The following is a 72,089-nucleotide window of genomic DNA, read 5'->3' as shown; positions in this document are numbered from 1 at the left end:
ATTATTTTACATCAAGAAATAACAGAAGACCACAATATAAACCTAAGAAAAAGCAGCACATTCCTTTCCTGTGATGACGGAGGGGAGCAAACCTTCACCCTCATCCCTAATACACTCCACAGGGCAATGATAGTGAGAGATTCCTGAGCAACTATATCACTTTCTGGTTTGGGAATTGTAAAGTCTCAGACTTCATGACCCTGCTGCAGGTAGTGAAAATGGCCATGGAACATCATTAGGCCCCCTTTCTTTTCCCTTCAGGACATTCGCCACTGACACTGCATTCAAAAAGCCTCCAGCATTGTAGATACCCCTTTCCACTACCTTTATCACCTCCAACCTGTCTGGCAAAAGGTATTGCATCATCCAGGTCAGTGCTACTAGAGTCCACAGTTTCTTCCCCAAGGCTATTTAAGACCCTGCTGCCTCTCAGCACTAAACAAAGTTTAAAAAACAAAACTATCATGTGCACCAGAACTTAATTATGCTTTTCAAAGACCTCAACTTTCAAATCATGACCATGCTTTACCCATGTTATCTTATGTCACAACTTACAGTTTATTAACATGATTATTTTATTATATACTGTATATGTAGCCATTCTAAGCTATGGGCATTAACGCACATTGTAGTGGCAGGCCTCAGTGCAAATAACACAGCAGTTGGCACATCAGAGAGAAGGGTTCAGCATCCAGAAAGACGGCTTGACAAATCCACTGGAAATCCACCTGCAGATTTCTCGGTTCCAAAAAAAGGTAGATTACAGTTTGCTAAACCAATTCCATGCAGACTGAATCAGGATTATGCTTGTTGCCAGGAAAGCCTTGAAAATGTAATCATTTTTGGCTTGCTGTAAAGAAACAATGCTTTGCAAGACCATATTTACACGTTTATTTTATAAAATATACATTAAAAAGTATTGGCATTAGCAAAATTCAATTCAATTTAATTCGGTTTTTCAGTTTGCATGGAGCATTTAACGACTGAAATTGTCTCGACGCAGCTTTACAGAAGCATAGAAACAGAATTAAAATTGTAAAGTTTGTAAATTAAATTACTACTGTATATATTTCTAAAATCTATCCCTCATGAGCAAGCCTGCTTATTATAAAGAGAGAGATTACATGTTAACAATAGAAGCACAGTTATTTATAGCTTTCTGTCTTTATTCGTTATTTGGGTTCATCCACAGTGATATTGAAAACACTTGGTAGGTAATTAAGCTAAAATGAAAATGTGTAACTCAAACACCTAAGCTAATGTTAAATTTGCGTAATTGATTCTCCTCTCAATGCGCAGTGTGGTTTCGTGCTCATACATATGCCTTTGTCTTGATTTTCTTCCTTTCTACACCACTGTTTTGTCAATGGTTAGTTTTTCTATTCTCTGTCACTGTGTGCGATTCTGTGTTTAGCCCTTGATCATAGTATCTTTGAAAAGTCTTAATAATAGCATAAGTCCAAGCCTTAATTCCTACCCTTTGCTTAATTCGTACATAATTCCATTTAAGTAAAAATTGTGTAAAATTATTATGTTTGTGAACGAATCATAGCATTGATTATATTAAGCCTAATTAAGCAGGTTTCTAGGCTAATGATGATGTAGAGTGAACGTAATTAGTTCACAGAATATTAACGTAACCCAGTTGGATTGTAAAATCTTACAAAGATGATGCCACTGACATTAAATACAGTATATCTATAGTATTAAATGTAGGCACAGTGGTAATAAAGCTGTTCCAACACACCACTGTCACGGTTTTGAGTCTCAGCATTGGTTTAATGCTCCGAATTATATTCAAATTATGTCAGAAAAACAAAAAAATAATTGTGTTAATGTTGCTGAATTCAATCATGTGGAACCCAGTGGACACATCTGTATTAATAAATTTAATTATCTATTTTTTTATTGTCTTGACAGTGTTTCTTTTAAGGACTTTCAATTATGGAATATCCTTGTTTGTTGCTGCCAACTTCTGTATTGAATCCTGCCACTGTGTATATCCTGTCCTGAATAAATACCACATCATGCTCTGACATTTCAGTCCTGCATTATACACAGCCAAAAGGAAAAAAAAATAAATAAATAACAGAAACCCAGAATTAAAATGTGTGCAAAACCATTTCAAATCCTATCACAGGCACTTTTGTCCAATCCCTCCTGTCCTGCAGTTACTGTTTTGCACTGGACCTGCCCAAGATATTTTCTATATTTCCTAAATAAACACAAATCAGTGTTTATCCTTTATCCAGAGCAACTTACATTTTTATCTCATTTTATACAGCTGAGCTATTAAGCCATAAGGGCCTTACTCAGGGGCCCAGCAGAGGCAGTTTGGTGGACTTGGGATTCAAACTCACAACCTTCCAATTAATAGTCCAACCACTAGGCTACAACATCTCAGAAGATGGATGGATACGGAGAACACATAGCTGCATCCGATACTCTCTCTTGTTATTCAGCATGGCATTTCTTTTTCCCGTGAGCTTCATATCTCACCTCACATGCCCTCTTGCATGAGAGTACAAACTCCCCTCGCCCAGAACTATTTGTTGGGTCCAGAGCGACACACCGGTCTCAATGCAAACCTTTAGTTCAGAGAACTACCAAGGTTGGAAAACTAAAGAGTTTACGTAAAAGCACATAGTATACTGCATGATTCATAACGTATTATGCACTGTATATGTTTTCATGAATCTCAAACTAAATTGCCAAGATAATTTGCATGTTCTGCTTTCTATAGTGAATGCTAGAACAAAGAATGGTACCTCAAATGGCAGCCTGAACAGCTCTCCAAACAAAAACAATGCCACCTGCACATGAGGAAGAGACCAAATGGCCGCTGGGCAATTATTGCTCTCATTCTCTCTCGATGGCTTGTTTGGGTTAGAATAAAAGAGCTGCATACTGAGTGCAACAGCAACCACAGAAAACATTCACACTTACAGCTTTCGGTATTTTTTACATTTTAATCTTCTCTCCTTTATTCCTTCTCATGCTCTCTGGAGGAATTGTGACCTCAAGTTTCTCACAAAAGACTTACAGACATCAAAGATTTCTCATGAGTCCTACATAAGCTCAATCTGCACTTCACCTTCAGCATCCACTTGTATTTTCTATTTGCATGTGTACGTAAATAAATGCACAACCATCAGGGTTACATATGCACCGTGTCTCAAGTGTCTGTGATTATGCTCAGCTCCATAACTCAAACTCGTGCCATTTTCAGGAAGTAATTGCTCAGGTTACAGGTCCGTTTTCAGAGTCAATGAGTTTAATCCAAACGTTACATCAATATTTATGCGTTAAAAGTTTATTGTATGTTAAGACACTATGCATATGTTCAGGTCAATTTTCTTAGCGGTCCATTGAATAATGCGGATCAGGCTGCAATATTTTTCTTGAGCAGAAGTGAAAAAAGACAGTGTTTTTCAATAACATCTAGATAACCATCTTTAAACAACAGTCTAATAACATTGTTAGGCAATTATTATTACAAATCCAGAGATGACGTGAAAGTAAAAAGCACTTGATACAGCACATATTATTTAGAATTTTCCTTTTTCTTCATATTGTGTGCTTAATGTTAATCAAACAACAAACTGGATGAAGGTTTAAAATATTAAATCAAGGTCATGAAACTGTAATGCAGAAGTGGGAAGATGTTTTATCGTTTGATATTTTGAGTTGACAAAATAAATAAAATTGTCAGGAAAATAGCCTCAGAGATGTGGATGCAAATGCTGGCCATTTTATTAGGTATCTATTTACTGTTAACAATCTAAAAATACGCTAGGAAAGAATTGCTTGATTTCAGGCACAGTTCAAGCAATAAACAAACTAAAGCACATGAGCTAGGCTAAAAGTCAAAACATGGAATATCTGGTGAAAAGGCAGGTTTGGTAACATCCCATACACAAAAACAGAGCGATTATTTTGAAGAGAACAGAGGAAAGAGATGTGCTTATAAACAGAGCCAAATGCAACATGATAATTAAACGCAGGTGAAAACAATCAAAAGGATGGTGACTGAGAGGGAGGGAGTGCAGTTGGTTTTTGGGAATTCTATTTTTTTGTATTGTAGGGAAACTGTTGGAAATGGAGTTTGTGACGTTAGTAGACGTGACATAAATTCTGACACTTTTTTGTTGTTGTTACTGTAATTCAATTCTTTTACTTAATTCATTTCAGTGTTCTAATATCAAACCCACCTCTGCTATGCTTTAAGCTCCCTTTGTTATTTATTTATTTATTTGTTTGTTTGTTTGTTTGTTTTAATGTCTATAATGTCTGTGATTAATTTACTGTGTCTTCTGTGTGAAAAAAACGTTTGCTTGACTTGATATATGATTCTAAGGTATCGGTATCAGTCAGTTAATTATACAATTCTTTGTTCCATATTCACGTTTGTTGTCATCGCTGTTGTTTTTATCACCCAAAAACATGAATGTCAAATTGTCCTTGAGTTAAGTTAAACTAAATATTCAAGTTAATACTGTGCAACAAAAAAGGAAGCCCTTAGAGTTTCTCTATCAGTCACCCCGGATGGAAATAACTAGCAGTGAGACATACTTATGACTGGCTCAAGTTTTCCCAATGATGAAACTGTTACTCATTGTTTATTGCATTGCATTGCATCAACACAGATGGCCTACAGGCATCAAATAGCTTTGGTAAAAGTGTCCACATTTGTTAGTCCATTTAACAGTTAGAGATGTTTTGTGTAATTAATTTCCATTGTTATTTACATTTGAATGTTTATTGATTCTTGTGAAATGGAAACCAATGCAACTGCAAAGTTTTAATATAAAAATAATTAAAGTTTCCAAGCTAAGAACTAATTAGCAGCCTGGTATATATAAAAAAAAAAATCACAAACTTTAACCAGAGCAAAGTTTTGCAGCAGAGTTTAGACTAGCACAGAGTCTACTGTATTGCACAATTAATGGCTTCAGTTGCATTTACCTATTCGTATAATTGCTTAATCTTTTTCAGCACAATATCTATTTTTGATATGGTTTTGTTTGCTGAAGTTGACTGCATTTTGCTCTTAAATGAGTAACAGCGCAAAATAATCAAATACAAAAAAAAAAAAATAGAATCAATTAGAATCCATGCTAATGTGATGGGTACATTAAGGACTTGCTAATGATGCTGTTAATATAATTTACTTTCACTCTGTATTTTTGTAACATGGCTGTACTTTCAAAATAACCTCATCAGTCATAATATATCAATATCATTATAAAGACAAGAGAATATATTAAACAATAAAAACGTTAAAAAAGAAATAAACACATTTCACAATCCATTTGTGATTTCTCATCCACTGTCCCTCGTATTGTATAGACAAATCGAAATGTTTCGACACACCGTTAAACTGACCTTACACTTCTCTGCAGTTCAGTAAAGGAGAACAAAGAAAGCTTTTGTCTGCTTTTGTAATCTTTTCTCTTTTTTTGCATATTGCAATACATTGTGTCTATGTTTTAAGGAACACATTTGCTGAAAATAGTGTAATCAAATACAAGTTACAAGATATAAATCTTATTGCACTCTGGGGATCGAGACTGTAAAAGGTTAACAGAAAGAAAATATAGAAAAATAATTCAAAGAGAAAAAAATCAAGGACTGAGAATAGCAAAAAATATGCTTATTGATTAAGCATTAGACAGGCGAATCCATCACTATTGGCAGATGCTGTTGATGATTCAAGAAAGCATGGCAGTTTTATAGGTGCAGTATAAGTGGATTGTCGGGTCCTTTTTAAAGCCACATCACTCAGTGAGTGCAGGAGAATTAAGCCTCATATGCATTAGTACTTGGCACAGGATTCAAGTGCTTAGGGTTCTGAACTCCTACGGGAGAGGTGCTGGAAGGGTATGAGAAAGAGATATTAACCTATCAAAGACAGAGAAACAGACTACAGCTTGTGTAATGCTTCTAAAAAAAAAGGCAGAGAATGTGAGAATTATTAGTTAGAATCACACCCAGGACTCATTGACTCACTGCTCAAAGTCATATCACTTTATACACGATGAAGCCACTAAGTAATTACATCCAGCTCAGACAAATGGAGTAATAGAGTGTGTTTCAGTAATCCCCCTAGCTCCCTGTATCAGTATATCAAGTACATCAGTTCAGGCTGGTAAGGACCCTGGCTCACTACTGACTGGGACACTGATGACTCGATTTCCGGTGACATGGCAACATACTCGCTTCTTAAACTGTCACCACTGGCATTGATCAATAACAGGCAGGACTAATGGAAAAATACTTTGATTCTTCTGTCACAAATCAACTCAACATTTCTAGCTTGTGGAATGTTTTCATTCAGTAAACATTTAAAATCGTTAACTCAAACAAAACAAGCTACTGTATATAGAACAGCTAAAATTGCGAATAACTGATAAAAATCGTTTGAGAGCTACAACAATGATAATAACAAACTACTACATTTGTAGTCGAGTCTGCTATTTTTTTCAAGCTGAGAGGCTTCAGAAAATATAATGACTCTTCCAGTAAGGGAACATAGCGAGCATCGATTCTCCCTAGTTGTTGAAGTGATTTGTGGGATTTTTTTTAGGAGTGACGTTCCAGTGCGAGGACAGAATTTGAGATCGAGAGAGACATCAATTAAAATGGCCAACTCCTTGCTAATTGCCATGGTTACTGAACTAGGGAGCTGATTGAATGACACCCATAATATGTCATAATCTGGTGAGTGAATCATTTACTTATTGCCAATATTAAATCCAGAGGCATTAACAGGTGTTGCGTTTAGTGTAATATTTCAGTGATCCCTTTCTTTCATGCGTTACAGTTACACAACTATTAGTTATGTTAAAAGTTTCTTAAAATTATCAGGTTATAAATTATATTTCAAGCTTCAATGCTGTTTATGTAGCACTGATGTCAACCAAAATAAAGTACACTACAAAATAAATATAACTAAGAATAAGTCTTTTGGAAGATCTGACAACTCATTTCAAAACAGTGATTATGGAACTGAGACTGCGCAGCATGGAAGCCCGTGTCCATCAACAGAACCCTTCTCATAGCTCAGTGAGCCTCTTACAGCTCAGTAGGGTCTGAAATCAAATGTGAATCAACGTTTGTCATCTGCTGCTCAAAACTAGCCAAGTGAGACCTGCAACCTGTGGTCATCATTTAAGTTCATTCTTTTACACAGCAATAAAATTTCCTTTGTGAAATCTTTTGACCGTGGAAAGATTTTATTTACAATTTATTTAGCTTTGAATGAAAAACACAAAGTAGTAAAGAGCACATCGTCATCTAGATCAAATCTGAAAATTGAACTTAAAAAAATGACTCAGTTAAATTAAAAAAATGACTCAGTGAAATATGGAGATCTGTTCTCATTAATATTTTCATACCATATTGTTTTACCACTGTTAGGGCAATAGAATGAGTGGGACGATGATTAGGGGAGAGCGGGGTAACTCTAGCTCATCCTCAGGACCGAATGGTTGAATAAATGCTTTTCTTTTACACAGTGTAACCAGTGAAGTAAAGAACAACAGATAGATAGATAGATAGATAGATAGATAGATAGATAGATAGATAGATAGATAGATAGATAGATAGATAGATATGAACACTTTTCTTGAGCAATATTTTTCCTTCCAAAGTAGTTCATACTTTACACACACACACACACACACACACACATACAAATACAAACATATACATATATAGTAGCACTCTGAGCAGGAGAACACAAAATAACACAGAGAGACAGGGATAAGGTTAACCACAGGAATTTTTATTTAGCCAGAAAAAAACGCATAAACTTCACTGCACTGGCTATGCTGGTTTTGGTAGTTGAAGGAAAGGGGGTCTTCCCTCAGTGGGCGTTTGGTGGCGGGTCATTGGCAGGTGCTGGAGGTGGCGGCGGTCGTGGAGAAGGCCTAGGACTGTGGCTGGCGAGTGGCAGTCAGAGCAAGGTAAGATTGGATTCTCCTGGAGGGTGAAGAGTTCAGCAGCACATCTGATTGGCTGCCGTTTCTGGCGGGCTTTTTGCTGCCCCGCCTTGCACTCTAATTTAGCGGCGCTGGCCTGGGTGCTGATCTTTTCACGTTTGACAGCTGTGCTGCTGGCCAAGGTGCTGAAAGGCCATCTCTTTGTTTGCTCCCTGTGGAAAACTGGGCGAAAAGCAGTTTTGCGTTGTTTTTAGTGCGGCGGTACTTTATTAATTTATTTGTTAAAATTTCTTTAAAAGGAGATGGGGCTGTGGTAGCCTTAAGGTGTTGGTCTATCAATCGGAAGGTTGTGAGTTCAAATACCAGGTCCACAAAGCTACCACTGCTGGGAACCTGAGCATGGCCCTTAACCCACATCTGTATAAAAAAAAAAAAAAAAAAAAAAACTAAAAAAAAACCAACTATATATATATATATATATATATATATATATATATATGGATATGTGTGTGTGTGTGTGTGTGGGTGTGTGTGTGTGTGTGTGTGTGTGTGTGCGTGTGTAAGTCACTCTGAATAAGGGCTTCTGCTAACTTCCTTCAATGTAAAATTATTCCAATGGCTGGTTTAGGAAGCTGTCACAAGGATGTGATGGACATACAGTTATATGCAGAACACCAGATGTGTTAACACGAGTCAGACAAATGACATTGTATGTTACAAAAAACAAAAAATAGCAATCATGTAGACAAAGTTTTGTTAATAAAGTTACATTCTGATGAAATGTGTTCATTTCCCCTATGTATGGAGACTTTTGTGATCCTATCATCTATAATACATCAGGGTCCTAGTACATGAAAGTCTCTTAAACAATTACAGGTAAATTGACTTGAGCCTGATTCAATTATCTCATGAATTAAGATTTTGCTAACCACATTTCATGTTTGTAAACTTGATTAGATGATCCACCATTTAATTATCTTGGATAAGTGTGCACACTGGATCTATTTTAAGGGGAGAATGAATAATGCACCAGAGTAGGACAGGAATTCATTTACTGTATGTTGTGTGTTTGTGTTTTTAAAGGAAACACATACTGTATATATTTCCACAGAGCAAAAAAAAATGAAAAAAGAAAACAGCCATATTACAGGTGATAATCTTTTCAAAATCAGAGTGGCACAAATACTAGATATTACTAAATAATACTACATACTTTTTTGAGTGCTTTGAGTCAATGGGATTTGTATATCTTTGTTTAGTAAAGTTGTGTGTGAATATTTGTGTAAGCTAGAACAGAATAATATTTCATTTAAAAATAAAAAATTCTGTCAGGTTTATAAAAGGTTTAGAAACCTCTAGTTGCGTGTGTATGCTGATTATCTAAACATGCACGTTGCATTCCTGACACACATCATTTGCATTCAATGCTCACAAAACCCCAACAAGTTTAAGTGCACAGAAATATGGGAGCATGAAATGAAAAATCAGTGCAAAACCTGAAAAAAGGTTAAACCTTATGAAAGTCAGTGGAAAGACTAAAACACAAAGTGGAAGTTATTTTGACTCACTACTATATAAAATATTTTTTTTATTAACAGTTTAAAGTTTTGCAACTGAGAGCTCCTGAGGAACTAATGGGTCAGTGCAAACTCTGAGTTGACCACAGAACCAACACTAATTCCTTCCTGCCAAAGTCTTCAAATGATTGCTGATGAATCAGACCATATAGCTGACTGATGCCACAATGGTTCAAAGAAGGCGTGACCGTCTCCGGGCAGCTCCAACCACAACAATCCTGTGAGTCACTGGATGACCATGCAGATTAATCCCTGGGAGGGTGACCACTGAGCGACAAGACTCTAACTAGGGATTGAACATCAGGAATTCAATGTCATAATTCAATGATTTGTTTTATTTGACTTAATGCATGCGTAAGTATTGGCTCACTTTCTGTTTATTTAATTTTCAATTCAAATCAATTTTAATTGTTTAGCACTTTTTAAGGGGGGTACGGTGGCTTAGTGGTGACCAGGTTCGCCTCACACCTCCAGGGTTGGGGGTTCGGTTCCCGCCTCCGCCTTGTGTGTGTAGAGTTTGCATGTTCTCCCCGTGCCTCGGGGGTTTCCTCCGGGTACTCCGGTTTCCTCCCCCGGTCCAAAGACATGCATGGTAGGTTGCTTGGCATCTCTGGAAAATTGTCCGTAGTGTGTGATTGTGTGAGTGAATGAGAGTGTGTGTGTGTGCCCTGTGATGGGTTGGCACTCCATCCAGGGTGTATCCTGTCTTGATGCCCAATGACGCCTGAGATAGGCACAGGCTCCCCGTGACCCGAGGTAGTTCGGATAAGCGGTAGAAAATGAATGAATGAATCACTTTTTACATTGTAAAAAAGCAGCTTTAAAGGAAAATACATTCTAACTTTTAATCATCTTTAATTAATGCCAATAATATAAAGTGACAATTTATTTTGTTTAAAATTATTTTCTTAAGACTATTCTTAGTCCCTGATCTAGTGAACTAAAACGAGAATATGTTTTTGACAAAGACTCCAGAGCACTTCTGTGAGTTGATCTGAATAAAGGTGTCTGTTAAATGCTGCAAAATAAGCAATTAAAACTTGACCAGGTATAATGAGCCAGATATAGAAAAGTAGCAATCAATGCAAATTATATATATTTAAAGTCAATCAAATTGAGAATTATGATAAGTAAGAGTCCTGATGCTTATCTTTACACACATACACATTCATCAAAGTAGGATTATAAATCTTTTTTTTTTTTTGTATTAATGAGATTTTCATAAATACCAAATATTCTGTGTATAACTGTGTATATTGTGTGTAGTGTGTATACAGTATACTGCGTATGAAAAACAATTTTATCAGTATTTTGTTATTAAACGATTATTTGTTTTCACTTTGAAACCCAATAGTCCAAATTTTACAATTACTTAAAAATACGTAAGGTACTAAATATTTTAAGTTCAAGCTACTGCACAAATGGAAAACTTGCAAAAGTCCAATGATGAATGTGAACCAAATGACACTGAGTTCACAAGCTGTGCATTGCAGACATGCAGAGAGCACATTTTCTTCACTGCATGGTTTCCTACTATAAACAGTATAGGCTACAAGATTCATTATATATTCCTTACTCAGCTTTAAATGAAAATTGCTTTGCTTTGAAAATTAAATTGCTTTAAATGAAAACTTTAAGTTAAATACAGCATATTAAATAGGTAAATAAAGTCTAACTTGATTTTTCTCCAAGAACATGATAAATGTTAAATTCTCATTACATGCCTATACTGTGCAAACACATAAACAAGTATTTTATGTTTAAACGGTTTAAAAAATACTGATACCTGCCTTTTTTTTTATATCAAATTACATCTGGTAGAGCATTTGTTTAAAGTTCCATTAATGATCTGCTTCATGCAGTCTTACAAAGACTGTATATATATATATATATATATATATATATATATATATATATATATATATATATATAATCGATAAAAAAAAGTCAGACTTTCAGAGTTTTTTAAACAGCATGTTTAGTAGAGTTGAGTATTTGTATAGAGTGAGTGCTTGTTGGTATTTATAATAATGGTGAAAGGATCTTTTTTACAGTAGGCATAAATAAATACACACCAAATATGTTGATGCATGAAAGAAAATTAAATGCAGCAAAACAGTTATGAGTGATCTGACCTTGTGTGGACAAATAATACAACCGCTATTCGAAAATCATTGCCATTGCTGACTATTATGAACTATAACTTTATTTTGATATAGTGATTGTATATTGTGTGGTAAACACTTCACTTAACTGTATATGTGTAAAAGGCTTCAACAGCCTGATAGAAAGCTTTGTGTTTTTAATACACTACTAAGTCACAAATGGTGTGGGTTTAAGCACTTGACTAGAAAACATCTCATAAAATCCTTCAGTGTAATTTTTTCTTTTAAAAGTGACATATGTGCTTAAAAAATAATACATTTTTATCCTTTTAGTTAATATTTGTGTAAACATGTTGTGCGTTGGACTTCACAAACTTATGCTCTATAATAAGGTTTCTTTAATGCGCATTAGTATTCAACACGCTAGTTAATATGAAGAACCCGAGTATGCCTTGGATTGAATACACATTAATCAGTAGTCATATGTATTTCTTAATATCTACACTATTGAAATGTCTTTGTTTTTCTCATTAGAATCATTTGGTGTAGTCCTGGGGGCACGGTGGCTTAGTGGTTAGCACGTTTGCCTCACATCTCCAGGGTTGGGGGTTCGATTCCTGCCTCTGCCTTGTGTGTGTGGAGTTTGCATGTTCTCCCCGTTGCAGGTACTCCGGTTTCCTCCCCTAGTCCAAAGACATGCATGGTAGGTTGATTGGCATCTCTGGAAAATTGTCCATAGTGTGTGATTGTGTGAGTGAATGAGAGTGTGTGTGCCCTCTGTCCAGGGTGTATCCTGCCTTGATGCCCGATGACGCCTGAGATAGGCACAGGCTCCCCGTGACCCGAGGTAGTTCGGATAAGCAGTAGAAAGTGAGTGAGTGAGAGTGAGTGATGTAGTCCTATAAACTAACATAAAGAAGGCGACTTTTCTTGCTCCTTTAATCACTACAGCAGTTTTTAGCTGTGTTAGAACGATTGTAAAACGGTTCTCTAATAATCACTTAGCCTTATAAAATGATTAAGTTGGATTAGCAAACATAAGATGAGATTGCAACAGAGGACTGATGGTTACTGATAATGGGCCTCTTTGTGTCAATGTAGATCTTTCTTTAAAAATTTTTAATGTGGAAAGTTTTTAAATGGATCAAAATGGAGATTTTCTTTAGTCTTTAGAAAACCCCTATTTTCCATTCCATGTGATCCTAAACTTTTGAACGGCAGTGTATGTTACCATGCTGTGAACTACTGTACTACCTTCATAGAACAACACAAAATGATTCTAACCAGAAAAACAAGAACATTTCAAAGTGATCCCAAATTTTTGTACGGCGGTGTAAATAACTGTCATAATGACTTATAACATAACATATTTTCTTTTACTTTATGTTAATTAATGCACTTAACAATGTTAGTTAGGTGAACATAATAGCAATGTAAAGCATTAGAGACTGTGCATGAAGTCAGAACTATACAATATTCAGACAGGCTTTTGTGAGACTGCACAGCACACACACCATTTCTGGACCAAAATAGGTCAGAAAGTCCCACTGTGTGTCAGATTTAGAATGTCACACCCCCTTTTGTGCTGTCCAACCCATGTCAGGAAATGACTATAAATACATTATTCAACAAATAATGTGTTCTGAACAGATAAAAATGCATTTTTTAGGAAGCTTGCCAGAAAAGTTCACAGGGCATCTTGTTCAGACTATCGCTATGCATCAGACCAGGTTCCTTTGAGATGCAACAAAAAAATTCACACAAGTAGGACGTTTTGTTTTCATGTGAGCAGTCAGATACGGATCTCGCAGGAAAAGAAAGACTATTTAGAACCTGTTTGTTCAGTGCTGCGAAGGTTTGAATGAGGCTACTACTTTATTTATATTTAGAAACTAGTATGATGTAGATGAGGTTGAGAAACTGCCAGGGCCAGAATTCATGGAGCATGCCGACTGTGCTGTTATTCCTATATAGATTATTTTACAACTACTGTAGTGTTTTTCAGTTCACACCCAATTTGAGTTTTTCAGAGAGCAAAATAGAATAAATTTCCTGTTTGTTCTTGTCTTACAGTCCCAAAATTCAGGCACTGCACACATATACAAATGTCTTTCTTCGTATACAAAAGTAGATCATGATTTATTTATTTATTTATTTATTTATTTATTTATTTATTTATTTATTTATTTATTTTTACAAAATAAACTGTAGTATAACTGTTGTTTCTGCCTGTCTAATATATATTATGTTGCCTTGCTGCCTAGTTGGAACATGATCATTTTTTTGATGATAAAAGTATTTGGTTTGTGATATCCTAAATACTTGTCCACATGATGTCAGGAATTCCAGCAGATTGTAAACAAGTCCTGAGGAGACATGTCCGTTCGGTTATTTAGTGCTCGACTATTTTCTTGATACCGAAGTTATTTTTGTCCGATAATCAGACTGTAGACGTCAGTGACTACACCACGTGGGGTCTGAATAAACGGGCTACTTTAAGAAACAAATATAAGGACATAAGGAGCACTATACAGATAGAGATATAGACGCAGCTGGTAATATTGGCATTGCTTTACATCCCTACAGGAAGTGGAGTTTATTCACACTATGTTACCCACGTTTAAGATAAAGTTTTTAAACATAGTTGGTTTCAACAAAATGTGTCTCGCTGAAAGATTACGATTGGCTTCACAAGCCTAGGTGGACACCAATAATAATAAATAAATAAAAAAATAAAAAAATAAAAAAATAAAAAAATAAATAAACACCTGGAGTTAGATGCCATGATGATTTTACAGCAACTCAAAGGACAATTTTCCCAATTGGAAACCCTTAAGCAGAGGTTAAATCAGGATTTACGAGATGGGATGGATTTAAAAGAACCGATTTTTTATTATTTTTATAAATACCCGTGTTCTGAAAAAAATCCGGTTTCTTTTTTATTATTATATGGATGTCAACATCTTATGCTGAAAAGGATCTTAACCAAACTACATTTAATTGGGTGACCAATTAGTAAATACAGTAGGGAAGGGATGTAGTAGCTTTGTGGTTAAAATTTCAGACTCCTAAACGGGAGATTGTGAGTTCAAATCCCAGTTGCTCAAAGATGACACCCTTGCGCAAGGCCCTTAACCCTCAACTAGTAGGTTATATGAATGAGATAAATCTAAGTCACTCTGCCTAAGAATCCTGCTATTAATATAAATAGTCCAACAACCCACATCCAATTTTTAACTCTATTTAATATGATAATAATATTAAATATATTCTGTAAGTCTGATTTTGATTGCACTTCCAGGTTCACGCCTCAGCGATGGTCACTTCTGCATCAGCAGCCATCTTGGAGTGAGCACTTCCGGGGTATCTGCCATTTTATGTTCCCCAGCCCTATTTAGGCACACCACCAGTACACACTCTTCACCAGATGGTCTTCTCAGCTAGCCTCATGCTCTGTCATGTCATCCTGACTTTATTCAAGTTCCTCCTGCCTGGATTCCTGACTCCACCTGCCCTGTGATATTGCTCTCCGGTTTCAGCTCTGCCTGATCTCATGGTACTAATTCAGCCTGTTCCTTCTCTCCCTGCCTGGTCTGCCCCTACCTGTTCCTTGTTTGCTTTCTGATTGCCCTGCATTGCTCTGTTTGCCCGTGTTCTGGAATTATTGGACTTTTTCTGACATTGATTTCCACCTGCACTATATTACCGTGTTTTTTCCCGTGTTGGATTATTGAACTGTTGCATAACATTTGTTACTGCTCGATCTGCATTGCTCTGTTTATCTGTGTACTGGATTACTGGAGTGTCTTTGATATTGAGTACTCTTTTCTCTGCATTGCCCTGTTACCCTGTGTTTTGGATATCCAGACTGTCGTCTACGACTATATCTGGTTTCTGTATCCGACCCGTTTTCATTAAAACTTTAAATTTGACCTGTTGCCAGTATCTTGCATTTGGATCCTTGCCAGCCATCCCTGACATGCATTTTGCTTGTATTGCTGCTTGTAGGAAATCAATTTCAACATATTTACCTGGAGTAGGCCTTATATAGAAACACGTTTGAGTAAATTAACAATCTCTTTAGTGAAATAAAACTTAAAGCTTTTTTGGTCTTACATCTGGCCTACTGATACAATTAATTTAGTGGGCGTTTTCAGCCACGGAAGTACACGTAAGGGTAGTGTTTGTAAAGTGCCCAGAAGGGTTAATTATATATATATATATATATTTATATATATATATATAAACGATTAGCATCTGATGGAATGCCAGATTTCCTAACATATGAGAGTGATCATTTCCTCAATTACTAATTGCAAATTATGGCATCCTGAAAAATTAATATTTAGATTATGGGAGGGGGGGCACGGTGTCTTAGTGGTTAGCACGTTCGCCAAACACCTCCAGGGTTGGGGGTTCGATTCCCGCCTCCGCCCTTGTGTGTGTGGAGTTTGCATGTTCTCCCCGTGCCTCGGGGGTTTCCTCCGGGTACTCCGGTTTCCTCCCCCCGGTCCAAAGACATGCATGGTAGGTTGATTGGCATCTCTGGAAAATTGTCCGTAGTGTGTGATTGCGTGAGTGAATGAGAGTGTGTGTGTGTGTGCCCTGCGATGGGTTGGCACTCTGTCCAGGGTGTATCCTGCCTTGATGCCCGATGACGCCTGAGATAGGCACAGGCTCCCCGTGACCCGAGGTAGTTCGGATAAGCGGTAGAAAATGAGTGAGAGAGAGTGTGAGATTATGGGAATGTCAACACAGGTGTGGACGGTCAAGATATATATGAATAAAGATATCACGTGTGGATATGAAATATGGATATGTTTGTTATTTATAAAAGTGATCAAAGACAAGTGATCAAAAAATGATTTATTCTATTAGTTTTGCTTGTGACTGCATTTGTTGTTAAAAGAATAAACCACTAGTGTAATAACAAGAACATCAAAAAGGATGACAATGGAACACTGTGAAGAAAAACCAAAAAGCTCCACAGGGCAGAGGTGAAGATATCATAATCAACAATATGAAGAAATCAAGAGTAGAACTACAGTACAAAGGCCAAACCACAAGATGCAAACTGCTCATTAGCAACAAGAAGCGCAAAGCCAGCTAGGAACTCACAAAGAGTACAAAAATCCACAAAAATTGTGAAAACAAGATTAACGTCTACCAATGAGATGGAAAGGCTAAACTGTGAAAAAGAAAGGATCTACTTTTGGTTTAAAATCTGAAAGCTAATTGGTCAAGCACGTTGCTGGTAGAGTCGTGAGTTGGGTTTGCATGACTGCCTCTGGAACAGACTCACTAATCTTTATTGATGATACAACTCCTGATGGTTGCTGCAGAATAAATTCAGACGTTTAAAAGGACATTCAGTCTACCAATTTACACACAGCGACATCCAATCTAACTGAGAGAAACTTCTTCATGCAGCAAAACAATGACCTGAAAAAACTGCCAACTCAGCAAAGGAGTTCATCAGATGGAAAAGGAGAAGATTTGAATCTGTCCAAGTCAGTCACTAGATTTTAACCCAGTTGAGCATCACTTCATCTCCTGAAGATGAGACTGAAAGAAAATAAACTGAAATGACTGGAAAAAAAAAAAAAAAAGCCTGGAGAAGCATCACAAAAGAAGAATAAAAAAAATATGAAGAATGTCAGTGGGTTGCTGTCTTGATGCAGTTATTAGACAGAATGGAAATGCAAACAAATATATTTATTTATTTAATTTCTTACTTAACACTATCTGGTACGTACTGTATATCTAGATATATAAATATAATTAAATTAAAGCTAAAATTCTGATATTTTATCTTACATTCATCTTTCACATTCAAGTCTGAGTGAATGGTTTCTATAGCTGCAATAATGTATTAAAGTGCATGTGATTTGCCAGACAACAGGCACTAGTGCTATAGAAAATCAACCATAATGGGATACAGGGAAATGAAACAGATACCGAGAGCTGCAGCCAGGCATTAATGCAGACATGTAAAGATGTAAAAGAATCATATTTGACTTATTTAGATTATATTTGTTCTGTTATGATACAAAGAGTCATTATAATGTTAAGAATCAGTGTCTGGAGTTTGTCTTTGCCATGTTTGAGATATCGCAGCATGAGAGTGAATGAGAGATTCTGCTCTCTGGGTAGTGATTCAAGGGACAAGCAGTGGCCAGCTGTGCACTTTTACATGACAGACATTGATCTGAAATACATTCAGGTCCTTATCTTACCAAGCTAGAGAGAGAGTGCCACACTGTGGTAAACATGGCACACACACACACACACACACACACACACACACACACAAACACACACACAAATATATGAGCACTAATAGTTTTGAACAGCAGCTGCATCTTTTTTTATATACAGTATATTACAATAAAAATAAAAATAAGAATAAGAATAAATAAAAAATCCTCAAAGCAGCTAGTCAAATGTCTCCAAAAGTGTATCATCTCTCTCTTTTTCCCTTGCTCTCTCTACTTTTGTGTGTGGATTTGGATTTGGATTCTATCTATCTATCTATCTATCTATCTATCTATCTATCTATCTATCTATCTATCTATCTATCTATCTATCTATCTATCTATCTATTGTGGTGGAGATTTCTAATCTAAAGATGTGTATAAGGCCTTGTCCTTCTATGCTTTTACCCTGTGTGCATAATGACCAGAGACTGACATTGTCATAGGTTGTTTTCTTAAGATTATGACAAGGGCAGTAGGGACTGGAGACGAGTTGTCAGGAATTAGGCATAAACAATGTCCAGTAAATCTTCTAGTAGGCCTTCTAGTAGACCTTGGCCTGGTCAGATTAGCTTGGTCAGGAGATGATCATGCGACGATTTTGAGCCAATGATTGATGGTTTTGCTTTTACATATCTTGTTTACTTTAGTTCTGTCTATTTTAATGTCTGTCGATTTAATCAGCGATTGGGGCCTTTCATCTCTTATGCTATATGCAGCGTATGGGGTCCTGCTGCGCAGCTGAGCACAATAAAAACGTGAAACCTTTTTTACTCTTGCCCGTGCCTACCAGTGTAATATTTTATACTTTAAATCTTTCAAACCTCAAAACTGCCATGACACTATCTATCTATCTATCTATCTATCTATCTATCTATCTATCTATCTATCTATCTATCTATCTATCTATCTGTCTGTCTGTCTGTCTGTCTGTCTGTCTGTCTGTCTGTCTGTCTGTTTGTCAATCTATCTATCTCATATTTGTTCAATAAAAATGGCTCATAAACTAAATCTCTTTTCTCTGTTGGAGAACAAATAAAATGCTAAAGACAAGAAGACATTAAAGACTTCGCAGGGACACTCGCATTAAAACAAAATGTAATAAAGAAATGTATTATTTTATTCCTCTGACTAATTCTGCTTTCTACATTTGTTCTCACAGTTAAAATAAAATCCTTGTGTTTTTATGGAGGATCCAACCACATTATTTATTCAGCGTGTTCTCAGTGTAGCTTCAGATATTTAAATCCAAAACAGAACAATAGATCAGAAATAAAAAATAAAGAAGAGCTCTATCAGAGTTTCCTTTCTTGCTTATGATGATAAAAAGCAAATGTAAAAATGTAAAAAAAAAAAAAAAAAAAAAAAAAGTTAAAAGTTGTTCTTGAATCATTTCTAGTGCTTGCTGGATCTTTATAATAAACATGATCATTAAACATTGAAAGTGAGGTGTCCACAAAACACACACACACACACAAGCACATTTTACCCATTCATTTAGTCATCAGTCATTTTCTCAACCTATTCACAGACTGTCCTCTGACTTGTGCTCCTTACGTTTGTCCTTGAATGTGATGGATTTTTAAAAGGTTTTCCATGAAGTGGGTCAAACACTTTTAAGCTACTTCAATGCTCCAGAGTCTGCTTAAAAAATCCAAAAAGTAGAGAGCTGAAGTTAAAAAATACTAAAATAAAATAAAGCAAGATAAAATGAAACAATATAGGATTGGTTCAACTCCATAATGTCTAACAGTAAATCCAATTCTTATCATAGACAACAGTAACTGAATATTAACGGGTTAAGTAAGGAATAGAACAACGATGGTGTGGTTTAAATCAGCCCTAGACAATGTGAAGCTACATTTTCTACCCTGAAGTGGCTTATTTTCAATAACAGCAAGTCCTAAAGTGTTTGATTAGTCTTGTTTCAAATTCATTCATTCATTCATCTTCTACTGCTTATCCGAACTACCTCGGGTCACGGGGAGCCTGTGCCTATCTCAGGCGTCATCGGGCATCAAGGCAGGATACACCCTGGACGGAGTGCCAACCCATCGCAGGGCACACACACACACACTCTCATTCACTCACACAATCACACACTACGGACAATTTTCCAGAGATGCCAATCAACCTACCATGCATGTCTTTGGACCGGGGGAGGAAACCGGAGTACCCGGAGGAAACCCCCGAGGCACGGGGAGAACATGCAAACTCCACACACACAAGGTGGAGGCGGGAATCGAACCCCCAACCTTGGAGGTGTGAGGCAAACGTGCTAAACACTAAGCCACCGTGCCCCCTCTTGTTTCAAATATTTTTACAATTACTTATTATATGTTTTTATATGTTAAAGACCTACAGATAAGTATTTAACGTCATAGTTGTAGAAGATCCACAAATCTAGCCACAAGTGTTGCAAGCCAGTGACTTCTGTCCGGTCCCAAGCTCGAATAAATAGGAAGGGCATCCAGCGAAAAACATGCCAAACTTAAGCATGCAAATCGTCAGGGGTGAAGAGATGGAGGTAGCAGAGATGAGGATGTTGAGATTGGATGGACAGGATTAGGGACGAGCACATCAGAGGGACAGCTCAGGTTGGCTGTTTTGGGGACAATGTCAGAGAGGCTAGATTGAGATGGTTTGGACATGTACAGAGGAGGGAGATGGTTATATTGGTAGAAGGTTTTTGGAGATGGAGCTGCCAGGTAAGAGATCAACAGGAAGGTCAAAGAGGAGATATATGGATGTGTAGAAAGAGGACATGAAGGTAATTGGTGTGAGAGTAAAGGATGATGAGGATAGAGTTAAGTGGAAACAGATGATTAACTGTGGTGAACCCTAACCTCTAACCCCTACTGCATTTTGTTGCCTTGCTCTTGTACATGTGTAATGAAAATGAAGTTGAATTGAATCCAATTTAATGGGAAAAGCCAGTAAAGCCAGAAAGTCAGTAAAACAAACACAGCTTGTCATGTTCACGAGAATCCACAAAGGTCATCTTTCATGAAGGCTTTTCCATGTCAGAGAACTTACTGAGTGTTATAAAGCATTAAAACAGAAGACTCCATCCATACATGTTAAGGGAATGTCTCATAGGAAAAGATCTTCAGCAAACTAATGTTATCCCATTTCTTGGTTAAATTACATTACAAAAAATTAAATTGTGAGAGTTGCATTATTCTTCTAATCTACACCCTCTGACCAATCAAACGGAGCACTGTGTGATAATGATGCCTGAAAGAATCCGACAATACTGATTGGACTGTGATGTTTAATTTTTCTACACAATGACAACAAATTAGTTTGCTTAATTCTCTTGCTAATGTGAGGTTACATCTTTATGTTCCTGTATTTCCAATCTACATGCAACCATCATAATCTTTGATAATGTGTCTCAGCCCATTGTTGGCCTGTGCTAATGATGTCATTTATATACTGATATAATTACATGACTACTGCTTTAAAAATATGAGCATCATGAGCTGTGGTAATAATCAAATCTCCCACTCACTCCCTCTCAACCATTTGGCTTTTCACCTCACAAACAAAGAAACTCAATTTATGGTGGAACATGTGTACATCACCCTAGAGTCAAATATGATAGCAACATCTTGTAACACGTTTATGTACCATTATAGGAAAAGCAGCTTCACCACATCGCAGCATGCAAATCCTAATAAAATAATGGAATGATGATCGTTCGGATTGTTATTTAACAGTTAAGATATTATTACAGTGGAAATGTAACATTAGCAGGCAAATGGGACATAAAGATTGAAGCAAATATAGATGCAGCATAAAAAGCCAATGAAAGTTAAAGCAGTGTTTGGATTTTATCTACAGTTTTATCATACATTTTTTTATTTCCCACTATTCTGTTTCTTTTTGTTTGGGGGTACATGAGTAGTTGAGTACATGCTGCATTACTAAGTTTGATCCTGAACATGGAATGGTCCATTAACGAATTTTGTATCATCCGCATGGGTTTCCTACGGTGGCCGAGAAGTGCAAAACACATTAACAAATCCGAAAACACATTAACAAATCTGAAAACAAATTAACAAATCCGAAAACACATTAACAAATCCGAAAACACATTAACAAATCTGAAAACAAATTAACAATCCAAAAACACATTAACAAATCCAAAAACAAATTAACAATCCGAAAACACATTAACAAATCCGAAAACAAATTAACAAATCTGAAAACAAATTAACAAATCTGAAAACACTAACAAATCTGAAAACAAATTAACAAATCCGAAAACACATTAACAAATCCGAAAACACATTAACAAATCCGAAAACACATTAACAAATCTGAAAACAAATTAACAATCCAAAAACACATTAACAAATCCAAAAACAAATTAACAATCCGAAAACACATTAACAAATCCGAAAACAAATTAACAAATCTGAAAACACATTAACAAATCCGAAAACACATTAACAAATCCGAAAACAAATTAACAAATCCGAAAACACATTAACAATTCTGAAAACACATTAACAATTCCCGAAAACACATTAACAAATCCGAAAACAAATTAACAAATCCGAAAACACATTAACAAATCAGAAAACAAATTAACAATCCGAAAACACTAACAAATCCGAAAACAAATTAACAAATCCGAAAACACATTAACAAATCCGAAAACACATTAACAAATCCGAAAACACATTAACAAATCTGAAAACACATTATCAAATCAGAAAACAAATTAACAATCCGAAAACACATTAACAAATCTGAAAACAAATTAACAAATCCGAAAACACATTAACAAATCTGAAAACAAATTAACAAATCTGAAAACAAATTAACAAATCTGAAAACACATTAACAAATCCGAAAACAAATTAACAATCCAAAAACACATTAACAAATCCGAAAACACACTAACAAATCCGAAAACAATGTGTTTTCGGATTTGTTAGTGTGTTTTCGGATTTGTTAATTTGTTTTGCACTTCTCGGCCACCGTAGTTTCCTCAGGGTTCTCTGGTTTCCTCCAACCACCCAAACATGCCAGTAAGTGGCTTGCCCTCGAATAGAAAACAAGCGTGTTGTATGCATGTAATAAACTTATAAATAATTGCATCTAATCAAGGACGTATTCTTGCCTCAATGCCAGTGCTCCTACAATACGATCTACATCCACCACCCAAAATGCTTACTGAAGATAAATCATTCATTTTGAATGAATCGTTGTTTCACTAAAAGACATTTTACATACAGTCTTTTGTTTCTCGTGCATAACACACACAATTTCCACAGAGCTTTTTTCCAAAGAGTTTAGTCTGTAGTTGCCCCAGATATGAGGAACAAATCTGTAGGAAAATGGCAAACAGGAAGCAGGGTTACCACAGTGCACATTTCATCTTTCAGTGATTAGTGTCACTCTCACCACAGTGATTTATGTAAAGCCATTAACATGAGTAATGTCAGAGCAGACGCGTTTGTGTTTGTTTGTTCTCCCAAATGACCACTGAAAAATTAGGCACCTGCACAGATCTATAACTAGGCTAAGTATTGTAGAAAGAAACAGCTGAGCACACCGAGGCCTGTGATAGCAATTTACAATTACAGTGGATTAGATATTCAGCCAGTTCTTTCTACATCCAAAATTGTACAAGTTTAGAAGCCCAGAAGGCAAAGCAATACAAATTTACAACAAAAGAATATGTTTCTGACTGTGTGGACTCTATTGTATCTTTCTTAATGCCTAACAGTACTTGCATATACAAACAATGGATATGGTTTCTGAGCGGCTTTAAAACACAGACCGAGTGCCTTTTTAAGACTGGAAAAACATCGGGGACTGAAATTCAAAGTCCTCTAGCCTTATCAAGTCAAGTCAAGTCAAGAAGCTTTTATTGTCATTTCAACCATATATAGCTGTTGCAGTACATAGTGAAATGAGACAAGGTTTCTCCAGGATCATGGTGTTACATAAAAACAAAGACACGGCTAAAGACTTGTAAGTAGTCTTAGCCACATAAAGTGTAACTGTGCAACCTGGTGCAAACAGTGCAGGACAAGACAGACAAGACAGTGCAGGACAAAAGACAGTGCAGGACAAAAGACAGTGCAGGACAAAAGACAGTGCAGACACAAAGTTACCAGACAATACAAAAAGTACAAAAAATGCAATACACAAAAGACAATAAATAGTAAACAGTAACAGAAACAGTGCCGACCGACCAGTGTTAATACTGTATGTGAATACTGAATGTTCAAACAATATAATAGCCATACCATTTTTAAACCAGTTTAAAACCAGTTTATGATCACCAACATGTTTCAAATGACCTGATCAGCATGACTGTCATTCATGACAGATACTGTGAGACAAATATTGTGATTATGTGCTTCTGATTTAAGACGAGTTGACTAGCGGTATGTTTGCTAATCTTAATGTACAGTGGCACATAGTTATTCGTTTATGGGTTTATTTAATGAATTAATGTATTGGTAGTGCAGTGAGTACATCTTTCAGTCCAATACTCGGGTTACTTTTCATGCATCATGTGTCCTTTGGGTTTCCTGATTTCCTCCAGCTTCCCACATCCAGTTGCCATGGACTATGAAAACCTCAATTATATGCAACATTTTGCATATTTTTCATTGTACTAATGATGAGACAGTTGTGATTCACATCCAGCTAATAAAAAAGCAGCACATGATGAATGAGTTTCGCAAATATAATGTATACATACAGTATATAATGCCAAGGTAGGTAACTGCATACTGTAAGTACTACTTATTTTACCTTTCTACAGTGCATAGCTTTCTCATTCTCTTTCCTTTTTTATTTTTTTGCATAGAAAAGTAACTTAACTATATGTCTCATTTTCCTCATATAATATGCTTACGTATTATTGCACTTTTCATCATTGTGTCATCCCTAATTGCAAACCGTTATCTTTTTAATGTCCTTAATCGGTCCTTGTGGCTTAGAGGTGAAGTAAGAATTGAATCAGTTTATTTTTTTATTCCTGCTACGTCTTGCGCCGTAATTATAATTCAGCACAACTTCTCAACACAATCAGCAAAACCTCAGCTGAGGCCAAGGACTGTCTCTGTCAAACTTCACAACTCTTCATTTCCGATGATTAGTGTGAATCAGGACAGCCAATTCTCTGAGAAAACAGTTAACCATTCATGGTAGTTCTAAGACGAAGCCTGTTTGTCAGTACAGTTTTCAAGAAGGATACCGTATATGGATTTATTTTGTAAATTGGACATAGGGGCATTACACAAGAAATGTGATTCATAAAAATGCTGTTAATGTGGAAAAAAATTACTTATTTTTTATTTCGGTTGCACACATGAATTTTGTGAAAATCATTTCACAACCAAAAACTCATATATAAAATTAACACAAATGAGCCTAGATATTCAAATAGGACAAAAATACAAGCAAAAAGAATATTGGTATGAAAGGGGGAATTGTTATTGTGTATCTGTGGGTGCAACTACACATACATACACTACTGTTTAAAAGCTTAGGCTCACTTGGAAATGTCCTTGTTTTTCTGGTTTGAATCGTTTTGTGTTGTTCTATGAAGGTAGTAGTTCACAGCATGATAACACACACACTGCCGTTCAAAGGTTCAGGATCACTTGGACATTTCTGTTTTCTAAAGAAAACCCCCATTTTAATCCATTTTAAAAACATAAAATGAATCAGATGAATTTTAAAGAAAGATCTACATTGTCACAAAACGGCCCATTATCTCATCTTATGTTTGTTAATCCAACTTAATTATTTTATAAGGCTAAGTGATTATTAGAGAACCGTTTTACAATCATTCTAGCACAGCTGAAAACTGCTGTAGTGATTAAGGGCCTTCTTTAGGTTAGTTTAGTATCTGAAGCATCAGAAGGTTGTGGGTTTGTTTACAGGCTCAACTTGGACGGAAAGAAACAACTAACTTACTTTTCATGGTAAGAACTTATGTTATTTATGCTGTGAACTTCTCCCTTTATAGAACAACACAAAATGATTCTAACCAGAAAAACAAGGACATTTCCAAGTGATCCCAAACTTTTGAACAGTAGTGTAACAGTAATGTAAGTACTGCTGTTTTTTTTTTTAATACTAACATAGAATTTGTTATTAACCAGAAGGGTGTTTAGTTTTGTACGTATACAGATATCAATGATGGGACTTCATAAACAATTAACTCTGTTTGAATCCAAGACCAACCTTTTATGTGTGCAATCTTATGACTGACTGCTCGTTTTTAACGTCATACATTTACAGCATTTGGCAGATGCCCTTATATCCAAGGCGACTTTATCTCATTATCTCATTTTTATACAACTGAGCGTTAAGTGCCTTGCCCAGGTTCCCAACAGTGGCAGCTTTGGTAGATTTAGGATTGAACTCACAACCTTCCGATTGGTAGCCCAACACCTTAACCACTAGGCCTGTCAGGACTCTGCCTGGACTTTGGCCATGTGCCTTTTGTTTATGTTTTCATGTTCACGTGTCTGCCCCGCCCTTGTCTTTTCTGCCCCGCCTCTGCACTCCTGTCCCTCATGTTAATTGATTATCTGTATTATTTAAGTGAGCCGCGTTGCCTCGTGCAGCGCGGAATCCTCTTGTCTCTTGTCTAATTGTCTCCTGTCTGGTTTTGTCTGTGTCCTGTTTTGTGTCTTTTATTTATTAAATCCCTGTTTTTGTTAAGCTGTCCTGCATTTGGGTCCGTTTTTATCCCGCGCTCGCTGACAAGGCCACCCATATGCCCCTTCATGGTACCATATGATACCATATACGTCATGTCTTTTCTGTTGGTGTGCATTTCATTTTGAAAAAAAAAAAATCTATTTTAATCCATTCGTTTTAATAAAAAACAAGATTTCAGTGGGCTCCCTACCTATTTGATATCTTTCTTCAGCAAGGAAATGCCATTTTCAAGTTACTCATTTCCAAGACTTATTTTTTGCCACTTACTTTGACCTTAGTAAAATTATTTCGCATGTCTAGCGCAGTGTACGGAGAAACGACTCGACCTTTTTCACACGTACCACTTTATAGAACTTTATTCCTCAGGTATCTTCCCACGGACTTGCCTGCCATTTCTGAACGTCATTCATTCTGGTAACCCCTTATACTTTTGGGAGATTACTCTAATAGCGTCTGTTTTTTAAGCTGGCTGTATACATGAGACTGCTGCTGTCAGTGTCCTCCAGTTCACTTTCTATCACACTATTATGCATCGCTCCCAGCAGGTGTTCTTAGCCAAACAGGAGTCAGAACACTGAGGCTTGCTGTGCGCTGCAGGAACCTTTCCTTTAGTCCTTATTTTATTATTATTTCTACTGTGTTCTTTCTGACTACCTCCAGCAGGCTTTTGGGTTTTTCCAGATAAGCTCTTGTATGAAATGCTAACATTCTACCTCGTTAATAGATTGAACCATTTGGCTGACTGCAATAAACTTTATAATTTACTGCATGATTAACAGAACATAGCAACAGCTTGCTGTGTCGCATTATAATTCTGGCCCTGTCATTAAGGCCCAGCGAACGACGCGACAGAAAAAAAATGATTTGGGAAAAAGGGATGGGATTGAAGATGTGGATAATAATTTTGCCATTCCAGGGCATCTGTCACTCAAATGTACATACAGTATGTATAGTATACTAGGTATACACGTGTGTGTGTGTGTGTGTGTGTGTGTGTGTGTGTGTGTGTGTGTGTGTGTGTGTGTGTGTGACTGTGTGTGAGTGTGTGTGTATATGTGTGAGTGTGTGTGTGTATGTGTGTGTGTGTGTGTGAGTGCGTGTGTATGTGTGTGTTTGTGTGTGTGTGAGAGTGCATGTGTATGTGTGTGGGTGTCTGTGTGTGAGTGTGTGTGTGTATGTGTGTGTGTGTGAATGTGTGTGGGTGTCTGTGTGTGAGTGCGTGTGTGTGTATGTGTGTGTGTGTGTGAGTGTGCGCGTGTGTGTGTATGTATGTGTGGGTGTCTGTGTGTGAGTGCGTGTGTATGTGTGTGTTTGTGTGTGTGTGTGAGAGTGCATGTGTATGTGTGTGTGTGGTTGTCTGTGTATGAGTGTGTGTGTGTGTATGTGTGCATGTGTGAAAGTGTTTGTGATTGTGTGTGTGTTTGTGTGTGTGTGTGTATGTGTGTGTGTGAATGTGTGTGTTGGTGTGTGTGGGTGTCTGTGTGTGAGTGCGTGTGTGTGTATGTGTGAGTGTGCGCGTGTGTGTGTGAGTGCATGTGTATGTGTGGGTGTCTGTGTGTGAGTGCGTGTGTGTATGTGTGTGTGCATGTGTGAAAGTGTTTGTGAGAGTGTGTGTGTGTGTGTGTGTGAAAATACACTGCAAAAAGTGTGTAATATATTTTCACAAGGGGTTAACTTAGGATTTTAGGTTATAAATAATACATGATCGTATGGTGTGAAGGAGAGTCACAGTTTCTGTCTGACTACATTTTATAATTTTCTATCTATCTATCTATCTATCTATCTATCTATCTATCTATCTATCTATCTATCTATCTATCTATCTATCTAATTTACATTTTTTCCCATTGTTATATATATTTTAACACACATTAGTCTTAGATGATAACTTCCCTCTACAAGTTCCTGTGTAACTACAGTAAGTATATTAATATAATCATAATAATAAGTTTCATTACTATAAACCTTTACCTTGCAGCCAGAATTACTGTTAGAGAAGAAGAGTAATTAAACTGTAAAATTAATTAACCTTCAGATTAGTCAGAATCTTCAGTCATTAATAAGTCATCAGTGCTGAAATATTTAAATACATTTCTCTCGACATTTCTGTTCTCACCAGTAAATAGTAGAACTCAGTAACACAACGGTGTACGTAAAGAATAAATTACTGATGTGGAACAAAACACATTTACATAATTACTTGATGACAGTGCGTTGTAGATTCCTGCTACATCAATTTTGTTGCTGTGAAGAAACAGAGCTGATCTTGCTTTTTTTCTTCTTCTTTTTTCTACTTCTTTTGCTTTATATGTTTGTCTCCTGTCATTCTCAGGAGACTCTAAAAATCATCACTGTGATACCTGAAGCCAGATATTTTCTATACTTAGACATAACTTATACACACTCACCGGCCACTTTATTAGGTACACCTGTCCAACTGCTCGTTAACGCAAATTTCTAATCAGCCAATCACATGGCAGCAACTCAATGCATTTAGGCATGTAGACATGGTCAAGACGATCTGCTGCAGTTCAAACCGAGCGCCAGAATGGGGAAGAAAGGTGATTTAAGTGACTTTGAACGTGGCATGGTTGTTGGTGCCAGACGGGCTGGTCTGAGTATTTCAGAAGCTGCTGATCTACTGGGATTTTCACGCACAACCATCTCTAGGGTTTACAGAGAACGGTCCGAAAAAGAGAAACTATCCAGTGAGCAACAGTTCTGTGGGCGCAAATGCCTTGTTGATGCCAGAGGTCAGAGGAGAATGGCCAGACTGGTTCGAGCTGATAGAAAGGCAACAGTAACTCTTATAACCACTCGTTACAACCGAGGTATACAGAAGAGCATCTCTGAACGCACAACACGTCGAACCTTGAGGCGGATGGGCTACAGCAGCAGAAGACCACACCGGTACTAGTAAGGTGTACATAATAAAGTGGTCGGTGAGTGTATATTAAAAAATAATAACAATAAATAACAGACATATCATTTGTGATGAACAACTTTGTAAATGATGGACTGTTCAGCGGCATTTGCTGTTCGTTTATTTATTTGTTTCCTGTAACCACTTAACCCTGATCAAGGTATAACGGATTCAAAGATTCCTAACTGCAAGGTCAGAATACGGCCTCGTTCGGATGATAGTCCATCTCAGGGTATCACGTGGTCCTTCTATAAATGTTAAACAAACCTCCCCTTAAAGATAATTTTAGTGCATCAATGAAAAGCTATTTTTATTTATTATTAGCTGTTATTTTAAATATATAACATTAGAACAACCACCTTGTGTGTGTGGAGTTTGCATGTTCTCCCCGTGCTTCGGGGGTTTCCTCTGGGTACTCCGGTTTCCTCCCCTGGTCCAAAGACATGCATGGTAGGTTGATTGGCATCTCTGGAAAATTGTCCGTAGTGTGTGATTGTGTGAGTGAATGAGAGTGTGTGTGTGTGCCCTGTGATGGGTTGGCACTCCGTCCAGGGTGTATCCTGCCTTGATGCCCGATGACGCCTGAGATAGGCACAGGCTCCCCGTGACCCGAGGTAGTTCTGATAAGCGGTAGAAAATGAATGAATGAATGAACATTAGAACAAATGCCTTAATATAAACCATTTCTAATCATTTGAATGACAAACAATACAACTGACAGAGCTGTGGGGTGAATTGAATCCTTCCCTTTCTTCGCTCATCCGAATCGAGTATAGAACTGAATATGTTTGTAGAATAAATTATTTCTATTTCCTTGAATTTAACTAATCTGAAATTGTAAACAGAAGGGCTGGAGTGTAACGTATAGACTAGAAAGCTTTAATTAAAGCCACGTTCACCTACTGCAGCCTCCGTTGACGTAATGTAAAGGGTTAACAGTCTAAAGCTGTAAACTGTTGTTCTCCTGGCACCAGTTTTAATTTAATATGATTTTTATTTACATGCGGAATTGTCACTTAATAAAATGGCTTTTATACTCTTATTTAATTATGTGTAATTGGTTTTCTGCTTCACCCAAATTCACAGTTTTTCTCTGTATGACTGCTAGCTCTGAGACATTTCATTAACTATGACTGAGTTCTCATTCTGTCACAAGGCGCCCACCAAAATGGCCAAAACGCTGCCTTATGCTGCCCTCTTGTGGTGATCAATAAACATTGCATGTTTTTAAAAATCTGAAAAATATTGTACTGTAACATTCTAGACTTGTGTTATATGACGCACCCTGCTGGTTATGATGTAGTATTACAAATCTGCGTGTATTAAGTGTATCTGCTGTGTAAAGTCTGAGCCAGAAAAGTGATGGCTGCTTAAAATATAATAAATTGTATAGAAAGATAGTGTCATTATATTTAATCCATACTATATACATACAACTTACCTTAACTTATGTTATTCAAAATATAGTCTTGGGTGATGTTTTTGTCTAGAAGCAGGGTAGTTTATTGTAATTACTATTTATGTGGTTTTGGAGAAAGTGAAAACATTTATTTGCTCTGGCAACCTGTATGTGCAAATTAAATAGAACACACACAAAAAAAAAAAAATAAATAAATAAAAAAAATAAAAAACTCAGGGACAATAAACTGGATTATTAGATTATTATCACTTATCCGAACTACCTCGGGTCACGGGGATCCTGTGCCTCATCTCAGGCGTCATCGGGCATCAAGGCAGGATACACTCTGGATGGAGTGCCAACCCATCACAGGGCACACACACACACTCTCCTTCACTCACACAATCACACACTATGGACAATTTTCCAGAGATGCCAATCAACCTACCATGCATGTCTTTGGACCGGGGGAGGAAACCGGAGTACCCAGAGGAAACCCCCGAGGCACGGGGAGAACATGAAACTCCACACACACAAGGTGGAGGCAGGAATCGAACCCCCAACCCTGGAGGTGTGAGGCGAACGTGCTAACCACTAAGCCACCGTGCCCCCTCCTTAATTTCTCATGTCATATTTTATAAAATGGCATGTGGTTACCTACTGTATTATTCATCTAATCACATGTGAAATGTATGTACTAGAAATTCTTCCTACCATCTGCATTTAATATAAAGAGATGTTATTAGTATGAATAATTATTATAGGAGTGGAGGTTTTATGCGTTCACGTAAAGGAAATATTTCAGCCTAACACCACGGTCATGTTTCCCCACTGGTGTGTTTTATCGGTTTGTTGTAGTATCGCTGATTCTAAATGATGCCATGTGACCCAAACATTATGAGTAAATGTAGTGGATTTCCTTTAAAAGTTTACACCACTGACTAAGAACAGTACAAACAATTTATGGCTGTAGACGTCTTTAATCAAACCACTGCACTGTTAAATTGATTCATTGGATTCAAAATGTTATCTTTTCAAAAGGTAAATTTGGTTTTTCTGAAAATAAGATACAGTATATTTGGTAGAAATACTCTGCAGTAACACTGAACCATCCAGCAATGACTGTAAACATTAAGGACTGATTATAAACTTGACTGCATACAGTTAATTTAAGCATCGAATGTGAATTGGTCAGCAAAGTTGTGATTATAAAGATGTTTTAGCTGAGTTAACACTATGTGCCTATCTGCCATCTGGGGAGATTGGCAATGCTGGCATTGCAAGTATTAGCATCTGTGCATCCAGCATTTTAATTCTAAATAGTGAATTTTAATGATGTTTGATGAGTAATGAGCCTAATGACGAAAAGATTTTCAGTTTACTTCAAGGCTCTTCTTTAAGAGCACTTGCTGATTGTAATTATCTTTGTCAGAGGGTGGACCCTCATAGTTCATATGTGTTGAACCCTGTTAATACTTCACATCCAATCCATGGTGCATTCTTGAATTATGTATAGTGCTTCTGTGGCAGCAGACTTTTACCAGACTGGGAAAGAGGCAAGCTGGCATGGGCTGTGTAATGCTCTGGGAAATGTTCTGCTGGCAATCCTTGAGTCCTGGCATTCATGTGGATCAGTCAAGAGTCAATATATATGTCTGATGCAGTACATAGTGAGAGAAAAGAATGTTCCTCCAGGCCCCTGGTGCTACATAAAGATAAAGAGCTACATAAGAAGACTCAGGGGTGCACGGTGGCTTAGTGGTTAGCACGTTCGCCTCACACCTCCAGGGCTGGGGGTTCGATTCCCGCCTCCGCCTTGTGTGTGTGGAGTTTGCATGTTCTCCCCGTGCCTCGGGGGTTTCCTCAGGGTACTACGGTTTCCTCCCCCGGTCCAAAGACATGCATGATTGGCATCTCTGACACCTGAGATAGGCACAGGCTCCCCGTGACCCGAGGTAGTTCGGATAAGCAGTAGAAAATGAATGAACGAATGAAAGAAGACTCAGAACTAAAGGCTAATAAGTACAAATTAACCAATTGACATTAAAGTGCATTCACACAAACTTGTGCAAGACAAAAGACAGAGCGAACAGAAATATAATACTCTACAAAAACATGTTACTTTGAGACTTACCATCTACCAAAACATTGTTGCAGACGAAGTAGACGACAACCAGAATTTTCCTCAACAACCAGAACTAAACTGTACCTTCAATGTCACCCAAATGAGGAAGAGTCTGGTTCCTCTCAAGGTTTCTTCCTCTTCCACCTACAGTAAAGTAATTTTTCCTCACCACAGTCACCCCAGGCTTGTTCATTAGGGATAAATACAAACACATTTAAATATAAGTCTAATATTAATCTTGAATCTCTGTACTTTTTGTACTATATATCTTTTGTTCTGTAAAGCTGCTTTGAGACAATGTATATTGTTAAAAGTGCTATACAAATCAATTTAAATAACACTGAATTGAATTTATCTGTGCATGTTCTCCCCGTGCCTCGGGGGTTTCCTCTGGGTACTCCGGTTTCCTCCCCCGGTCCAAAGACATGCATGGTAGGTTGATTGGCATCTCTGGAAAAATTGTCCATAGTGTGTGATTGCTTGAGCGAATGAGTGTGTGTGTGTGTGCCCTGTGATGTTTTGGCACTCCGTCCAGGGTGTATCCTGCCTTGATGCCCGATGACGCACAGGCTCCCCGTGTCCCGAGGTAGTTCGGATAAGCAGTAGATGAGTGTGAGTGAGTGAATTTATCTGACTTGTAAAGGCATTTTTTTTTCCAAGTAATTGTTTTGTTCTGCTGAAATACTTAGCGACTTAATCACTATGTCCGTGTTTGTTCACTGGTCTACAGTTTACTTCTACGTAAATACTGGGTGTAATACTAATATTTAAGATCATAGAGCCGAATGTCTACCTATATGAAATGTAATGCGTTATTAATGTAGTAGGATTATTAGAAACAAGGTCTGCTTCATAGTCACTCATGGAAATCAGTCAATGCAGCTAAACATAACAGGTAAAAAACCTAGCACACGAGCATATACTGTATAATATAAAGTGTACGGCAGTCCATTGTTAATCCCACAGCATTAATAAAGTGTCACACTGAAATGCAATGGTGCTAATGCTTGAGCCAAATCCATCTGAAACAGAATAGTTTTGCCAATGCTGATTTAGATCTGATATTGGACTGTAACTTACACAAAGGCTAGTGCTTTGTCGATGCTGTTAAAGTTTTAGTACAGCCTGGACCAATCTATATCCTGGTGAGGAGATTAGGTTGCAAGAGAAATAAAATAAGAAAGGTATAAATGACTATACGTCCTGGAAACAAATAAAACAGGGCAATAAGTAAGAAGTTATAGAAGAAAAATAAATCTGGAGAGTAAATGATATACAGAAATATAAGTTTTTTTTATTGATTGACTTTACAGAATAAGTAAATGTTTTTTGTAACTCTGGAAGTCTATAATTGTAGCAGACCCCAGTGATCCGAGGGAAAGTGCAAATGCAGATATTATGTACAAGGTTAAGATAAGCACAATGTCAGACAGGTTAGAAATTGGTAAAGAAGAAGAAGAAGAAGAAGAAGAAGAAGAAGAAGAAGAAGAGGCCACAACTTTCCCACAACAGAAGATCCGCTATAGAATTTAAAATATCAATGGACAAACTTCTTTTTTAGATTGTGAAAGGATTTTCACAAACTCAGCTACAGAAAAATGCATGTTTGTAAGTCCCCATCTAGATCACCAGTCACAAAGCATTTATAATTTAAATTCATACCATAATATTGAGAAAAAAAAAATTCAGCAACTTCCTTGAATTATGTCACCTTATTTGCCTGCATATTAATCAGTATGTTATTATTATTATTATTATTATTATTATTATTACAGACAGTAATCTCCTTGAGCAAAGATTTGCATAAAATAAAAATAAATAAAATAAAATAAATATTAAGATTTTAAATGTGTGTAAGTACAGTGTGTGATATGCAATAAAATTCTTTTTTTTTTTTTAGAAACTGCTGTCAAGTTCACTGAGGAAAAAAAGGGAAATTGAAAAACCCGAAATGTTGTTAAAGCCAAATTTCACAATAGTCTGATTAACAAACTTTGCATGTGCTAATCTTTTTTTTCACAGCTGATTTTTTCTATATGACAGTGGAAATAAAAGATTTTGAGGAAGTCAGCTAGAGTATGTTGAACATGACAGCAAACTAACATTGGGCTGTATAGATTTACCCATTTTAAAAAATAAATCCTAGGGTTAGAGAACGTGGCTCGTTTTAAAATAGATAGGTGCTTTCGGCATTGTTCTATAGTATGAATAGAAAAGTCATCTATTTTCCTATTAGACACACTCGATAAATGCTAAATATGTCTGCTTCTGGAATAAATGCTACCACACGGAGTCAAGCACGTATCTCTATCCCCAAACACACACAAAATAAGATAAGACTGCATGAACACTGCTAACATGTGCACACACCCACCAACACACACACACACACACACACACACCCACCCACACACACATACAGGATCCATATGAAGCAACAGAATGAATGACTTCTGTTACAACGTGTGCAGTTTGTGGTCTTCACCCTCCCTGATTGTGCTGTATCATGATAAGGAGACGTAGGCTAGAGCCTGAACAAACATTTCTGCTCTCACTGTATTGCTTTAAATATTCTAGGAATTTAAATGAAGTAACTATAATAATAATAATAATAATAATAAGAAGAAGAAGAAGAAGAAGAAGAAGAAGAAGAAGAATTAAATAAAACTGATTTTGTAGTCAAAGTGTACAAAAGTTTGATACGAACTTCCTTCAGAAACCTCCAGTATTTAATGTTTTTTTTTCCTATTGTAGAATTTTACACAAATTCAAGCACAAAGAACACAACGATATTTGAAGAAGCTTCAGATTTTTTACAGTGACAGCAGATAAGCCACATGAAGATGTGCAGTGTTGTCACATATGCAAACATGAGCACAGTCATCATAAAAAGTAGAATTACAAATGTGTCTTCGCTTAAAAAAGAACTATTTGCTTGCAATTTCACCATCTCAAGTAGTTTTCTGATTTAAAAAAATCTTGACAAACTGAATCACAAATTTTGAACAAAAAAAATTAAAAAAAAAAATAAAAAAATTAAAAAATAAAACAGCTAACTGAAGCATTTTGGGTTGCAACAATCACACAAACAGACAAACACACACACAAACACACACGCACACACAAAAAGCATATGCATTAATTATTATCGTTATCTTATGTGAATTGTCTACTATACAAGTCCATTTGAATCGGCTTCTACTGTATAAATAATTGCATATATAAATGAGTGAATAACTATTAGATCAACCTTTTTTTTTTATTTGTAGAACAACAAGCCCTACTGTCAGAGTGATAACGTAATAAGCATCTTCTCAGAAACATCGATAGAGTTGAATATTCAATACTTAAATATATAGTGATATAAAACTATTTATCAACTTGCATACTAAGTAAACAAAGTGAAGTAAGTAAGCAAGTGCAAAGAAATCAAATTCTCTGTGGTAATCAAACATGCACTACAGATGTGGAAGCTACGTAGTAAAAAGGGGGAAACAACTGAAGAATCCTTGAAGAAAAGATAAAGAAGAAGAAGAAGAATCCCAATCCTGAGAATGGGTGGAGACTTAAGCATTCCGGCAGCTGCTGTGCCAATCTGTGGAGCTAACGTTAAGGAAATGACTGCAAAGCAAACATCTAAACCTTTTCAAAGAAAACAGTAAAAACTTAACAGGAGATCAAAAGAAAACCATATATCTATATAAACTGCTAAAGGTAAGGTTTCTTTTGCATTTGTGGTATAAACTGTTATATATAAACCTGGTTAGTTCTGTATGATTTTCTTTAATTGTGTAACTGTTAATGTAAAACAAGAGTTAGAGGCAGTGAGATGCAATTTGATTTGATGTGACTAATAAGTAAAAAGAAGAAGAAAAAAAAAGAATTTTAAGGTAAAATATAAACACAAACAAAATATTTAAAAATAATAATAAAAAAGTATTTTTACTAACAATTCAGTTACATTACTACAAAAAAATACCGTCATTTTGATAGTTGCAAAGTTTCTGTTTTAACACTTTATGTTAATATTTAACAAAATCCCCCAGATGGCATAACTTGCAAATTTTTTTTTTTTTTGTAACCAGCTAGTAGTCTATTCATGTTATCTGAAATATCTACAGCTATATCTTCTAGAATGCTTCTAGTTTTGGGCCTTTTTTGTTTAAGATCTACCTACATATTTTCATGACGTTCAAGAAACTGAAAATTTTGTCATGGTAGAAGTTAAACATGTAGATTTTTGGACTGTGGGCTCATTCTAAATGCTTCAGCTTGCAATTTAGTTAAAAAAAAAAAAAAAAAACTTTACTTAGCAATGATGCATTGATTCCAATCAATAAAAGTTAAAAGTTCCAATTTTACACAACACAATTTCACTACACTAACACACACTAAGACACATGCAGTTGTAGTTTTAAGGTCTTTATCACACATACTGAGTAGTCATTCACGGTGCAGGGTGGAAGAAGTAATTGAACCTTTAACCCTCTTGCACATGCTTTGCCCTTTAAAGTCTGTATCGAATCCAGGCAACTTTCACAGGACCTTAAACAAGACACTGTAGAGATGCACAAAGCTAGAACAGGTTACCAAATCATTTCAGTTAATAAATGGGGAATTCAGGACTGTTGCTGCTCTCCCTAGGAGTGGGAAGTTTTGCAAACCAACAACAAAACCTTATCGATACTGTAAAACATGGTGCAGGTTTGGAGCTGATTTGCTGCCTTGACACCTTGCAATCAATGAGGGAAAAATGAATTCATGAGTGTATCAATATATTTTACCACACAATGTGTCAGAAATATCAGGTTATTAGTCCACCCTGAAGTTTATGAGAGGTTGGGTGATGCAACAAGAGACCTAAAGCACAGAAATAAATCAACTAAATAATTACCTAAAAAGAAAAGTTTTGAATTTTGGAATGGTCCTGACATTAATTAATTTTAAGAGAGCTATTCAAGCAAGACATCCCACATATAACAACTTCACCTGCTTAATGTGTGCAAATGAGTCTTATCATGTTATTTAAGATCTAAATTAATCAAATATTAATTTATTGTGCATTAATATTAAGTTTAGTTAAAATAGTTTCTGTGTCTTTCACAGGTCGAATCTAATATTTTACCAGTGTGTGCTTTTTAATGGTCTTTGAAACTAAAATACAAACATGTAAATTGTACGTAAGCTTTAGTATATAGTGTAAAGACTTCACACCAGGGAAACGTATAAATAATCAACCAATTAAAGTTGTTTCTTATTCCCTTTCAGGAGACCATGGAACTAGGACAGTATATAATTATTTGGATTTGTGCAGTGAATGTAGTTTGGGCATGTCCCCCGACATGCCAGTGCAACAACACCAATACCGTTTGCATAGGCGATGGCATAAAAGACTTTCCAACCCCTCTTCCATCAACAACAAAGTCTATACATATTTCATATACTAACATATCCTCACTGAAACCTGCTGATATTGATGCATTTTCTGAGACTCTGACAAAATTTATTGTCAATAATTCGAGGATCAGGGAGGTGCAACCTCACACATTTGACAAGACACTTAAGCTCACCACTTTAGTTTGTTCAGGAACTGAACTGGATTCACTACCAGAGGACCTGTTTCAGAATCTCCTCTCCATCACAGTGCTGATGCTGAATAACAACAAACTAAATAAACTCAATTCGTCCATGTTTCGTTCTCTTCGGTCATTGAAAATTTTAGACTTAAGCAAAAATAACTTGAGTTCTATTCCAGAGGATGCGTTCCAGGGTCTAATTCACCTGGATAAGCTCATGCTGCAGAGAAATGGCATCAGGGAACTGCAGAATGGAACATTCCATGGACTTAGCAAGCTTAAATACTTGTACCTTCAAAATAACCACCTAAATGTGATTCCAGATAATGCGTTTGATGACCTGGTTAATCTGGACACTTTGCATCTGCAAAACAATGTTATCACAAACTTACCAGCAGAACTTTTTGCCCATCAACAGAAGCTCCAGAAACTCTACCTCTCTAATAATAAGTTGTCTTTCCTTCAGGAAGGCATCTTCTTGAATCTCCCTAATCTACAACACATCTCACTTTACGACAACCACTTGCGGAGTCTGTCAATTAACACCTTTGGGCCCATGTTACTGAAGGAGCTGTGGCTGTATGACAACATGTTAACCCGGCTTGAGGATAATGTGTTTAGCAATTTAACCCATTTGCGACTTCTAGTGTTGAGCAGAAACCAGATCTCACGTATCACTTCTGGTGTTTTCAATGGTTTGAATAAGCTAGAAGAAATTTCTTTGCACACTAACTGCCTGACGAGCCTTGATGAAAGAGTGTTCAGAGGCCTTCTGAAACTGGTCAAAATATCATTGGAAAACAACAAAATTCTGTCCATTCCAGAGAATCTGCTTGATGGTATTCCTAACTTATACCATCTGGAGCTTCAAAACAACTCTCTATCCTCATTACCAAAGAAATTTCTAGACACTTTAACCAATGTTCACAGTGTGGTGTTAACTGAAAATCCATGGAGGTGTGACCATGACATTCTACCACTTCAAGAGTGGTTAAATAAATATCCAGATAAAGTCAGAAATGTCACATCCCTTGTTTGCTTTAGTCCTTCAGACTTGAAAAACATAAGTATAATAACGCATACTTTCAGTAATCCCCTTCAAATATCCATTTATACACCAGCAGGTAACTCAACAGTACTCTTGGAGAAAGAAGAGCTCATAACTGGTTCACAGGAAATACATATGATCTTCATTGCAGTAGTCTGCACTGTAGTCACTGTTAGTATTATCATCTGTGTTGTGTGCTGGAGCAGGAACAAACAGGACAGTCAAAAAACTGTAACATAATGAGTTAACATAAGACTACAACCACATACAAGTGAACTGAATAACATTTATTATCTCTCTACAATCTCATCTTTCAAAGATGCCATCATGCAAGGCTCATGGAAAATCAGTTCCCATGCTGATTCTTGTCCACAACCATAAAATAAAAATACCTACAATGAGCAAGTGAAAATCAAAATTGGACTGTGGAACAATGGAAGAAGGTGGCCTGGTTTGTTGATCATGTTTTATTTTACAACATGTGGACAGTCAAACCTGGGGAAGAGATTACACCGGGATACACTATGGGAAGAAGGCAAGCCAATGGAGGCATTGTGATGCTCCGAGAAATGTTGGGCTGGAAATCTTGGGTCATCACATTGATGCGAATGTTACTTTGACATGTACCACCTACCTCAAAATTGTTGCAGACCAAGTAAACCTCTTCACTGCAACAGTATTGTGTAATGGCAGTAGTCTCTTTCAGCAGGATAATGCATTCAAACACACTGCTAATTGTTCAGGAACTGTTTTAGAAACATAAAGTTTACAAGGTGGTGAATTGGCCTCCAAATTCCACAGATCTTAATTTGATCAAGTATCTGTGGGACGTGCAAGATCAGACAGACTAATCCGATTCGCGGATCCATGCGTCTTGGCACCAGATACAGATGGTTTTGATATAATGGATAACCTTGTACATATCTCAATTCAAACCTAATGAAACCTAATGCAGTTACATTACCTACTTATTTTCTATATGCTTCAAAGTACATAAAAATTGTTTATAGGTTTTGTGGACGCTAATACATGTAGTATGCTTAGTTTTGTTTAATGTGAAATGGATTAAACTAACATGATGAATTCTTATCAACACTAGTGCTGTCATTTGTATTTACTCTAAGCTTTAGTTATCAGAAAAAGTTCCTTCCAACCTTCTTATTATAGAATAGAATTCTGTGTAACACAATTACAAATACTAAAAGAAAAACATCTATAGACTATCAACAATATATTAGCTAAATTTAAACAATATGACACTGGCTTATTGTTGTTAATGTTAGATATTATTTACACACTCTATCTAGACTCTCAATTATTATTACTTGTATCATCTAAAGACTTTTATCTCAACTGTAATTTCATCATCATTGCAAACTCAGTTTATGGGGAATCTAATAAAAAGTTGAAAAATATTAGAAACATCATCTGATACGTTGTTGAGAATCCAATGACTTTATAGCTGCTTTATAACAGTTTATAACATTCCATTAAAAAAAAAAAACTGTTTACATTTCACATTCCATGGGTATATTAAGATGTACCATGTTTAACAATTCACAGATATAATTACAGATATATTTATAATATTTTCATTAAAAAAAGCAATAGAAATAAATGTTTTTTTTTTTAAAGACTTCCAATATGCTAATCTATGAAAGTGCAGTTTTTCAATACACAACTCTTATCTCTGAACACAGAAAATGACCTGCCCACACTTCTCCACACTTCTTAGGGTGTTCATGTATACTGGGGCAGGAAGATAAACACATCATACTGCTGTATGCGCTGAAACGAGTCAATATTTTGGAGCAACAAAGTCTAAGGTAACTATTTTCTATGTATTACTGATAGACATTTACTATTTTAACTGACATGTTTAACTATCATACCAAATGGATACAAACTTTAAGAGGTTAATATTATGAATTTATTTATTATTAAAGTTTAATTTAGATGACAAGAAGATATAGTATGTGTGGCTATTAGCCTAGATCTGGCAATGTCGTGTAGGAAAAGAATATTATAGGAATAATGTGGATGTGAATCTGAAGATGATTAATTTAACATAAGTAATATCCCAATGTATATTATTTGTTTTATGTTATTAATAATAATATGGTAATTTATTGATCCATAATGCAGTGAAACAGAATGTTTGTGAAACAAGTTAACCGATTATAACATGCTGTACATAGCAACATTATATATATATATATATATAGTGTATATATATATATGTGTGAGGGGAAGGATCTTCCCAGTCTCGCCTCAGCCTTCGTGGAGAGAGCATCTATCGTAAATTATACTTCAGTTTGTGAACAATATTAGTGTTATTTAGCGGTCAATATAACAATTTAGTGCGTGTATATTGTATATACAATAGGCTCATCCTCCTCCAACTAACACCACCACTCAGCCTCCTCCCGCACACTCCATCAAACCATCACTGCGACTTAACGAGTAAGTAAAGTATAGTACAATCTTTTTTTTTGTTACTTTTGTAAAGTTTTTAGTTTATACTTTTTACTGTATTATATACAATATTATTTATGTACCTGTATTATTTTATGTATTATTTAGAATTAATACTGCTAATGGGGCAGAAATTGTTAATTATTGGGTATCAGTGGAGGTCGGGAACGGATTAATTGGGTATCCATTATTTCTTATGGGATTAATTAGGAACGGGTTAAGGTCGATAAGCGGGGTACCACTGTATATACAGTGGTACCCCGCTTATCGACCTTAACCTATATATATATATATATATATATATATATATATATATATATATATATAGTAATTTTCTCACTTTCTCTTGGAGTTAATATGACAAACATAAATGTTACAGATCGGTTGATGTTCACCCAGTAATTATTGATTTATTTGCAGGTACAAATATGACAATATTCCTATATTTCTGCATTCTGCTCCATTTCATCTGTTCTTCTGCCACTGAGTACAATAGGACTACGGAACTTTTTGACAAAAATGTCAAAGTAATTCCAGAAACATTGGGAGATACAATCATAGAGGTCTTGTTTGTTGACAGTCAGATTTCTGTCATACCAAAAGGAGCATTTTCCAAAATCCCTCAACTAAAGACAATAAATTTTCTAAAGACACTTACATCTTCTATAGAAGAAGGTGCATTTGAAGGTTTAGATAATCTGGATACCATTGAAATTTCAGGTACCAATGTGTCATCTCTACCTGTTGGTGTTTTTAAAGATCTGACCAACCTTCAGAAATTGATTATGAAATCAAACAAAATTCAGAAGCTAGAAAATGGACTGTTTCGTGATACCAAGAACCTTGCAACACTCCGGTTGCAGGATAACCAGATTTCAACAATTGAAGACGGAACATTCGATTACTCAGAGAATCTCTTGGAGCTTAATCTTGCAAAGAACAATCTTACTTCCATCTCGTCAACCCTTTTTTCAAAGCTCAATAAACTGAGAATATTTAGGTTGCATGAGAACCACCTGACATCAATGCCTGAGGGAATTTTTAATAATTTACCAAATCTGAAGGAAATCTCCATACATACCAACAGAATTACACACATACAACCAAATTTGTTTCCACATAAAAAAACACTGACAACACTATTATTAGACAACAATCTCTTGACTAACCTATCATCTGAGCTATTTCTGGGTTTCACTTTACTTAAAAAGTTAACACTGAATCACAATCACCTCACCGCTCTCGATCCTCTTCTTTTCACAGAAACGCTTAACATGAATGAATTATTTCTAAACAACAACAATATCACATCCTTACCTGCTGGGATTTTTCAGTCACTGAAGCAGCTTAAGAAATTAGACCTGTCCTTAAATCAGTTTTCAGATCTTTCAAATTTATTTGTTGGACTTGAGAAACTTACGGAGCTCAATCTTCAGAATAATCTCATTGAATCACTGAAGCCTGAAGACTTTGCAAGACTACAATCTCTTTCTTCCCTTAAACTGGATAACAATAAGCTAAGATTCATTCCACAAGATGTCTTTGTTTCTCTGCCAAAACTGAAGAAGATATATTTGAACAACAACACATGGCACTGTGACTGTAACCTGCTGCCCATGTACAAGTGGATGATTAAAAATATGGAAAAGATAAAGTCTTCTTCTAATGAGGTTTGCGAGTACCCAGAGGATTTGAAAGGCCAACTACTCACCTCCTTAAATGAAGCCCAACTGATATGTCCCACAACAATTGTTCCAACAACTCTGTTACCAACCACAACTACCTTATTATAATAACTACCACATTTGTAGCCACTACAGTTACAGATACAACTTTACCACTTATAACAACACAAATCACCACTCAAACAACAGTCACCACTCCATCCCCAACCACCACAATAGAAACCACTCAGCCTACAGCAATACAGCCCAACACTTCCGCTTCTACAACAGTTCTTATGACAAAAATCACCACTCTACCACCACATTAGAAACACACTGCTAATTGTTCAGGAACTGTTTTAGAAACAAAGTTTACTAGGTGGTGAATTGACCTCCAAACATCCACAGAACTTAATTTGATCAAGTCCGATTCACGGATCCATGCGTCTTGGCACCAGATACAACAACACACCTTCAGAGATCTTGTAGAGTCCATGCCTTGATGGGTCACAGCTATGTTGGCAACACAAAGAACACCTACAGGCAGATGGTTTTGATGTTATGGATAACTTGTACATATCTCAATTAAAAGAAACCTCATGCAGTTACATTACATTACCTACTTATTATCTATAGGCTTCAAAATACATAAAAATTGTTTATAGGTTTTGTGGACGCTAGTACATGTAGTATGCTTAGTTTTGTTTAATGAGTCTGTGAAATGGATTAAACTAACATGATGAATTCTTATCAACACTCATGCTGTCATTTGTATTTACTCTAAGCTTTAGATATCAGAAAACGTTCCTTCCAAACTTCTTATTATAGAATAGAATTCTGTGTAACACAATAACAAATACTAAAAAAAACATCTATAGACTATCAACAATATAGTTTTCTTATATAGTTTTCTTATATAGTTTATACTTTCTTATTATTTTGTTCTCATTTTATTTTTTGCTTTTTTATACATTTTTATATTTTTTATTCTTATACCGGACAGTTGCATAAAGCATTTCACTGCATATCGTACCCTGTATGTATGTGTATGTGACAAATAAAATTTGATTTGATTTGATTTGATTTGAATAATAAATTAGTTCAATTTAAACAATATGACACTGGCTTATTGTTGTTAATGTTAGATATTATTTACACACTCTATTCAGCCTCTTAATTATTATTACTTGTATCATCTAAAGACTTTTATCTCAACTGTAATTTCATCATCATTGCAAACTCAGTTTATGGGGAATCTAATAAAAAGTTGAAAGATATTAGAAACATCATCTGATACGTTGTTGAGAATCCAATGACTTTATAGCTGCTTTATAGCAGTTTATAACATTCCATTAAAAAAAGAAAACTGTTTACATTTCACAGTCCATGGGTATATTAAGATGTACCATGTTTAACAATTCACAGATATAATTACAGATATATTTATAATATTTTCATTAAAAAAAGCAATAGAAATAAATGTTTTTTTAAAGACTTCCAATATGCTAATCTATGAAAGTGCAGTTTTTCAATACACAACTCTTATCTCTGAACACATAAAATGACCTGCCCACACTTCTCCACACTTCTTAGGGTGTTCATGTATACTGGGGCAGGAAGATAAACACATCATACTGCTGTATGCGCTGAAACGAGTCAATATTTTGGAGCAACAAAGTCTAAGGTAACTATTTTCTATGTATTACTGATAGACATTTACTATTTTAACTGACATGTTTAACTATCATACCAAATGGATACAAACTCTAAGAGGTTAATATTATGAATTTATTTATTATAAAAGTTTAATTTAGGTGACAAGAAGATATAGTATGTGTGGCTATTAGCCTAGATCTGGCAATTCCGTGTAGGAAAAGAAATATTATGGTGCATGTTCTTTTTATAGGAATAATGTGGATGTAAATCTGAAGATGATTATTTTAACATAAGTAATATCCCAATGTATATTATTTGTTTTATGTTATTAATAATAATATGGTAATTTATTGATCCATAATGCAGTGAAACAGAATGTTTGTGAAACAAGTTAACCGATTATAAACTACTGTACATAGCAACATATATATACAGTATATATTGTTTTTGTTCATTTATTTGCAGGTACAAATATGACCATATTCCTATATTTCTGCATTCTGCTCTTTTTCATCTGTTCTTCTGCCACTGAGCACAATAAGACTACGGAACTTTTTGACAAAAATGTCAAAGTAATTCCAGAAACATTGGGAGATACAATCATAGAGGTCTTGTTTGTTGACAGTCAGATTTCTGTCATACCAAAAGGAGCATTTTCCAAAATCCCTCAGCTAAAGACAATAAATTTTCTAAAGACACTTACATCTTCTATAGAAGAAGGTGCATTTGAAGGTTTAGATCATCTGGATACCATTGAAATTTCAGGTACCAATGTGTCATCTCTACCTGTTGGTGTTTTTAAAGATCTGACCAACCTTCAGAAATTGATTATGAAATCGAACAAAATTCAGAAGCTAGAAAATGGACTGTTTCATGATACCAAGAACCTTGCAACACTCCGGTTGCAGGAAAACCAGATTTCAACAATTGAAGAGGGAACATTCGATTACTCAGGGAATCTCACGGAGCTTAATCTTGCAAAGAACAATCTTACTTCCATCTCGTCAACCCTTTTTTCAAAGCTCAATAAACTGAGAATATTTAAGTTGCATGAGAACCACCTGACATCAATGCCTGAGGGAATTTTTAATAATTTACCAAATCTGAAGGAAATCTCCATACATACCAACAGAATTACACACATACAACCAAATTTGTTTCCACATAAAAAAACACTGACAACACTATTATTAGACAACAATCTCTTGACTAACCTATCACCTGATCTATTTCTGGGTTTCACTTTACTTAAAAAGTTAACACTGAATCACAATCACCTCACCGCTCTCGATCCTCTTCTTTTCACAGAAACGCTTAACATGAATCAATTATTTCTAAACAACAACAATATCACGTCCTTACCTGCTGGGATTTTTCAGTCACTGAAGCAGCTTAAGAAATTAGACCTGTCCTCAAATCAGTTTTCAGATCTTTCAAATTTATTTGTTGGACTTGAGAAACTTACGGAGCTCAATCTTCAGAATAATCTCATTGAATCACTGAAGTCTGAAGACTTTGCAAAACTACAATCCCTTTCTTCCATTAAACTGGATAACAATAAGCTAAGATTCATTCCACAAGACATCTTTGGTTCTCTGCCAAAACTGAAGAAGATATATTTGAACAACAACACATGGCACTGTGACTGTAACCTGCTGCCCATGTACAAGTGGATGATTAAAAATATGGAAAAGATAAAGTCTTCTTTTAATGAGGTTTGCGAGTACCCAGAGGATTTGAAAGGCCAACCACTCACCTCCTTAAATGAAGCCCAACTGATATGTCCCACAACAATTGTTCCAACAACTCTGTTACCAACCACAACTACCTTATTAATAACTACCGCATTTGTAGCCACTACAGTTACAGATACAACTTTACCACTTATAACAACACAAATCACCACTCAAACAACAGTCACCACTAAATCCCCAACCACCACAATAGTAACCACTCAGCCTACAACTGTACAACCCACTACTTCCCCTTCTACAACAGCTCTTATGACAACAGTCACCACTCCATCCCCAACCACCACAATAGAAACCACTCAGCCTACAACTATACAACCCACTACTTCCCCTTCTACAACAGCTCTTATGACAACAGTCACCACTCCATCCCCAACCACCACAATAGAAACCACTCAGCCTACAACTATACAACCCACTACTTCCCCTTCTACAACAGCTCTTATGACAACAGTCACCACTCCATCCCCAACCACCACAATAGAAACCACTCAGCCTACAGCTATACAACCCACTACTTCCCCTTCTACAACAGCTCTTATGACAACAGTCACCACTCCATCCCCAACCACCACAATAGTAACCACTCAGCCTACAACTGTACAACCCACTACTTCCCCTTCTACAACAGATCTTATGACAACAGTCACCACTCCATCCCCAACCACCACAATAGAAACCACTCAGCCTACAACTATACAACCCACTACTTCCCCTTCTACAACAGCTCTTATGACAACAGTCACCACTCCATCCCCAACCACCACAATAGAAACCACTCAGCCTACAACCACACTCACCACAACTTGCCCATCTACAACAGAATTCCTTACAACCACTGCAACTTCAACTACAGTTTCCACTACTATAGCAACAACAACGCCACTGACTACTCGAACCACAGAACAAACTACTACATCTACAGCATTAACAACTACACTTGCTACACCCTCTACCACACTCAGGACATTTGTGAGTACTAGTTTCTCCACCTTTCAGCCGCAATATCCTGGGTTATTTTCTTGCTCCCTAGCAGACAGAGCATCATCATGTATGACCTTGTTAATTTTCTACACAACATTGTTGGCAATAGAAATCTGCTGTACAGCGGTACTTGCCAAATTCACATACACACTTTATTGTTTGCTCAAAGAAAGAGAAAAGCATTATTGTACTATCAGCCTCACACACTTTTCTTACACTAAATCTATTACACTCAGACCACTCCAAGAAACAGAGTCTGTGGCTCTATGACACTGTGGTTATATGAGAATTCTTGGACTTTTATATAATTTGTAGTTACAACCTAAAACCAAATCCATCTAATTGGGGGAGGGGGTGGGGTTTGTTGAAGATTGGTGTCAGTATAGTTTGCAAAATAGATTATGCCTTCATGCTACCACTAACACTGCTTCACTGACAGCCTCCACAAGGCAAGTTATTTCTAAACTACATAGAGTTTTCATTCATTTTAAATACTATTTATTGTTTTTGTGTCCCTATCAGAGCCAGAAAGAGAGAGAGAGAGAGAGAGAGAGAGAGAGAGAGAGACTTTAATTCACCATTAGAATAAAACCTGTGGTACGCTTAGCTTTTTTTTTGTAATAATGTAAAAACCATATATGTATATTATATCGCCTAAGTACTGTATGTGACCTCCTGACAGTCACACTCATGTATGGGTCGTCCCCAGTTATCTAGAAAGTTAAGCTTTAAGATCTTCTTTCACCTGAATTATGCTTTAAAATCAAATTTGAACTGATTTGAATGATCAAACCCATGACAATGCTCCTGTGACAATGCACCTGTGCACAAATCAACCTCCATGAACACGTGGTTTGCCAAGACTTGAGCGAAAGATCTCGAGAAGCCTGCACAGAGCCCTGACCTTCATCCCACTGAACACCTTTTGAATGAACTGGAATACTGACAGCACCTGGAATAACTGACCACACTAATGTTTTTGTGGTTAAAGGAGCAGAAATCTAAAAAAAAATAAAAAAATAAAAAAAAGCCATTCTTCGATATCCAGAGAAAAGCTCTAGAAGAGTTTGGGTTGTTATAACAGCAAACAGGAGACCAACTTTGTAATAGGATATTCTACAGCTATATATGGGTATGATCATCTTGTGTTCACATACTGTACATTTGGCCACTACATTGACTGTCCATCCTGTTCTGCATGATTGTTCTAGATTGTTTTGTTACCATACAAATCACAGTATATGTAACTCTAAAATGTTTAGATTTTATAGAATTTGTTAACACTTAAAAGCATACAATGTAATGGATTTGTCTGTGGTTTATAATATCTGTATTGTCACCATTCAAGTACAATACAATTGTGTATCCTAAATATACAGTACTGAGCCAAACATCTGTACCGTGACCTAAGCACCATAATTTTAATATTATATTATCATTGGTGCATGTTGGTGTCATTAAATAAATTAACATGAGTCATTTAATCCTTTCAAATTTTTCAGAATGCACTTATTCCTGGAGGTCAAGGTTTTCCACACACACATGCGCACACACACACACACACACACACACACACCCACACACACACACACACAATTAAAAAAATACAGTACTCAGTCACAGCTATTCACAGGGGCAATATTTAACTATTCCACTTGCCAAAACAGAGAACTTAAAAGTAACTTAAAGAGTGAGAAGGCACACAGAAACACAGCTTAGACAGAGCTCCGGACTGGACCAGGGACCATGGAGCTGTGAGGTGGCAATTCTACCAGCTGTCCCATCATGCCACACCGCACTCACATAATGACATTTATAGGCAGGGAATGAGGAAACTGGAGACAGGCTTTGGTACAACTTAAAATGTGTTCTATTTTACCTTTCTCAATTCTACTGTATCCACACACACATATGCACATAAACAGCTCTAAGCTTCTTGTCTCTGTCACAGCTCACTGCAACTTAGAATATGTGTTAGCTTAATTCCCTGTGAGCACACACTCCTTAACAATTGCTTTCTCCAGCTCCGTCCTCCATTCTCAAACCAGTGCATGGGCACACCCCTGATTCCACATGCACCCATTACCTGACTCAGGCCAGGGAGTCCTGCTAAGAGAGGAAATCCAGCACAATTCTCTGTGCCGCAGGTCTGTGGACCGTCTCTAGTGTTAAAAGGTTGAAGTTCCAGAGTCCAATGGGTAATCCACACATTGGCATCTTTCATATAGTACAGCGAATGGAGCAGGGAGTGGTCTTAACAGAGGGTGAAAGCTCAGCCCAGCAGATACTAACTGAGGATGAGGACTGCCAATTTGATAGCCAAACACACATTCTCTATCGTTCTGTACTTAGTCTCTCTCACACAAAGCTTGGGGTTGCGTGTGCCTGGGACAATGTCTCCTTGCAAAAAAAGGAAGTAAGAAGTCAGGACCATATAAAAATGATCTGCCACAAAGTGCAGTTTTTGACTGAGCAAAAGCCTGTTAGCATGGCTCAGTCCAGTAGACCTAATCTGAGGCTCCATTTTTAATGAGATCAGTCAGATAGTTGAAGACCTACGATAATAACCATTTAGTTCTTGGGTTTGGGGCATGCCACAAACATTGCTGTCTAACCTATGTGGAGACACACCAATCAGTGGATTTGCCAGCTGGAGTTTGTATCGTGCCATGCACGACCTGCAATCATTACCACAAATGACCAGTCAATGTTAGAAAGCAAAGAGCCAAATCAATGTATTGTCCTGTCTTAAGCGTTCCGCCAATGGATTATGGTCCACGGATCTTTGGGACCAACAAGTGTGTAATTTCTTACTGTATTTAAGTGTCATGGGTCACTCAGTATAATCTATCCTTCATAATCAAAAAATAACAGCTGAATCACTGGCCATCTTCAAAAAAAAAAGAAGATCTACCTTTTATTGAAACACTTAAACTATCGCTTATTTCCCCTGCTTGTTTTATGTGAATATTAAAAAACAAACAAACAGTGTTTTAGGTTGATGGTGTCCAAAATACAAAGCCTTTAACCAAATGAACCAGTGTTTACAGTATGTATTAATTGATAGAACATGTGATACCACATTTAGTAGCTGCTATAATGCTGTATTTTGCTGTAATCATGGTGGCTATACATAATTGTTCTAGCCTTAGCAAACAAAATAAGTAAAATCAAAATTTCCAACCAAACTACAACAAAATATTTTTGCATTTAAGATTAAAATACTGATTTTATTACATGAATTTATTCTGTTTATAGCTAGAGTGCATTAAGAAATTGATTTAACACAATCTCTAAACATCTGAACGAACCACTGACTACATTCACTTAACAGTTAAGAAATTGTTTGTATAGTGTAATACTGTCATAATGTAAAAAAAAAAAAAAAAAAGACATATTTTTCACGTTTCTTGTTATGGAATGATTTAATCCATTTCTTTGTTTCAGGAGAAATTGTTCAGCATTGCATCTACAAACTGGTCCTGGAGGAAAGTTATTTCATTTTGTTTGTCTACCAAACAGAATGAGTATTAAAGATAGCTACAGTTCTCTGTTTCAGTTGATTGAACAATCTCGGTGGCTCTAGTCAGCATGAACCTATAAATCATGTGCTACAATATTTTCAATATAAAACCAATGAATCTGGATTTCATAATTGATCTATTCATACATACAAATGCAGGATGTTGCCACCATAGTCCACCATAATAGGAGAAAAAACATGTGTACCATTTTTTCTCAATACACACATTGTGAAGAATAAGCTATTTAATGGCTTAATTAATTAAGCAGTAACTAACTGTGATCCCCTGGAAGGAATTTAAGGATCTGGTGCAGGACCTCTCTGTGTTGTATCATGTCTCTACCACAGTGTTCTACAGCCTGATGACTAAATGAGATGTTCTATTGACAGATCGCTCACCAAGGGGCCTGCACTTGACACCAGCAGAAAGACAAGCCAGCTGATAGCTAAATTCCAGCAGTAGGAAACTGGAGCTTGTATGCCAAACAGAATGAGTGTTAAAGATAGCTACTGTACAGTTCTCTGTTCTTTTAAGGGCATAATTACATACATTTAAAACGTCCTTCTCTGTTTCAGTTGATTCAACAATCTCAGTGCTCTAGTCATCATGGACCTATAAATCATGTGTTACAATATTTTCAATATAAAACCAATGAATCTGGATTTCATAATTGATCTATTCATACATACGAATGCAGGATGTTGCATAAGTCCACCATAATAGGAGAAAAACATGTGTACCACACATTGATTTACAATATGCAAATTCAAAAGGATTGAATTATGTGGATTTTTTCTTTCTTTTAACAGATACAATTTTATATACAGATATAATACATAACGATATAATGTATACTTAAAAAAGACAACACATACTGTACATTAAACGTGATGAAGCCTAAATTATGGGCCATTGTTTAGTGTTTAATTAACATGCATGTTGACCTTATTAACTAACTAACTTTACTACTATAGCTAAGTTAGTAACAGAGTTTCAATTTATATTATCACATAGTAAACTCATGTGCATCACCTGTCTTCTGCTATCCTGGTGAACTTTTACCGCTGTGCGATTGAGAGCAGCCTGGCCAACTGTGTCACAGTCTGGGTATGGGAGCTGCACAGCCGTAAGGCACTGCAACAGGTGGTGAAAATCGTCCAGCTCATCACAGGAACTTCACTTTCAGACATTGATTACGTCCAAAGGAAACGCTCCTCTCACCCTGCCCATAGGTACAGTAGGTGCTTCAAGAGCCTCTGGACATAAACCAGCAGACTCAGGAACAGCTTTTTCCAAAGTGTCTCCTTATTTACACAACCTCTTTCAGCTCCTCCCTTCTGGCAGGCGCTACAGAACTTTGCTTACTAAAACTACCAGACACAGGAACATTTTCTTTCCCCAGGCAACCACACTGATCAACAACTCACCATAATTATATTCATTGCTTCATATCTATAAGTACTGCATTATCAGGACTGTCAGTCATCACATCATCTGTATATATTACACACACTACTGCTGCTATATTTTGTACAAAAAGCATAATATTGCACAATATTGTTATCCCCCCCCCACACACACACACTCCCACACTTTATATACATAACTGATCAGTAATTTTCTGTATTGAAATTTAATACTCATTCTGTCTATATAGTATCCCATCGTCTGCATTGTCTTGTATAGTTTGTATAGTATAGTGTTATTTATGTCTGTACTTTTGAGAGTCACAAACAGCTGGAACCTAATTCCTTGTGTGTGTCAACACACTTGGCCAATAAATCTGATTCTGATTCTGATACAGCCTGATCAACTGTGTCGCAGTCTGGGTATAAGACCGTAAGGCACTGCAACAGGTGGTGAAAATCGTCCAGCTCATCACAGGAACTTCATTTTCAGACATTGATTACGTCCAAAGGAAACGCTGTCTGCATCAAGCTCGCAGCATTATTAAAGACTCCTCTCACCCTGCCCATAGGTAGGTGCTTCAAGAGCAATTGTTAGTATAAACCAGCAGACTCAAGAACAGTTTTTTCCCAACTGTCTCCTTACTGACACTCCACCGGTATATTATTTCTATATAGTATATAAAATACAACACCCTGTATAATTTGTCTATAGCACCCAACCTGTATACCATAGCATATTCATCTGTATATTATCCTGTTCATACTGTAAATACTATACATTTTGCACTTGCTGCTTTTGATTAGATGCCAAATTGCATTAATGACAATACATTTAAATCTAATCTAATCTAATCTAATCTGATGTTAAGAGGTAAGCAAAGCATTTCTCTACAGATCTGCAATCGGATCATTAAACGTGGTTTTCAACCTTTTAACTTTTGGAAGTAACCAGATTTTGAAATGATAGAACTGCCTTGTGATTGAGAGACATGCAAAAAAGAAAGATATTTCAGTCCAGGAAATCCAGTAGAACTACACAGTAGTTCTAAAAGTTGAAAATGTCAAAGGGTCACCATGGGAACAGGTTTTCCGTGCCACACTTTAGTGCATTAAATGCAAATCTTTCTCAGACATGCTTTTAACCTGTAAATGCATGATTTGATGTATTGTACTGCTGCCACATGTCTAATGTACTGCATTAATAAGTACTGGTGCTAATAATAAAGTGAAAGTGAATAAGATAAGATATTCCTTTGTTCATCCCACAATGGGGAAATTTCTCTGTTACAGCAGCAAAAATACTGTATATAAAAAGAATAAAGAATAAAGACATAATATAATCTACAGTATATACAAAACAAAAATGTACAAAAAGAGTAGTGATTACACTGAAGACATATTGCACATAAATAGTGTTATTTATGTCTGTACTTTTGAGAGTCACAAACAGCTGGAACCAAATTCCTTGTGTGTGTCAACACACTTGGCCAATAAATCTGATTCTGATTCTTGAACCCCGATCCTCCGATCAACACCCCAGAGCATTATCCAGTTGAGCCACCACTGCCCCAGTTGAGCCACCACTGCCCCAATAGCAGCAGGGAGAATAGACATATAGAGAATAGCAGCAGGGAGAATAGACATATAGAGAATAGCAGCAGGGAGAATAGACATATAGAATAGACATATGGAGAATAGCAGCAGGGAGAATAGACATATAGAGAATAGCAGCAGGGAGAATAGACATATAGAGAATAGCAGCAGGGAGAATAGACATATAGAATAGACATATAGAGAATAGCAGCAGGGAGAATAGACATATAGAATAGACATATAGAGAATAGCAGCAGGGAGAATAGACATATAGAGAATAGCAGCAGGGAGAATAGACATATAGAGAATAGCAGCAGGGAGAATAGACATATAGAGAATAGCAGCAGGGAGAATAGACATATAGAATAGACATATGGCTTTGTTCATGCATTGTTTTGGGCAACATGACAGTATATTTTGCACTTTTGTGACCTAATTTTTTTTTTAGATCACAGTAATGGAACCTGGCTGCAAAAAAAAAAGCTTGAAATCCTCTTGTACAGTTTACCTAATCCAAACATGACACGTGCCCTCTAGCCACGCCCCTTAGAGCAAGTCTTGGCGCACTAAGCTCCTCCCCCTGGTGGTTTGTCGTTGTTACAGACGAGTTGACTAACTTCCGGCTTAACTTAAAAAAAAAAAAAAAAAGACAGTTTCAGATAGAATGGTTAGTTTGACCATGTAAAGCAGACTATCATACGTATATTTTCTTGTTACGAAGCTTGTTACTAATTTCCGGTATGGATGATCAGATCAGTTCCAGTACAGATGATGAAAAACTGCCCTGTGATCAGTTTACAGACTGTAAAAACTCCGATCTGGAGGATATTTTGGATTTGGCTGGCGGTGCAAAAGACGCTATCGAGAGACACCGATCTGAAGATTCGACCATGGACATAAAAACAGAAACGATCCTAGAAAAACAGGAAGCTAAAGCACCGTTGTCACAATGTAAGTAGTGACCGTTAACTTCCGCTTTCCCTACACTTAAAAACGATGAATCTATATATCATTTACAATGCAAAATATATAAGAAATAGTTATTTTAGAGTAATATAAGTCTAGTAGACCAGCGGACCATTCAGGTACCACGGTTTCATCCGGGGCTTTAAGGTAGCAGTTAGCTATATGTCTATGGCAGTTAGCAAGCTAAAGGGCACCTTGTTGACTGGGTGATTCCATCCCACTATTATGGTGGCATTTGTTTCCCACTGATATTATATTCACATATAAAGTTAAAGTAAAATCATAAACACTGGTAAAACACACAAAAAAACACGTCCTCTACAACTAAACCATGTGCATAAATCAGATAAATAGTTTAACACATGAATAAAACTTAACTACCTTGAAATATAATCATTTGAATACTTCACAATCTTTTTGCATTAATGTCTGAATTCTTCTGTCTTTTTTATGATTAAAAAAATAAACAAAAAACACATTTTATCCCACATTCGCTCAACCGTGTTCTTGAGAACACATTGACCCTTCCACAAATTTCCTCAAGATTGTGTAAAAAAAGAAAAGAAGAATAATAAAAATAAAATCTCATTCTTTTTCTTCCGTTCATTCTTATTCTCATTCTGTTTCTTTTTTTATTCATTGATAGTGTGACATCACTCGTGAGGTCATTTCAGAAGTTCAACCCTGTTACCTAAATTATAGCCTGAAAGCGATTATTGTTAATATAATATTTTAATATTAGAAAATTTGTCTTTAAAATACAATAAATTCTTTATTGCCGGTATTATGGATGCTAGTTACAGGGTGTCTAAAAAAAAAAAAAAAAAATCAGCTACTGATAAGAGTAAAACATCTATTTAATTTAGCATTAATTGTTTACACAATCTTCTACCTGTTTGTTTATATATATATATTTATTAATATAACCTGAATAATACATATCAGGATGGTGTATGCATTTGTTTAGTGTGTTTAGGTTTTATTCAAAGGGAAACTAGTTCATGAACATATTTCAAAATATGCCATCTTTAATAAGTGTTTCGGTTATTCTGGGATTAAATAATAAACCCATAGTGCCGGAAGTGTCTCATTTCATTTCATTTCATTTCATCACACACCTGTATTGTTTGATGTCCTTGAAAGAAAGAGAGGAACCAATTTTTTTTTTTACTTGTTGCCATTAAAATATGTGTTCAGGATGCCGTCTCTACGAGCTTTAGTTATGAAAAACGTTAGAACAATGATGGTGACATGCTTTAAGACGAGACATAACACACCCATGGCATGAAATACAGTAGATCAGTTCATCACAAAAAAAAAAGCTAAACTGGATCTGAATATTAACCACATACACATACTGGTTGAATGGTCGATCTATCTTTAGTTAAGTTACCATTTCTAAATCTACCACTTGTTTTCCATTCACAGTATCTGACCCTAAAACTTCTTTTACTTTTGTCTTTTACTTTCACACCAGTTTTTTTTTTTGCTTTACAGAGACAAAGGCGTTAACCGAGTGTGTTGCTGTGCTGACAGAAAAAGCCACAAATGAACGCTAAAAGAACACAATTACTTTTCACTTGAAACTTATGAATAAATTAGACGACACATGCAGCCACAAGAAACGAATTTATGCGAGCATTACAAACAGGTTATATTAAACAGCACCTGTGGCTGTCTGTCTGTCTGTCTATATATACATATATGCAATTGTGCAATTGAGCAATCTCTTAACAGCAGGAAGTTCATTCCAATCATGTGATTCATGACAGGAAACTGCAGGTTGACCAAAAACAACACTTTCTGTTAAGATATTGCGCAATCACCACTTACAAGGGCCTAATAATTAGACGTTTTGACTTCTCAGAATTCTCAGTACTCAGGAGAAGGAAGAACATATAGGATTAGGTTTAAAAATTAATACTATACACTTGAGAATTTTATTAGATTTTTTCAAGCTTAAAAATGTATTATATAGATACAAAAAAACTGTAAAGCTTACTTATAGGTTGTCTTTTCTGAGACTGTAGTCAGATTATCTCTAATAAACCAGATAGTAACACAATTACACCTAAATGATGATTATTTTTTTTTTAACCTTGAGAATTTTTTCAATTATAAGTTCTAGATATTGAAACCTGTGTACTAGTAATAGAATTTGTTGTGTTTAGTTATGTTATAATATATTAAATTACATCTGTATATCGGTAAAGAAATAGTTTCATTTCAGCATGTGGTAATTCCCTTATATTCGCTCACTAACCTTTTTCAGTGGCACTTTATGCTCTGTTAGGATTTATTTTTTTCTCCAACTTCTGACCTGATTACTCGCGATGTTATAGCGCTTGACAAGACTTGCTACTTTTCTAAAAAAAAATGTGAACTTTTCTTAACCTTGAAAGCTCACCCATCAGCAGCACCACTGCATTCAGCCTGTCTCGAAAGGTTGAAGTTTGAGGTTATAGAACGAACTTGGTTGGTGTAAAAATCTTTAGGATTATTCTCAAAAAACCCCAGGCACATGTTCCTGTAGCAGCTTTTCCCTTGGTTCCATGATGTCTCCTGTCTAAAGGGTGGAGTAGTTAGAAGGTGGTAAGGATGATACACTGGTGACTCAGAGTGCAGGTATCTGGAAGTTTGTGCTTCCATCTAGTGGCTCAAATGGATCTTTGCACCCATTAAAAATGGGGCATGAGGACAGCTGAAACTGTGCTAGCTGTAATTACAAAACAGCTCAACTAAAACACGACTTGATACTTCGATATAATCAGAAAAACGAAGCAAATACCGGGCTGCATTATCATGAAATAATTTCATATAATCATCATATAGAAAGTGGGATTTAAATTGGTTTTTAGATACTTTAAATTTCATGCTTGTGTATAAAGCAGACGCATGGAACAAGAACATGATTAACAGAGGTGCTAACACTGCCATTTCTCAATATGTCAATATTTTTCAATATTTACTGACGTTTAATTCCAATACTCGAGAATGCCAAGTATTCAGAATGTGTCTAATTACCAGGATGTGTTCTTCCTTCAGCGGGAATGAATTAGTGTTAAGTCTGTAAGGAACTCAGAAATGACTCTGACCTGTTAGTTCATCAGGAGCTCTTGGTTGCACAATTCCATTCAGCTACAATCTGTTGTAGAAAGGACATTATTTACTGTCCAGTGTCACTCAAATGAGGATGAGGTTCCCTTTTGTGTCTGGTTCCTCTCAAGGTTTCTTCCTCATATCATGAGTTTTTCCTCACCAACGTCACCTCAGGCTTGTACATTAGGGATAAATGTTAGAGATAAATAGTAACTTAATTTTAAACTTTTTAAAATTCTACATTTTTATCATGTTTTTATATTTCTGTAAAGCTGCTTTGAGACAATGTGAAATACGTGTGGTGTTAAATTTTGATATCGTTTAAAATCTCAGAGGGTCAAGTTTATAAATCCCTGCTTTAGAACAAGGATCCATTTCTGCCATCTGCTGGACGTTTCTATTCACACTGCTGTGGAAATGATTTCATCTATTTGTGGAGATTTTTCTTAAAGAATTTATAGAATTTGTTAATTATTTGTCTACCAGCGAATTTGCAAGTGAAAACACTGTTTACTGCTTAAAGACAAATATGATATAAATAACGTAGATATAAAATAAATCCTAATGTTAATAGCGTAAATTAAATATCGCTAGAAATGTGATGATCGCAGCTTGGGTCAGGTCTCACAACGATGCGTTTCATCGTAGAGTTTTACTTTAATAACACAAAAAATCTTCGAGAGCAGAAATTGGTTTATTATCAGCGTTTACTTTGATGATAGAAATATTTGTGTGGGGCAAAAAAAACCTGGAACTTTTCTATGAATTTATTGACTCTAGTAAGCTAGATAAAAACATAAATACAAGTGCCTCTTGGGAAAAGAGTTAAAGTAGTGCAACGTATTGCTTATTTAATCATTTTAAAATACCTGATAAAATTAGCACAGCTTCGTCTTGTTCTAGAAGATTCTGTGGTGTACTTGTATGTCACATGTTTTATTTTATGTCTTTAATTCTTATAATAACAAAAATCTCTGTGTTAAACCTGAAATTGATCAGTACTCATTGATCAGAATTTTCTTCCTCTCTTTTCTCCCCTGACCCGCTCATGTTGCACGTGTGCAGTCGTTCGCATTGCTAAGCGTGAGGTAGAACTCTCGTGCTTCAGGAAGAAATTTTCTGTCACCTTGTAAACAGTTTCTGTCTGTGCATATTTGTGTTTCAGTGTGGGATCTGCTGTACTGGCGTGACGTTCAGAAGACGGCGTGTGTGTTCGGAGCGACGCTGTCGCTATTGATCTCTCTGAGTCTGCTCAGCATCATCAGCGTGTGTTCGTACATCTCTCTGGCTCTGTTATCCATCACCATCTGCTTCCGGATCTACAGAGGAATCACGGATGCGCTACAGAAGAGCGAAAACACTCACCCGTTTAAGTGAGCAACATGCACATACACAAGCTGTAGGTGTGCACCGTGTGGAGTACTAAAGCTGTTAAATACTGACTTTTTGTTTGTGTGTGTGTGTGTGTATATGAATCTCTGTGTGTTTGTTTGTGGTTTTGTGTGTGTGTTCCTGTATGTGTGTGTTTGCGTGTGCGTGCATACGCACGTTCTCATGTTTGTGTGTCTGTGTGTATGCGTGTCCGTGTGTGTTTGTGTGTTTGCCTGTGCTCATGCGTGTATGTGTTTGTGTTTGCGTATGCGTGTTTAGATTATATCTGGAGCAGGATGTCACTCTACCAGCTGATGTCATTCAAAAACACAGTGACGTTCTGTTGAAGTACATCAATACCGCTGTGAAAGCACTGAAGCATCTTTTCCTTGTGGAGGATCTGATCGACTCACTGAAGGTACGAATATTAATATTAATAATAATAATAATAACAATAACAACAACGACAGTGGATGATGTTTCTGTGTGTTAATTGTGTACAGGGAGCTGGGCTGCTGTATGTTTTGACCTATGTTGGTTCTGTGTTTAATGGACTCACTCTTCTCATTATCGGTAAGTGTTCGTCATCTCCGAATATGTGCCAAATGTAAATACACCAGTGCTAAAATGTGAAATATGATGCATACTTATTTCTTTTTATTGCTCAAATTCTTCTTGCTGTTCTCTTTTCATATGTGTATATATATGTGTATGTATGTATGTATGTATGTATGTATGTATGTATATTGTCGCTGTCGGGCGGAATCCTCGTATCTCCAAAACCGTTACTTTTCAGGAAATTAAAAAAAACGCTGTACCTTATCTGGAGTGCACAGGGTTTAGTCCGCGTTGCAGTGGATTGTCTTGCGCTAAATTCCTGTCCTCAGACGAGCACCAGAACTAGCGGGGGTCAAGATTTTTTTTTCTTTGAGCCCAGTGTTTTGAAGACATTTACCTCAGAAGACGTGTTGATTCGTTGCGACTCTTCTTGAGGAGAAATATGCCGTGAAGCTCTCCCGCGGAGTGAGGAAGAGGTGGACAGTTGAAGTGTCCAATGGAGTTATGAGATTTGTGTTCAAGCTATTTTCAAGACTTTAGATTGGTTAATAACTTGTAAAAATAACAGACCCACGTGGGGACTGACCAATAGCATCGATATGTGAAAAAATATGAAATTGACCAAATTTGGACATACAAGGTTTCCGCCCGATAGATAGATAGATAGATAGATAGAGATTTATATAATATATAGATAGACCGATATATAGATAATATTTATTTATTTATTGTTTTTTTTAAATCTGATATATGGAAGTGAATGTAATCCTCATATCATCAGTGTGTTGCAGTCATGCCAGACTGAAAAGCAATCAATCCACTACATTTACTTCAGACCAAAATATCAGCATTTATTTAATGCAAAAAAAAATAGTGCTAACGAATATTTGTTCAAATAAGACCTTGAGATATGTCTCCAAAACTAAATACCAGAGCTTTAATCATCTCTGCCTCCTCCTTCCTTTAGTTCTTCCATTATTCATATTCTTTTCTAGTCTTACATCTTCTAACATCTCCCATGGGTTATTCATCAAGTTCCTCCCTTGTATGACTTCTCTTGTCCTTCCTCTGATTCCTCTTGAACTTCTGTTTTTCATTTACACATTATAATCAAGTTAATTTATTCTGAAGTGACACAATTAAACTGTTTAATTTCCAACTTCAAGAGCATAACAGTGACTGAGCCATGATTGGTGAACTCCACATCACCCTCTGGTTCCACCCTCAGACTAGCAGTGCGAGCTAATCCATTCTGAAGCCACTTCCATACTAACTATCCCTCCTCTTGCTAACTATTCCCTTCATTTCCTTCTCTAATACCTGTTTAGTTCCACCTTCTCCGTGAGCCTTGCGTGTCTCCTCCCCTAGATGAAGCATTAAATAGAATAGACTAGAATTGAAGATATTAATTTGCCACATAGACAACACCAACTATGGAGGTTGGGGTCAGAGCAAAGGGTCAGCCATTATACAGCGCCCCGGGAGCAGTGAGGGTTAAGGGCCTCGCACAAGGGCCCAACAGTGGCAGTTTGGCAGTGCTGAGGCTTGAACCTTGATCCTCCAATCAACAACCTAGAGCCTTAACCACTTAAGCCACCACTTCCTTTATTGTCTGGCTCTTTCTGTGAGGCCTCAGTTTAGCACAGTGGTGCATGAGTACAAAGAAAACGTTCATACACGTTTCAAGTCAAGTCTGTTTATCACTCACTCACTTATCTTCTACCTCTTATCCGAACTACCTCGGGTCACGGGGAGCCTGTGCCTATCTCAGGTGTCATCGGGCATCAAGGCAGGATACACCCTGGACGGAGTGCCAACCCATCACAGGGCACACACACTCATTCACTCACGCAATCACACACTACGGACAATTTTCCAGAGCTGCCAATCAACCTACCATGCATGTCTTTGGACCGGGGGAGGAAACCAGAGTACCCGGAGGAAACCCCTGAGGCACGGGGAGAACATGCAAACTCCACACACACAAGGTGGAGGCGGGAATCGAACCCCCAACCCTGGAGGTGTGAGGCGAACGTGCTAACCACTAAGCTACCGTGCCCCCCAAGTCTGTTTATGGTTTATAAAATTTTTAATTGTACGTCATGTTAAAAAAAAAAAAAAAAAAAAAAAACTGTTGGCTTGTATCTAATCTCCCGTTTCTGACGAAACTTCTCGGACGGCTTGTAACCGCTCTGCTACAGAATGACCTTGCTATAACGACCTCTCTGAGCTTTTCCGGTCTGGTTTCCTGTCACTGCACAGCACAGACACAGCTCTTGTACCAGTCATTAATGCTCTTCTCTTGTCTGCTGTCTCTCATACACCCTCAGTCTCCTCCCTCTGTTAGAGCTCAGTGCAGACATTGATGGAGCAAAAAGAATTTCACTCGCCGCGAAATTTCTGGCACGGTTTACATCTCGTCTCTGGCAGACTCCACTTTGTATCTATTGATAAGCATAAATCCTTTACTGTCCCTGTCACAACGTTTTCCTTCTGATCCGGATCGTAGTCTGCATCATATTTTCTCCTCCTCGGTCACACAATTTTGACGACAACGTCTTCAGTTGTTATGTAAAATGTCACTCAGAGTTACGATGGCATTGGATCCACGGTAATGGCTTTAAATTTAAATTTAAACAACTGCCCAAAGCCGTTCTTAATAGAACCTCTAAGCTTTTTAATGGCAGCGTGTCACTAGTGTGTAAAGCTTTTTTTTTTGTTTTTTTATTGCTTCAAATCGATAAGATTTCCTCTGGCATGAAGCTGAATAACCTGTAACTTATTCAAAATTCATCTCACACCCATCAAATGCTCAGCTCAGATTACACCTGTGACTAGCTGGGCCATCCTGAATTAAGCACAAATAACTTCTCTTTATATTTATATATAAACTGTTTATAGTCACATTGTTGGTTTTTATGGCTTTAAGTATTTACACCCTTACAACTTGCATACTCTGGACCTCTTTGAAAGATCTGCTGCCATAAAACTCTCATAAAACTCAACTCGTGTATTTATGTGATAGATCTAGATCCACATTCTCTAGACATCTCTATTTTTAGGTCTGTTTGCGTTTCTTTTTGACGTCTGACATCTCACACGACTTTTTTTTCCGCACTGTTAACGCGGGTTTGAGCATCAAAACCTAACAAAGCAGAACAGATTTTGCTAGAAATAATAATAGTTAAAAAAAATAGCTAATTAAATCCGCAACCATCCTTAATGCTTCGGAACAGGAAGATTAGTAATTTCTGTTGCCATAATATTTCTTAAATTATATTTCCTTCATTTTCTAAGATGAAAATTGTGTATTGTATGGATATGTTCAGCTGCTCATGCAACCCAAGTTCCATAGTGGGGTTTAATAAAGCATCCATCCATCCATCCATCCATCCAAACTAGTTAAAGATAGAAATGAGTTAAATAATTAATTATATCTTAAATATAGGCAAATTCAGCTAATTCCACTTTTAGATATAGACACATCAACATTTCACTTTCTCAGGTAAAGCAGAGGATGCAAACCTGAATAAAATAAAATATGTAAATTCATTCCTGTAGCTGTACGAATCTTATGTGCTTATGATTTATTTCATAGTGAATCAACTGATGAAATAAATCATAAACACAAAAAGTTTGATTCATGGACAGTCATCAGAATTTACGCTCCAAATATATTATTACTTTATTATTCATTAAGAATCAGTTAACTTAAAACCATAAACTTAAGACTGTCTGGGCCTGTTTTTGTTCATTTGCTGCTATTATTATTATTATTTAATTTTTTTGTTTTAGTAGATTCGATTAGGTTCAACATTATTGTCATTGCACGTGGGTACAAGGCAATGAAATGCAGTTAGCATCTTAGCATCACTGCACAGGGGGTTGCGGAGTTGAAGAGTGTGCTGTGGGGTAAAAGCTCTTCCTTAGCCTTCTGCCCTTGGACTGCAGGCATCTGAACCTTTTCCCAGAGGGTAAATAGTTTATGCACTGGAAGAGAGGTGTCCACGACGATGCAGAATTATTGTCGACATATAAAAGAATACAATAAAAATTTGTGTATATCCACCTATTATTATTATTATTATTAGACATGATGTTTGAGCGGGGGGCACGGTGGCTTAGTGGTTAGAACATTCGCCTCACACCTCCAGGGTTGGGGGTTCGATTCCCGCCTCCGCCTTGTATATGTGGAGTTTGCATGTTCTCCCCGTGCCTCGGGGGTTTCCTCCGGGTACTCCGGTTTCCTCCCCCGGTCCAAAGACATGCATGGTAGGTTGATTGGCATCTCTGGAAAAATTGTCCGTAGTGTGTGATTGTGTGAGTGAATGAGAGTGTGTGTGCCCTGCGATGGGTTGGCACTCCGTCCAGGGTGTATCCTGCCTTGATGTCCAATGACGCCTGAGATAGGCACAGGCTCCCCGTGACCCGAGGTAGTTCGGATAAGCGGTAGAAAATGAATGAATGAATGAATGAATGAATGATGTTTGAGCACACAGAGCAGAGTTCTGTTGCACTCCTTAGGAATAGCTAGTTTTTACCCGTTGTGATGCTAAAGGAGGATTGGCTCCGACTCACACACTCCCTTCAGATGGGTTTGGACTTAGGGGCAGAATAAGGGGCAGATGGTTAACATGAAGCAAAGCTTATCAGTGGCTTTGTTTACTCCCAGAGACGATTCATTTGTAAGCAAGAAGGCAGAGAAGTCAGTTTTGAGCTAAAGAGCTAGGGACTGTTTAATTCAGGGATGGAAGCCAGCAATAGCTCTAGATCCTCAATCAGCTCTGGTGAATAATAAATATCGACACTTCTGTTATGATTTAGAGAATCTGAATTGTCATTTAGTGTAGTGATCATTGATTTCTCTCTTCTCTTGTAGGTGAAGTTGCTGCATTCACCTGTCCAATACTGTATGAAAAATACCAGGTGAGTCTCAACACAATGAAAGGACTAAATCATGACAGGGGATGATGTTCTAGGGGAATAAGCAAGTACCGGGTGGTGTGTTGCAGCTAGAAACGCAGGTCCTAGACGAGCACACTGAGAAGTGTTTTATTCCACTTATAACACAAATATTGGTGTAAAACAAATCTATTTATTTTATTTGTTAATGAATGATTATTTTGATAATGATAATGATTATTTTGAAGACTGAAAACTATCTGAACCTGTTATTGTGAGCTGTTATTATTATTATTATTATTATTATTATTATTATTATTATTATTGATAGTTAGTTATTTAGTTTTATTAGACTAAATTTGATTTGATTAGATTCAACTTTGCACATACAAGGCAATATATTAGTACAGTACAGATATATACTGTATATTCCCTGTACATTTTTATATTTATATTATATATGTATGTATGTATGTATGTAGAATTTACGAAGTACAGAATATAGATGTGAGATATAAAGATATTCCTTAGCCTGCTGGTCTTGAACCTCCTCCAATAGAATAGAATGGGCATAGAAGCCTTTATTATCGCCACATATACATTACAGCACAGTGGAATTCTTTTCTTCACATACCCCAACTGAGGAGGCTGGGGTCAGAGTGCAGGGGCAGCTATGATAGATATCCCCTGGAGTAGGGAGGGTTGATCACCCAGCAGTCAAGGGCCCAGCAGTGGGGCCTTGAACCCCGATCCTCTGATCAACATCCCAGCGCCTTAACTAGTTGAGCCACCACTGCCCCGGTGGTAGGAGGGTAAATGATTGATGGTCAGATGGTCAATGATCGAAGGTAGGAGGGTAAATAGTTTATGGGTTAGGGTTGGGTGGGAGGTGTCCATGACGATGCAGGATTATTGACCATGAAGCTTGATTATCATCCATGAAGTGGAATTTTTCTTTCTTTCTTTTTTTTTGTTAATGTATGCCACATAATTTTTATCCATTTATTGTCACATTTAATGCTGTGGATAAACAAGTCCAAGACTTGTCATCGTGTTAACGTGTCATCGCACTATTTATATCACAGAGTTCTTATGATGTTTATGATGAATAAAATCAGAGGCTGATCAGTTGTGAAAATAAATTTGTTTTTCTGTTTTATCTCTCACAGAAGCAGATCGATCATTACTGCGGTCTGGTGAACAGCTATCTCCAAGACATAGCAAAAAAGTAAGGCTGAAGACCATTCAGTGCTGTGCTGTTTTTTGTTGTTGTTGTTTGTTTTTTTTTTAAACATTAGAAGACATCTTTGTGCAGATCGTTAGGATACAGTTAGGATACACAGCTCAATTCTGAGAGTAACACACACATTTCACATTATTTGCTACGACTGCACTTTCTGTTTTTTTTAAAAAAAATTTTATTTATTTTTTTATTTTTTTATTATTACTATCTTCAGTAGTGTTTGTGGTGCAGGCATGATGACATGGTGACAAACAGCAGGGGCAGATCTGCGGCGTGACAGCTGGTGCCTCTTCCGTGGCACTTGACACTCTAATTAAGGTGGTACTTCAGTACCCCCTAAAGTAATTTCTATTGAGGGCAGAATGAGTGTACTGTCAAAGCCTGTAAAATTTTAAACCCCATGAGGATTCTATTATTTATATGTGCATTCAAATTGGGGGAGAAAAAGGTGTCCTGCGTTGAATTGAATCCCATAATAACAAGGAAAAGAAGATTTGTTTACATATTTGTGAGGAATTAAAGGAAAAAACAGGGACTGTGTTCTGCTAGAACCGTTCGGGTGTATATGTTATTTCACCGAAGCTGTTCTAGTGTCTTGAGGTGGCACCTCTGGGAAAAACACTTTATCGTGGTTCTTCCATTAATATGTCACTTGTCAGTACACCAGATGTAGTTAAGCAAAAAAGGCAAGTGCAAAAAAAGTGCAAGCTCATCACTGACTGTCACTTGGCCTCCATGTCAGCTTGCAAGTTAAATGAGTGGTCATAATGTAGTGGCCAAGTGAAATATTGGACTTTTAATGTCAAAATACATTTACATTTTCTTTGCTTTTGCACAGATAATATTCACAGAGGAACTGAAGCATTTATTAAAAGTATTCTGTATTATAGAAAATAAAGAGAACCTGAAAGAGAACTATCTGATGTGTGAGAGAGTGAGTGTGTGAGAGAGTGAGTGTGTGAGAGAGTGAGTGTGTGAGAGAGTGAGTGTGTGAGAGAGTGAGTGTGTGTGAGAGAGTGAGTGTGTGTGTGTGAGAGTGTGTGTGTGTGTGAGAGTGAGTGTGTGTGTGAGAGTGAGTGTGTGTGTGAGAGTGAGTGTGTGTGTGTGAGAGTGAGTGTGTGTGTGAGAGTGAGTGTGTGTGTGAGAGTGAGTGTGAGTGTGATAATGTGTGTGTTCATGCGAGAGAGAGAGTGTGTGTTCACGCGCAAGAGAGTGAGTGTGTGTTCGCGCGCGAGAGAGAGTGTATGTGCGCGTGAGAAGTTTATTCTTTAACTTTGTTGTTTGTTTATTTTGCAGGATTCAGGCAAAGGTTCATGGACTGAAGAATAAAGCTGAATGAAGAGCAGCAGTGTTGGAATGCAAGCGTTGAACAGCGTGGAGTGTTAGTGTGTTTCTGAAAAGCTGTTGTTACTCTAGTGTGTGTTAATCAATTGCATGTTAAGTAAAAAAAAAAGAAAATCCACTTAAAAATGAATGGATTGTGTATTTTCATTTCCCTGCTTTATTACTTCCCAGTGCTGCAGTGTTTTTCGTTGATTCTCATCTGTGTAAATGAAAGAGTTTATAAAATAATAAAATGAGAGTATTTTTCTGCATCTTTATTTTTAACGTGAATAACATTAGTTCTATCATAAATTAAATATTATGACTGTGAAGATGGATGTAAATCAGATTTACATACAGCTTAATTTTCTCTTTATACTGCTGTTTATCTGTGAACAATTAAATACATGCAAATAAATCATATGAATGAATTTACTGATGTTTCTAACATGTTGTAGTTGATCATCTGTTTAAAGCCTTCTTGTGTGGATATCTCTGTCTGTCCCTGTGTGTGTGTGTGTGTGTGTGTGTGTGTGTGTGTGTGTGTGTGTGTGTGTGTGTGTGTGTGTGTGTGTGTGTGTGTGTTTGTATGTGTGTGAACCAGAGAACTTGCACTATTTCTATTTAAAACGAGTTTTATTAAACTATAGCAGCAACAAAACAATCCAAAACCTTTAAAATGATTAATAATAATAATAAAAAACAAAACAATAAATATACAATAAAGACATGACCCTCTCCACTTAGTGAGACCTACTGAAACAAGGTACTTTGGGCCAAGTGTTAAGATGTTACAAGTAAGGAAACTTTCTCTCTCTCTCTCTCTCTCTCTCTTTCTTACTTTCTCTCTCTTTTCTCTCTCTCTCTCTCACTCCTCTTTTTTCTTTCTTTCTCTCTCTCTCTCTCTCTCTCTCTCTCTCTCTCTCTCTCTCTCTCTCTCTCTCTCTCTCTCTTTCTTACTTTCTCTCTCTTTTCTCTCTCTCTCTCTCACTCCTCTTCTTTCTCTCTCTCTCTCTCTCTCTCTCTCTCTCTCTTTCTTACTTTCTCTCTCTCTTTTCTCTCTCTCTCTCTCACTCCTCTTTTTTCTTTCTTTCTCTCTCTCTCTCTCTCTCTCTCTCTCTTTTTCTTTCTCTCTTTCTCTTCCTTACTCTCTCTCTCTCTCCTCTCCTCTCTCTCTCTCTCTCTTCTCTCTCTTTCTGTCTGTCTGTCTGTCTCTCTCTTTGTCTCTCTGTCTGTCTCTCTCTTTTTCTTTCTCTCTCTTCCTTACTCTCTCTCTCTCTCTCTCTCTCTCTCTCTCTCTCTCTCTCTCTCTCGTTTTCTCTCTCCTCTCTTTTCTCTCTCTCCTCTCTCTCTTTTTCTTTCTCTCTCTCTCTTTTTATTTCTCTCTTTCTCTTCCTTACTCTCTCATTCTCTCTCTTTCTCTCTCCTCTCTCTCTCTCTCTTTTTTTCTTTCTCTCTTTCTCTTCCTTACTCTCTCTCTCTTTCTCCTCTCCTCTCTCTCTCTCTCTCTCTCTCTCTCTCTTTTTCTTTCTTTCTCTTCCTTACTCTCTCTCTCTCTCTCTCTCTCTCTCTCTCTCTCTCTCTCTCTCTCTCTCTCTCTCTCTCTCTCTCTCTCTCTCATTCTCTCTCTCTTTCTCTCTATACACGAGCTATACATGCCACTACTGAGCTCCCCATGTGACTGCGTGTTCTTTACAGTCTTATCTCATCCATCCTGACCCCCTAAGCCCTGGTTGGAGCCTCGTCTCTTGGTGGTGCACTCTGTAGGGATTAGATCTGTATGGACAGCCTGTGACCCATGGGACTGCTGTGGACAGAACCACTTGGAGACTATCACAATGTCTTTGAACTGCCATTGTGTTGGACAGCTTTGTGCTCCGGTCATTAGTGAACGTTTAAAGACTGCCAGGAAGGAAGTAGTGTTAAGTCTGTAATGAACGGGAGCTCTTGGTTGCTTAATTCCACTTGACTACAATCTGTTGTAGAAAGGACATTATTTACATTTACATTATTTCCTTTCCAGTGTGACTCAAATGAGGATGAGGTTCACTTCTGAGTCTGGTTCCTCTCACGGTTCCTTCCTCATAACATCTCACCAGTTTTTTCCTCACCACCATCACCTCAGGCTCGATCATTAAGGATAGATATTAGAGATATATGGAGATGTATAACATTTTTATCCTGTTCTAAAGCTGCTTTGACACAATGTGAATTGTTAAAAGTGCTAAACAAATAAATTTAATTGAATTGAATTTTCTTTCAAGTAAACAGCATGTAAACTGTGCTGCATTAATGTACTTCATGGATTTCCCAGGTACATCCACTTGGTGCTGCTGTTGCTCTTTTGAAAATAGACTCTGGCTTTGTGTGTGTGTGTGTGTGTGTGTGTGTGTGTGTGTGTGTTTCTCCTCTAGATCCATCCTGTAAAATGAAAGCACTCCTGGTAGATAATCATTGACAGAGTGAGAGAGATCAGCTCCAGATTTTGTGTGGTTTTTATATTTGTTACAAAAGTTACTTATTTCACGATGAACAATTACAAGCAACGCCGAAAAGTTGTGTGAGTAAAGAACTGAAGTGAAGTGCAAACATTTGGGGCAAAAATTAGTAAATCGTATAAAGTCACTTTTGACATATTCAGTCAGGTCTAGGTGAGAAGCACTTTGGGGAACTGGTTTAATCGCTCACTCACTCACTCACTCACTCACTCACTCACTCACTCACTCACTCACTCACTGTGCACACTCAGTCTCACTCACTCACTCACTCACTCACTCACTGTGCACACTCAGTCTCACTCACTCACTCACTCATTCACTCACTGTGCACACTCAGTCTCACTCACTCACTCACTCACTCACTCAGTTACTCATTCTGTGTGTACACTCAGTCTCACTCACTCACTCACTCACTGTGTACACTCAGTCTCTCACTCACTCACTCACTCACTCACTCACTGTGCACACTCAGTCTCACTCACTCACTCACTCATTCACTCACTGTGCACACTCAGTCTCACTCACTCACTCACTCATTCACTCACTGTGTACACTCAGTCTCACTCACTCACTCACTCACTCAGTTACTCATTCTGTGTGTACACTCAGTCTCACTCACTCACTCACTGTGTACACTCAGTCTCACTCACTCACTCACTGTGTACACTCAGTCTCTCACTCACTCACTCACTCACTCAGTTACTCATTCTGTGTGTACACTCAGTCTCACTCACTCACTCACTGTGTACACTCAGTCTCACTCACTCACTCACTCACTCAGTTACTCATTCTGTGTGTACACTCAGTCTCACTCACTCACTCACTGTGTACACTCAGTCTCACTCACTCACTCACTGTGTACACTCAGTCTCTCACTCACTCACTCACTCACTCACTCACTCACTCACTCACTCACTCACTCACTGTGTACACTCAGTCTCTCACTCACTCACTCACTCACTCACTCACTCACTCACTCACTCACTCACTGTGTACACTCAGTCTCTCACTCACTCACTCACTCACTCACTCACTCACTCACTGTGTACACTCAGTCTCTCACTCACTCACTCACTCACTCACTCACTCACTCACTCACTGTGTACACTCAGTCTCACTCACTCACTCACTCACTCACTCACTCACTCACTCACTCACTGTGTACACTCAGTTACTCATTCTGTGTGTACACTCAGTCTCACTCCCTCACTCACTCACTCACTCACTCTGTACACTCAGTTACTCATTCTGTGTGTACACTCAGTCTCACTCACTCACTCACTCACTGTGTACACTCAGTTACTCATTCTGTGTGTACACTCAGTCTCACTCACTCACTCACTCACTCACTCACTCACTCACTCACTCACTCACTCTGTACGCTCAGTTACTCATTCTGTGTGTACACTCAGTCTCT

At 37.0% G+C, this 72,089-nt stretch overlaps 3 protein-coding genes and 1 pseudogene across 3 annotated transcripts; all 4 read left to right on the top strand.

The window, feature by feature from the left end:
* Positions 1-36,579: 36,579 nt before the first annotated feature.
* On the top strand, positions 36,580-40,854 carry lrrc15 (leucine rich repeat containing 15). The gene is made up of 2 exons (XM_060867496.1): positions 36,580-36,746; positions 38,301-40,854. Exon 2 carries the CDS (start codon positions 38,307-38,309, stop codon positions 39,894-39,896), a length of 1,590 nt encoding a protein of 529 aa, XP_060723479.1. The 5' UTR covers positions 36,580-36,746; positions 38,301-38,306; the 3' UTR covers positions 39,897-40,854.
* Positions 40,855-41,353: 499 nt separating this feature from the next.
* On the top strand, positions 41,354-44,911 carry LOC132844258 (leucine-rich repeat-containing protein 15-like; annotated as a pseudogene).
* A 1,005-nt stretch (positions 44,912-45,916) lies between these two features.
* On the top strand, positions 45,917-49,680 carry LOC132844257 (leucine-rich repeat-containing protein 15-like). Its single transcript, XM_060867497.1, has one exon. It carries the CDS (start codon positions 45,925-45,927, stop codon positions 48,454-48,456), a length of 2,532 nt encoding a protein of 843 aa, XP_060723480.1. The 5' UTR covers positions 45,917-45,924; the 3' UTR covers positions 48,457-49,680.
* A 5,621-nt stretch (positions 49,681-55,301) lies between these two features.
* rtn4a (reticulon 4a) lies at positions 55,302-68,609 on the top strand. The gene is made up of 7 exons (XM_060867495.1): positions 55,302-55,663; positions 59,943-60,150; positions 60,428-60,566; positions 60,652-60,721; positions 65,586-65,632; positions 66,778-66,836; positions 68,148-68,609. The coding sequence occupies exons 1-7, from the start codon at positions 55,453-55,455 to the stop codon at positions 68,188-68,190; spliced, it is 777 nt and encodes a 258-aa protein (XP_060723478.1). The 5' UTR covers positions 55,302-55,452; the 3' UTR covers positions 68,191-68,609.
* Positions 68,610-72,089: the final 3,480 nt, after the last annotated feature.

This window comes from Tachysurus vachellii, chromosome 4 (assembly GCF_030014155.1).
Source record: "Tachysurus vachellii isolate PV-2020 chromosome 4, HZAU_Pvac_v1, whole genome shotgun sequence".
NCBI classification, from domain to species: domain Eukaryota; kingdom Metazoa; phylum Chordata; class Actinopteri; order Siluriformes; family Bagridae; genus Tachysurus; species Tachysurus vachellii.
Note: the sequence above shows the minus strand (reverse complement) of the source record. Positions and strands in the feature narration are given on the sequence as shown.

Bases quoted from the DNA above. Each gene is read 5' to 3' on its own strand.
- LOC132844257 (XM_060867497.1), top strand. From the start codon at position 45,925: ATGACCATATTCCTATATTTCTGCATTCTGCTCTTTTTCATCTGTTCT.
- rtn4a (XM_060867495.1), top strand. From the start codon at position 55,453: ATGGATGATCAGATCAGTTCCAGTACAGATGATGAAAAACTGCCCTGT. The intron at 60,722-65,585 runs GTAAGTGTTCGT...CTTCTCTTGTAG, and splicing joins ACTCACTCTTCTCATTATCG to GTGAAGTTGCTGCATTCACC. The intron at 65,633-66,777 runs GTGAGTCTCAAC...TATCTCTCACAG, and splicing joins TACTGTATGAAAAATACCAG to AAGCAGATCGATCATTACTG.
- lrrc15 (XM_060867496.1), top strand. From the start codon at position 38,307: ATGGAACTAGGACAGTATATAATTATTTGGATTTGTGCAGTGAATGTA.